General features: G+C 31.8%; 4 protein-coding genes and 1 long non-coding RNA gene across 6 annotated transcripts in view; 2 read left to right on the plus strand and 3 right to left on the minus strand.

The window, feature by feature from the left end:
• Positions 1-329, minus strand: part of LOC140887566 (MLO-like protein 3) — a 5,472-nt gene extending 5,143 nt beyond the window's left edge. The window contains exon 1 of the mRNA XM_073294889.1: positions 14-329. Coding sequence (XP_073150990.1) covers positions 14-148 — 135 coding nt within the window. The 5' untranslated portion in view covers positions 149-329. The remainder of the gene's footprint in view (positions 1-13) is intronic.
• Positions 330-5,183: 4,854 nt separating this feature from the next.
• Positions 5,184-5,895, minus strand: LOC140886317 (uncharacterized). The gene is made up of 4 exons (XR_012151517.1): positions 5,791-5,895; positions 5,604-5,687; positions 5,427-5,528; positions 5,184-5,337 (listed from the first exon to the last, which is right to left on the minus strand). It is a non-coding gene; the product is annotated as an uncharacterized lncRNA (long non-coding RNA).
• Positions 5,896-6,107: 212 nt separating this feature from the next.
• LOC140888908 (protein FAR1-RELATED SEQUENCE 5-like) lies at positions 6,108-9,060 on the minus strand. The gene is made up of 3 exons (XM_073296610.1): positions 8,996-9,060; positions 8,377-8,451; positions 6,108-8,302 (listed from the first exon to the last, which is right to left on the minus strand). The coding sequence occupies exons 2-3, from the start codon at positions 8,432-8,434 to the stop codon at positions 6,108-6,110; spliced, it is 2,253 nt and encodes a 750-aa protein (XP_073152711.1). The 5' UTR covers positions 8,435-8,451; positions 8,996-9,060.
• A 16,968-nt stretch (positions 9,061-26,028) lies between these two features.
• Positions 26,029-32,606, plus strand: LOC140893467 (MLO-like protein 6). Its single transcript, XM_073302535.1, has 15 exons — positions 26,029-26,337; positions 26,413-26,470; positions 26,582-26,832; positions 27,124-27,240; positions 27,335-27,395; positions 27,643-27,731; positions 29,225-29,299; positions 29,394-29,488; positions 30,113-30,162; positions 30,677-30,717; positions 30,822-30,995; positions 31,460-31,495; positions 31,623-31,690; positions 31,804-31,864; positions 31,982-32,606. Exons 1-15 carry the CDS (start codon positions 26,215-26,217, stop codon positions 32,450-32,452), a joined length of 1,770 nt encoding a protein of 589 aa, XP_073158636.1. The 5' UTR covers positions 26,029-26,214; the 3' UTR covers positions 32,453-32,606.
• A 36,343-nt stretch (positions 32,607-68,949) lies between these two features.
• Positions 68,950-70,863, plus strand: LOC140892174 (syntaxin-71-like). Of its 2 annotated transcripts, XM_073300942.1 has the most exons (9): positions 68,950-69,146; positions 69,225-69,350; positions 69,566-69,725; positions 69,826-69,911; positions 69,996-70,064; positions 70,168-70,212; positions 70,316-70,378; positions 70,475-70,551; positions 70,632-70,765. In XM_073300942.1, the coding sequence occupies exons 1-9, from the start codon at positions 68,991-68,993 to the stop codon at positions 70,642-70,644; spliced, it is 795 nt and encodes a 264-aa protein (XP_073157043.1). In that variant the 5' UTR covers positions 68,950-68,990; the 3' UTR covers positions 70,645-70,765. The 2 variants fall into 2 exon arrangements, with proteins under 2 accessions (XP_073157043.1, XP_073157042.1); XM_073300941.1 differs by lacking the exon at positions 70,475-70,551 and having other exon boundaries at positions 70,632-70,863.
• The last annotated feature ends 1,226 nt before the right edge of the window (positions 70,864-72,089 follow it).

The following is a 72,089-nucleotide window of genomic DNA, read 5'->3' on the forward strand; positions in this document are numbered from 1 at the left end:
TGAGCTAGCTTACATGGCTGGCGAGATGGATCAAGTATTCGATGCATAATCCGAGGAAGATGAACACAAAGCAGACAGTGGCCAGAGCCCAGCTTGGGGTTTCTTCCAGAGAGCGGTTGATGCCGCCTCCGCCTTCTCCCGCCGCCATGCTCGAGTACGGAAACTAATTGGTTTTTCCGGTGGGGGAGAGCTAGTTAAAGAAATTACATGGAGCTAGGGAATTAAAAGATCAATGGTATTTAGGAAAGCTGTGAAGAAAAGGAAAAGGAAGAGATATTCAACTAATTAATGTCTTGTTTCCACATAGCTAGATTGGAGAAAAATGCAATTCTAACAAGTCTCACATATGTCTCTACCTCTAGTGAAGGTCATATCCACACTTTGACTGGGTTTTATTTTTCTTTTTAATATAACAATTATATATATATATATATATATATATATATATAGCTTCTTTGTATTATTATAGAAATCTATTCAATTTGGCACATAAATGTTTATGAAAAGGTATCACACATCAATTTTATAAGATGAGTTTTGTATTCAATCTGATATATAAATTTAAAAATAGGAAATTTGTATAAAATTTATTTTCTCAATAATTTTTTTTAATCTATGAAAAAAAAAAGTAGAACTATGTATTTGAAACGGAGGGAATATTTCACTATAAATATTAGTCGAGTCGACCCATATTACAGATATAGACCGTGAGACCTTTTCAAGCCCACGGGAGGCCTACTCTAGAAGGTAAGACAAATGCTTTGGCTAAGACATAAGGACTTACAATTTCTTTATATGAAAAATGCCTAAATCTTAAAAACATATTTAAAAAACGAGGCAAAAATTGTATATTCTACCTAGTGTGTTAAAAAAAAAAAAGACACGTGTTTTTTGTTTATATATTCAATTACAAATTAAAACAAAAAAAGTTGGGGGTGCATTTGTATATTAAATAGATTTCAATTAAAGTGAAGTATCATTAAATTTTTTTCAGCTTAGAGAACATTTATTGTCATAACAATAACGATATATAACAATAATTGGAGTGTTTATAGATTTGTATTGAAAAATAAGTTGACGATCTAAAATTAAAATAAAACATAATATTTTTTATGAGTCGTATTAGATTAAAAATCTGTGTCGCAAAATTATTTCATGAAATGATCTTAAAGTTTTGTGAAATAATTATTAATCATAAAGATATGATGTGTTTAAGGTTGAAACAAGTAAATAAATAAATATATATATTTAATTACCGACTGCCAAAAATATCTCTATATAGAATTATATTAATAAAATTAAGCTTCTAGATTGTAAATATTTGTAGATTCAATATCATATTTTATCAACAGTAGCGGATCATAGCACACAAAATATATGTATTTATAAAAAAATGAATTAATTTTAAAATAATTTTAAAATAAAAATTATTAATTTTTAAAATTGAAATGACCAGAGAGAAAAATAAAATAGAAATAAAAATGTTATCTTAATATAAAGAATGTAGTAAAACCATTAGTTAACTTGATAAAATTGAAAGGTGTTTTAAACAAAACCAGAATTACATAATGACTCCCACATGTAGATTTTTTTTTAATGGAATGTGATACCCGTGAAATTATTCTAACCTGAATCTGTTCATTATGGGTTTATGAAGGTTGACCCAATTATGAGATTGTTATTATTATACAAGGTCCAACCTAGCTTTTTACCTGTTAGGTCTTTTCAGGACCTGGGCTGCTGTTAATGGGCCGACCTGAGCTGGGGCCCAATGGGCTGGGCATACATTTCTAGTTCAAATAGGACTTGGATGTCTTGAAGATAAGCTTGATCATTCTACATATATTCATGAGATATGGATAAACTCAAGGACAATCTAATAAATGAAAAGTCCTACTATAGGACGTGTTATAATTCTTACTCTATTTTCCCTTATAAATACAGGTACTGTTATGGTTGTGTTCATTCATTACTCACTATTCATTATTCATCAACACTCACTCTCACTTTTACATTCACGCACTTATATTCTCTTGTTTTTGCATTCATTATACTCTCTGTCTTCAAAAAACTGACTTAGGCATCGGAGAGGTCACACCGAAAACACCTTCAGAATCGGCGCCCCCTGACCTAACTGTTGGTTGTGCAGAGTTCATTAGTACCCGACCCGACCTGCTTTATAAATGAGTTGGAGGATCCATTCTACCAGACCGAACCCGAGGTAAAATTCCGACATCATCAGAATGCATATAGTATTAATGTATTACTGAAGAGTATATGCCGCCGCTGAAGCAGCTATTGGACAATGGACCCGCAAATGTAGGCAAAGAATTCAAAATTCTCTTGGTTGAAATTTTTGTATTTCATACGGTAAAAGATTATGTATGATTATTGATTCTAGTGATTGACACGTGCTTTTTTTTTCTTTTACTAGTAAAATTTACATGCGATGGACGTGAAAACATTTTTTTTATTATCGATAAACGTTGTTAAATAAGTTAATTAAGATGAGAAGATATTAACACGCAATTAATAAATAATTTTCATGATAATAATATATACTTATTGAAAAAAAAACCTATTACATGTCTTAGTGATGTAATCAATATAATCTTCGACATTGCAACTAATAAAAATATTTGCAACATTTTCAAACAATGTAACACTTACAGTTTTAATGTTTGTATTATTTACGGCCATGATTATTTTACATCCACATTAACTGTTTAGAATAAGACATTATCAATAATTCATGTAAGCTTATAAATATAAGTGTTACGTTTATTGTAGTTTTATATTAACAAAATATTGATATTGAAACTTATGTAATTATTGCAACTCGACAGTTTTCTATTTTTTTTTATTAATCTTGAAAAATTATGACATGTTTCGTACCATGAATTCGTCTTATTTTCTATCTCATGTATGTATGGTTTATTTTTATTTTTTAATAAGTGAAATATGTTAATCAAATTATATTAAAATGATTTTAAAATTTTCTATGTTATATGTTGATCACTATTGATTTATGAAAAAAAAAATTGGTATAGATAATGCATTCTAAACCTTAATTTAAATTATTGCATCAAATATTTTTTTTATTTTATATTTGAGATTTTTCTCTCTTTAAAGATTTTTCATATCATGTGTTTTTTATTTTTCATGAAAGAATCATTATTATCATCATCTTTAATAACAATTCTTGTGATACTATTTTCATCAATCATTTGCATTTTTCAATCGTTATTATTTAATTAGACGGTCTTTTTTTATGCTAAAAATATTTACTTGCAAAGAATAACAATAATTTCATCATTCTCGTCTGCATTCTGGTATGTTATCGTTTTTTATTACTTGTATGTCAGTATCGTTAAAAATATTTAACTTTTATATTTATATCCTTATATGTATTTATTTTTACATAAATCTGTGTAGAGTAAAATGACAAAGTTGTAGATTCACAATTGTAAAACTTTACCCTTTTATTCATACTTTTAGATAGGTAATAAAATATAATATAATATTTATATCCTTATATGTATTTATTTTAACATAAATTTGTGTAGATTAAAAGGGCAAAGTTGTAGATTCACAATTGTAAAACTTTATTATTTTATTCACACTTTTAGATAGGTAATACATATAATATAATATAATATAATATAATACAATATAGATTATTTTTCGATTACTAAATTTCAAATAGTGGCGTAGAATAGAAGAGTAATCCTATGTATTTAATGGTTCCTTCGACCCTAGCCCACGGGTAATGCCCTAAACCATTAAAATTGTGACACGTGTTTAATAGTTCCCCTTGTATTGTTTTAATTATTTTTTTTAACCAGTCATCATTTCAACCATGGTTAAGGTAGGAAATGGTAAATAGTCAAACCCACGTCTTATTTTTCACTTTTCATTGTTCATCCCCGTCTTCACCTCTCCCTTCCCATTTCCATTTTCACCACTCCATTCAATAATTGCTCCTGCTTGCTCTTGCTCTTGCTCTCGCCACCGCCTTTCTGCTTCATTCCCTGAAGCAGCCCCTGTGGATGTCCTTCACCGACCACTAATTTACCATCTATGGTTAGTTAAACTTTAGATTTGAAAGACTTTATATAGATTTCAGATCTAAAACCTTTAACTCCATTTTTTCTTTACAAAAGACAACCCTTGACTTCATTTCACCATTTATTTTTTCTACTTCATTTTTAATAATCTTTTTGGACGACTGTTGCAGGCGTCGCCATTGTTGCCGGTACCAGTCGCTCTCGCCTCACCTGTCACCGCCACTGCAGATTATGCCCATATTAAATTAAATTTGTCATTCAATATTGTCTTTTATTTCATATATTATTTTGTTAGGTGATATTTATATGCTCATTATAATTAACTAAGGTGTTTATTTCTTAATTAATAATTTCAAGCTTAATCGATACTTTAAAAACAAACACTAATGATAATTTTTTTGGTGAAAAAAGATAATTAATTAATCTCACTTCTTTTTTTTTTCCCAACCACTCATGCAGAAACGGCGACGATGAAAATGTTGATAATGCAAATCCAAAAAAAATAGGTCAAATTTTTTGTTCCTAAAATTAGGATAAGGATCAAGACAAAATATTTAACGATAAATAATAAATATTTTCGTTATTTATGGGTATAACAAGTTAAATAAATAATAAATAATTTTGTTATTTATTGGATAACAATATATTATCATTGTTTTCAATTAATATTAATTGCAATATAACACTTCATTTAAATTGAATTGAACCAGATGTATGGTATGTAAAAAAAACAAAATGTCTAAAAGCAATGAAATTATGAAATTTGACTTTGAACCAATTATCTATGAATTACTGGTTAATCAATTATACAAATAAAATAATCTTAATTGTTTCACTTATTGTTTTGTATTTCATATTATCTTCTAGTTTTTTTTTTGTTGTTTTTTTTTAAGAAACTAGTTCATATTTTGGGAACTATATTAATTGGTTTCATAAAGGAAAAACAACATTATTTCCAAGACACAGAAATCCAAATATTTTAAACCATTGTTTTAAGTTTTACCACTACAATCGTAAATACAAATTCGAAATAATGTAATAATCCCAAAAAAATATTACGATGTATCAACATTTGAAGAAAACAACTAAGAAGAGTAACTCTTAAGTGCAATAAGTTTATTTCAAGTCGTGCTTTTGATGTTCCACTACTAGTATCGACCTTGTTATCAATGACTTCTTAAACTTTGAATTGATGTGGTGTGAGCAAGTGACCCAATGTGGTGTATTCAACCAAAAGCTCCACACCAAATTCAAAATTGGATGTCAGTACCTAATCATCCACACCGACGAATAAATTAGTAAAATATCCAATTAAAGTGGTCAAGTGAAATAATTTGTTCAATAAAGAACCATTTCAACCTGATGATGCAACACGTGCATGCCACCAACAAATTGCTTTGAGATATCATGAACCAAAAATACATTGAAGAATCTGGCTCTTTAATTTTTATCAAAATTCCCCTGACAAAACGTACAAAAAATAATTAGAAAATCACTTATAAATAATTATAATTCATACGATAAAATATTTTATACCTGTGATGAACGAGGATCCTCAAATGGATGCGAGAATAAATTCATTTGACCACCCAAATAGAAGTTTGGGTTACTTCCTTGTGTCTAAAATACAAAATAGAACTTATGATATCAAAAAATATATATAATATATTATATAATAACACTTCAATTTTTTATACTAAAACATGAATCAAATTGCATTCACCAATTGATATGGCATTTGCCACTGTGGTTGATTCACGTGAAATTGAGATGCAATTGACGGAAGTTGAGAAGGATAATTAGCGGTAAATTGCGGAGATGGAACGACAAGACATTGCAATGGTTGGTCGTTGTTTGCCTTTTGGGAATTCATGTCCTGAGCCGTATGTGATTTTTTTCCTCTTTTTTGGAACCTTTGGTAGCTACATTTTATCAAGTAACAAAAAAAAATGCATTATTTACTAAACAAATTAACAAAGCTATAATGAATTACAATAAAAATTATGCATTCTACTTAAGTGAAACAACTTACTTGATTTTTCACATTTTCCCTTTCTTTTCTTTTTTTGCTCTTGTCATCCCAATGACGTACAATGTGAGCATTCGTAATTCCTCTGGACTTGATAAGAGTAGGATCACGTATGAGCATTTTATCCAACTGATCATTCTCTCATGAAGTACATTGTTGCATACATTTGGATCAGCCAACCGTAAATCCTCAAACAAACCATCTATTTCTTTCTTTGCAGTATCAATAATTTCAATCAACTTATTTCTTGTATCTGCATGAGCTTTACATCGCATGCTAAGAACATGAGTTGACCTCATTATTTGGTTGACAAACACTATCTCAGATTCATGGCCACTTTCACTTTCACTATATATAACCTCATCAAAAATTCTATTTCTTGAATTTTTCATCCACCGCTTCTTCAAATATGATTCGGGAATAACATTCACATTCATAAAGTCAAATACTTTCAAAGCATGCTTGCATAATATGCCCATTGACTCAAATTTGTGACAACTACATCGTAGTTCATGAGTTTCCTTATTGAACACCACAGTTCTAACCCTTGTATTTTCACCATGAGATTTTACTTCAAACTCAAGGAAATAACTGCTAAGATCCGAAGGAAATTTAATCAATGTTGTATTCAGAGAATTGATGAGTTCCATTTCAAATAACTTGAATATGGTTAGAGTATAAACATTAGCAGCACAATTCAATAATGGATGATTTTTCAACATCGTTGCAGCTTTCCCATGAAGACAACGAGTATCTTCAACCTTTTCATTTTCACGCCATTTCTTTTGGATTTTTTCATAATTAAGCACAAATTCATACAATGAAATGGCACTGTTACCTAATTTCTTCAAGATTGCATTTGTGACCTCACTTCTTGAAGTTGCCAAAAGACCCGCACTAAACTTGTGATTACTAAATGCAGTGGCCCATTTGTATCTCAAAGTGTACATTTTATTCAACCATTTGTGATCACTGAGATTATATTCATCAATCATAATTCTCCATTTAGCTTCGAAATCTTCTTCAGATTCACAATGGCTCATGCAATTATGCCACATTCGTTTAAAATTTGAATCGCCGTTCAAACTTCCTAAGTGAGAAGGAGCATTCTGGTTTATGTGCCATTGACATAACCGATGGTGCGCACTTGAAAATACCTTTTCTATCGCATTCATCATTGCTTGACACTGATCTGTAAAAATTGTTTGAGGTTGTTTCTCATTCATAGAATCAAGAAATGTCTTAAACAACCATTCAAATGAGCTCTCAGTTTCATCCGACATGAATGCTAACCCAAACATCACATTTTGCTTGTGATGATTTATTCCAACAAAAGGAGCACATATCAAATTATACCTGTTGGTTCGATAAGTTGTGTCCACTGAAAGAACATCACCAAAATACTCATAATCAACCTGACATCTATAGTCTCTGAAGAAAAAATTCATGATCCTATCATCATCATCCAATTGAACATTCCAATAAAAATGAGACTCCGAGTTCGACTTATCTATAAAATAACGAAGCAATGCAGAAGCATCCCTGTTCTCAACTTTTGTATGCTTTCTGATACGAACAATGTGATCATATGCATCTTTTCGAATGAATCTTAAATTTTGTGGTCCATGTGCTTCATTTTCCATATAAGAGACTGCATTAGCAACAGATATCCCCGCATTTACCATTGCTTCTAAAGTAGATTTTTGAGCATATGAAATACTACGCGATGATCTCAACAAATGTCTTTGATCAGCAGCAACCATTTCATGGTTATGTTCCATCACAAAATTACCAACCTTCCATTCTCCCCCATGTTGTCGCGTGATTCTAAGTTTTGCTTTACACTTAGTCCTGGTAATCGGCTTTAGGTAGACAGGTATTCTTTCACTGGAACATTTTTCATCTTTACCACCCTCACAAGAACATTCAAAGTCTTTAGCTTGGAGTTCACTTGTTCCAGGAAAATAACGTTGATCCCCCTTTTTAACACTAAAACCTTTAGCATGCGCATAATTACAATATAATAAATACGCATCTTCAACACTCCTGACAACTTGGCCAATAACTAATCTGCTCTCCAATTGCTCTATGATAGAGTTTGCAGATGGTACCTGAATATGTTCGGTAATCAAAAATCCAGAAACTCCATTTTGATCTTCATGCATATTCGCAACATCAACTTCTTCAGTGATGCCTCCCACCAAATCTACAAATACAAAAAGAATTTCACATTAAAATAATAATTTTAATCGTAAAAATAAAAATAAGAAAATTACAAACCTGGTGGAGTATCACTTATATTGTTGATTGCTGAGAAGATATGATCACAATGTTCCATTTGTGAATAATAATAACCTACATAATAAAAAAATACTCAATAAGGACGGTAACTAAATTTTTGACATTATATTATATAATTATTTTTTTTTAAAAAAAAAGCGCAACAAATCAATCAATGCATAAACATGGGCACATACAGTGAAGAATTTGAAATTCTAAAAAACATTATTCATTTCTAAATTCGAAACCTCTTTTCATTCCAACAAAAAGTGAAGAATAAAAAATAAATATAAATAATTAACAATGAAAACGAAAATTGAATTTCAATTTCAATTCAATCATAATTTTATTTCAAACTATATGCATCCTATAGATACCAGTGGGATGATAAATTAATTTTTTCTAAATAACATTCTTCTCAAATTGATGATGCTGAAATCAAACAAATATTAGTCTTTCTGGATTATTTTAGAGGGAAGACTGGGAATACCCAATTCCTTTCATAACTCAAATTTTGAATAACAAAATGCTTCGATTACCTTTTCTTTATTTGTTTGTATATATTCTAATTAAATCGCTAAATAAATAATTAAATACTCTTTTTGGGACGGAACCTCACCGGAATTGGTCAACGGAGAGGCGGCGCAAGCGACAGAGGCGGCAGTGTTGGAGGCGATTACTTTAATTGCGATGGGGAAAACTGTGCTATAATAAAGCGGTAAAAGTAAAAATAGATTGATAAAATTCTAAAAACTTAACTAGGGTAGATGACTGGTTAAAAAAATAATTAAAACAATTATACAAACCACTAAACACGTGTCACAATTTTAATGGTTTAGGGCATTACCCCTGGGCTAGGTTCGAAGGAACCGTATTTAATGGATAGAAAATTATAAAATAACCATCAATATTTTTTTGTAGCTTAAGTAACATTCCTTATCATAATAATGACAATAAATATCATTCATTAATTATAATCGATTTAGATTTGAAAATTGGTATTTAAGGCCTTAAAAGTCGCTTAAATTGTCAATTTATTATTGTGGAAGAAAATGATTGATTAGCATTTACGGGGTGAGTTAACGTGTGGTTCACAATAATGAATATTTTTGCTAAACCGAAGTATGAGTTCTTTAATCTATATATAACAAATCGTACATAGAATTGTATATATTTTTAAGTTGTTTACTTGAAAGTTCAATAAAATTGAATTTACCACCAATTTAATTTGATTGAATTTTATTGTATGATTCAATTTATTTGAGTCGTCACTTATTAAAAGGAAACATTTATCTACTATTTTCCCCCTATAATTCTAGTATATTGTTTTGCAATTCCAATCAATTTTTTCATAAGAATGTCACCACTGAAAGATTAAAAAAAAACTGAAATTACGAGAATAAAACCAGTTTGACAATATAGATTATCAAAATAAGATATAATTACAAATAAAAATTGTTGTAATTTTCCGTTATTAAAGTCAATGTGAATGTTTTATGTTTGTATTGTAATTTGTATCCACGTGGGTGAATACACGCATGAGTTTAAAAAAACATAGGATATTTTGACAAAAGTAACTAAAATACTAAATAAAATTCAGTAACGTACGTGATGATGATAAAAGGTAAGGATTTAATTTTTATTTATCTAGATTTTCTTAAATATTTGCAAGAAAAATTTGACTAGAACTCTACAATTACTAGTAATCGTGCGCGTAAATTGTACCATTATTTGTAGAGGTATCAAAACTCAACTCAACCCGCCCACCAGACACGAGTTAATTCGAAAAATATCAGGTTAGAGTTGGGGGTTTTTGGGTTTTGGTCGAATCGGGTTGACCCAAAAGCTAACCCGAAAAAAATTAATCGGGTTGGGTTCGGGTCAAAATGATCCGAAACTTTTAATTATTATTATTATTTTATATAAAATTAAGATAGAATTACTACATTTTTATATGATGTATGTTTGAAAAAAAATATTATAAATTGATATAATAGATTTTCGTCATTTAATGTTTATTTTGTATAATTTTTATTTTTTGTAATAAATATAATTTAAATTTTTTACAAATAAAAGTTCAAATTTAAATTATATATAAGCTTAGATTTTATATTATGCAGTGTTCTAAATGGCGGTCGAGGCGGCTGCCTAGGCACTCGACCGCCACGCCTTGGCATGAGACGGCCTTTTCAAGCGGCCCAAGCTGTCCGGCGGTGGCGGGCGCTCGGGTGGGTGAGGCGGCCAAGGCGGTCAACACATTTTTAAATTCAATCAAAGGTCAAAAGTCAATTAATTTTAAAATTCTAGTCTAAAGTCAATAAATTTTAAAAATATAGTCAAAGTCTACCCATTTTAAAACCCTAGTGATTGACTTATTTCAAAAACACTAGCCTCTTTCTTTTTGTTTTTCATTTTTGCACCTTTTATAGATGATATTATATTTATGAAGCTTTTTTATGCATAAAGATTATTTAATTACACATATTACATAAAAAAATATGACTATTTTTTATTACAGTGCATGACTACATATGATTACCAATAAAAAATGCTTTAAAAAATTCAACCGCCTAGGGCCATTTACAACACTGTTATTATGTAATTAAATTAAATACTATTATTATTATTGTGTGTTTTGAATTTTTATTTAATTATTTTGTTAAAAAATAAAAAAATAAAAAATAAAATCGGGTTGATTCGGGTTAGTCGGGTTAGCCGGGTTCGGGTCGGGTTTGGGTTGAGGAATTTTTTAGAATTATCTTCGCCAACCCGACCCACCCGAATTGGCACCCCTAATTATTTTTTTAAGTCGAATAATTTTTTTTATGAAAAATTTCACAAAGTTTATTAAATTTAGAAACTTTATACACAATTTTTAATTAAAATATTTTATGCGATTAATTAGAATAAGTATTTCGATAAGATAAATTTCTTTTACTATATTTACAATCTATGCTAATTTTATAACTTTTTAAAAACAATTTTTTCGACTATGGATTGTATGATCATGAGTCCTAATACTCATGAATAATAATATTCTCGGTAGAAACGTGTACTTACCACTTTAACAAAATTTATAGTTGGTGGTAATTGTGTAACTCCAATATTTTAAATCGCACAACAGCTCAAACGTCATGGTTCGATCGAACTATAATTGCATTAGTCCTGCAATCAATGAGAGAGTGTCATGCCCCGAAATTGGGCCTACTCGACATCGACGTTATTTAAAGTTTTCACACTAAATAACAAGATTCAGAGTACAGAATTTTGAAATAACAGTCTTTTCATTCATAAACTGAAATATATCTACTTTTACAATGCTTTATCAAATAACATAATTCTAAACTGATAACAAAATAACGCAGCGGACATAATATACTAAATCTAAATTCTAGAAGTCAGTCATCGTCTTCACCTGCCCCAAAACTGGTTCTGCTCATCATCCTCGAGTTTTTTTCGGTTTTATCTGAGATGGTTTTGGGTGAGTGAGTGATATGGGTGTCACTCAGTAAATTGGAAAATATCCCAACTTTTAAATCGTTTTCAGAAAACCTACATACACATACAAAAACTGAACTGAATCGAACTGAAATGAACTGAAGTTTATATATTCATCATAAACAAAGATTCGATTTATGCATCAATTACCTTATGAATGTCGTGACTAACTGATATCAATCCCTTATATGTTTATCCTCTAAAGAATGAGGAAATTAGAAGATAACAGAAACATAGCAGAGTGTGCAGAATATATATTCCTACCACTAGTTCACAAGCATCAGTGCATCAAATAACAGAATTTGGAAAATGAATTTAAAACACAATATTAGCTTTAAAACCGAAAGCCCACTTACAGTAGATTGCTAACAGAAATTTCGTTCGTTCTTGAGTTTCTGCTCTTGCTCAACTGAAGCTCGACTGGACGCTCAGCTGGTCGCTCAACTGAATTTTATCACTCGAATTTGTGTGTATTTACTCAGAATCTTGTATAACCCTTCATAAAAAATCTGAGGGCTATTTATAGGCAAAATTAGGGGTGGAAAAAAATACTGAATTTTCGGTATACCGAAGTTATCGTACTGAAAAAATATCGAATTTACCGAATTTTTTCGGTATGCCGAAGATTTCGGTACGATACGGTAACGATACTGAATTTTTCGGTACGGTAATGGTATGAAATTTTAAAATTTTGGTATACCGGTATACCGATATACCGAAATATTATATAAAATTTTAAAATATATATTATTTTTAAAAAATAAATTTTAAAATTTTAAAAAATATAAGTTTTTTTTTTCGGTATAAGAAGGTATTTACCGATACCGTACCGAAATTTTGGTATACCGTAAAATTTCGGTATAATCGGTATACTAGTTATAGATACCAAAATTTTCGGTATGTCGAAAATGGTATATCAAAATTTTCGGTACGATATCGGTATAAAATTTTCTTATACCGTAATTTTTGGTACGGTATACGGTGTGCTTTTTTCGGTACGTTATAGTACGGTATCCACCCTTAGGAACAATCCTGACTGTTAAGCTGCCTATTTAATGCCATTGAATTGCCTTGATTTTGAGTTAATTCATCAGTTACAAAATCCCAGACTAGCTATTGTCTGTTACGGACTGGCAACTGGACTCCCCAACTAACTGGATTGGCTAGCTGAACTGGTCCAGTTTCCTCAACTGATTAACATGATCAGTTTTCTTTCAGTTCAGTTCAGTGTCTTATCTTTTCAGTTCGATCAACTTCAGTTTCATTCCAATTCAGTTTTGTGTTTCTTGAGCTTGGTTCGGTCAACTTTAGTTCAATTTAGTCAGTCAGTCAGTTCAGTTTTTTCCCTCTCCAGGAATCGAACTTGTACCACGAGGCTTACGTACAAATTCTTCTGATTCCTACCAGGAATCAGAATAATTTGCACTTAAGCCTGGTGGTACAAGTTCGATTCTTGGGAAGGGCAAAAACTCTCCTTTCCAGGTGAAGAAAAGACCATGAGTTGACCCACCCAGAGCTGAGCCTAGATGATGGCAGATGCAGAGGGTGTGATCATTACATAAAAGGACGTAGCTCAAGTGGTACCAGGAATAAGAATAACTTGTACTTAAGCCTAGTGGTACAAGTTCGATTCCTGGGGAGGGCAAAAACTCTCTTTTCCAGGTGGAGAGAAGACCATGAGTTGACCCACTCAGAGCTGAGCCTAGATGATGGCAGATGCAGAGGGTGTGGTCATTACAACTGCTTAACTCAGTCAATTGCTCCACTGATTTCTCAGGTCTTCACAGAGGGACCAATGACGACATTGGTTCTTATACCAATTGTAGGACCGAGTTAACACTTGTTGCTTTACCAAAATCTATAGCTGATGGTAATGATGCAACTCAAATATATTTAACAGCACTACAGTCCAAACGACCTGGTTCGATCGCTCTTCCAACATGGACAATTATTGTACCTCAACATTCTCCCTTCATCCACTATATTTTAATAATACATAATATAATACGCAGATTATATCGAACTTATGCATAACATCGATCCTAACTTAAAAAACCTAATTGGTAAAATTTACATACATAATTGAAAACAAATCATATATAAAATCCTCAATACTAAAAATATCAAGTCCCGTAATTATTATCTTATTTTAGTATAATGGAGGTGAGATAATTTCTTATGTAATCTAACTACTATCTATACAAGTGAAATTTGAACACAAGCCTATATATAGGAAAAATTGCAAATTTGGTTATGTATGTTTGTCACTTTGCGATTTTGGTCCTCTATGTTTTTATATTTTAGTTTTAGTCCTGCATGTTCCGATTTTTGGCAATTTCGGTCTTTTTTATTCGAAAATGCTTACGTGACACTGTACACGTTAGCTCCACATCAGCACTGAATTGGTGCCACGTCAGCGTCACGTCAAAAAAAGGACTAAAATTTCCAAAGAAATAAAGATAGCGGACTAAAACTGAAATCTGAAAATATAAAGGACTGAAATCGCAACGTGACAAACATACAGGACCAAAAAAGCAATTTTCCCCATATATATAAGTCCCACTTTAATTGGGGTTTCACCCTTGTCATTAGATTAAGATATCATTGTCACGCCCTGTAATTATTATTACAAATTAAAAATGTCATTTATATATATATATATATATATATATATATATATATATATAACACAAAAATTTACTAAGTTATTGTCATTTTTACTTACTACTCTCAACGTTGCATGATATTTCAGTGCTAAATGAAACATACAAACGGTCCACCTTTTTAAAAATATACCTATGTTTTTTTATTACATGATAGTTCAAAGTCAAATGTCTCATACGGTGGCGGATTTAATGTAGGGCGAAAGGGGGCCACGGCCTCCACGAAATTTTTTGAAAATTTTATTAATATATAGTTGTTGAAAATATATTATATTGTATTAGAATTGTTGAAAATTGAGTTGTATTATTTTAAAAATTAGTGTGTGATGATGTAGATGATGATGATTTAATTTTTGGACTAATCTCCCATTGAGATCTATAAATAGGTCTCTCCATTTGTGTAAAAAAACATAATTTGAGAGAATAAATTTAAAGTGTGGAGTTTGAGAATATTTTAAGTTTTTGAGTTTTATAAATTTTACTTTTCACAACACGTTATCAGCACGATCGCTCGAAAGTTCTCTATAATTTCCGATGCTCCAAAATACAAGAAGAAGTCAAAAATATTCAACAAGTAAGAATTTTTATTTTACTGTTTATATATTTTTATTGTGTATATATTAATATATAATATCATGTTATGAATTTTTTTAAAAAACTTGTTATAAATCCTGGGAGGATATTAAGACGACATCCCACACTCCCGGTAAGGGATACGACAAGTATAAAAGCCTCTAAGGTTTTTAAACATTATAATCATATTTGTATAATGTCATGTTATTATATAAAAGGTTGTCTATGACACCGATCTTATAATAATGTGATATGATATACTATACCTGACTTTATACTAACTATATTGGTATAATTTCACAATATTATATAAAAAGCTGTCTACGACACCGATCTTATAATAATGTGATATGATATACATAATTATTTAATTATGATTATCATTATATGCATTGTATCATTATCACAAATTTTTATTCAACACATACTCGATTTTTCTTTACCCCCAACGGTCACAAACGGCTAGTTTTTGGCCTATAAATATTTTCACTCAAACTCATTTTCAATCACACCAAAATTCATTCTTCATCTCAAAACATTTTCTCCTCGGTTTTTTTCGAAAAAGAAGAAGATGGAGTTTTTGGTTTTTCTAAGGATATTTTTCATAACGATTATGATCATCATGCTCACGAGTTTTGTACTCACCAGCGATTTTCCACCACATGCTTTTTCTCTATTTGTACACTTTCTTGTACTCATCGTTTATCCATTATTTTGTATTGTCATATTAATGGAAATTAACTAATAAAATGCATTGTTATTTTTCTAGTACCACCATGTCAAACTTGACAAAGCTTGAATTCGTTGCACTCGATATCACTGAAAAAAATTATATGCCATGGACTCTTGATGTTGAGATGCATCTTGAGTCATTGGGTCTAAGTGAAAGCATTAAAGAAAATAATATATCAACCTCATAAGATAAAGAAAAAACTATGATTTTCTTGCGCCGACATCTTGATGAATGGTTGAAATATGAGTATCTCATAGAAAAAGACCCAATGACTTTATGGAAAGGGCTGAAAGAAAGATTTGAGCATATAAGGGAAGTGATACTCCCGACCGCCCGTGATGAATGGAATACGTTGAGATTCCAAGACATTAAAAAAGTCAGTGATTATAATTCTGCGATGTATCGAATAGTCTCGCAATTAAAATTCTGTGGACTTGAAGTCACAGAGATGGAAATTCTTGAGAAAACATTTTCCACTTTTCACGCATTGAATATAACTCTACAACAACAGTATAGAGTGCGTGGATTTTCGAGATATTCCGAACTAATCGCATGTCTTCTTGTGGCGGAAAAGAACAACGAATTGTTAGTAAGAAATCATCAATCCCGACCCACTGGATCAACGGCATTTCCTAAAGCAAATGTCGTAATGAAAAATGAAAATCAAAATCAAAGGAATAGACCAGATTTTGGTCGTGGACGAGGTCGAGGACGTGGGCGTGGACGTGGACGTAGAAATGACCATGGTCGTGGACGCGGTCGTGGATATGAAAATAATCGAGATAGTTATTTCAGTAACTCATCTCAAAAGAGCGTCACACACCACCCACTAAAAAGGCAGCATGAAAACATGAGTGAAAATGAAAATCACTCAAAAAAACCCGAGAGTGTTTGTTATAGATGTGGCACTCCGGGACATTGGTCACGAACTTGTCGAGCCCCCGAGCACCTTTGTAAGCTCTATAAAGAATCGATAAAGGGAAAAGGAAAAGAGACCAATTTTGTTGAAAATAGTGACCATTTAATTGGTTCAACTAGTTTCAGTGCTGCAGATTTTTTGAATGATTTCGAAGACATTGATTAAAAGATTGGTGGGACTAGATTGTAACAAATTTGTATTTTTCATGCATTTTTGTATTATAAAGCATGTTATATTTTACATTTGTATTGTACTTAATTTTTCTTTATTACATTTTTATGAAGTTTGATATGGAAAATGCTATGAGCAAACATGGAAATAATATCATGGAAATTTGCATACCGGATAGTGGTACAACGCACACTATTCTGCGAGATGAAAGATATTTCTTGGAACTAAAACCAACAAAAACAATGGTCAATACAATATCAGGTCCTGTAGACTTGATTGAAGGTTTTGGTAAAGCGAAATTTTTGTTACCTAATGGTACAAAATTTTTGATAAATGATGCTTTATATTCACCACGATCGAAAAGAAATTTGTTGAGTTTTAATGACATATATTCTCATGGGTATGATACTGAGACAATGACTGATGAAAATCAGAAATATATGTGTCTTACCACATATAAGTCAGGAAAAAAATTTGTAGTTGAGAAACTACCAATGCTCCCTACTGGATTGCATTATACACATATAAGTCCAATTGAATCAAATATGGTGATGGATAATTCATCAATATTAACAAATTGGCATGATCGATTGGGACATCCTGGTTCAACAATGATGCGAAGAATTATTGAAAATACACATGGTCATCCATTGAAAGACCAGAAGATCTTTCAGAATAATAAGTTTCAATATAAAGCATGTTCACTTGAAAAACTTATTATAAGACCATCACCAGCTAAAATCCAAACTGAATCACCCATATTTCTTGAACGTATTCAGGGTGATATTTGTGGGCCAATTCATCCACCATGTGGACCATTTTGATACTTTATGGTATTGATCGATGCCTCTAGCAGATGGTCACATGTATGCTTATTGTCAACTCGGAATGTGGCATTTGCAAGATTGATGGCTCAAATAATAAAATTGCGAAATCAATTTCCCGATTATACAATCAAGAAAATAAGACTTGATAATGCTGGAGAATTTACATCCCAGACTTTCAATGATTATTGTATGTCAATGGGAATCACTGTTGAACATCCTGTAGCTCATGTTCATATGCAAAATGGATTAGCTGAATCATTGATTAAACGTCTACAACTGATTGCTAGACCAATGATTATGAAAACAAAACTCCCTATTTCTATATGGGGACATGCAATTTTACATGCTGCGGCATTAATTCGCATTAGACCAAGTGCATATCATAAATTCTCCCCATTGCAACTTGCATTTGGTAAAAAACCAAATATCTCTCATCTAAGAATTTTTGGATGTATGGTGTATGTGCCTATTGCACCACCTCAACGATCAAAAATGGGTCCTCAAAGAAAAATCGGTATTTATATCGGTTATGATAGTCCATCAATCATTCGATATCTTGAGCCTCAGACAGGCGATGTGTTTACAGCACGCTTTGCTGATTGTCATTTTAATGAAGAAATATTCCCAGTGTTAGGGGGAGAAAAGAAACACATCGAAAAAGAAATCACATGGTATGTACCATCATTGTTACATTTGGATCCAAGGACCAAACAATGTGAAAAAGATGTACAACAAATTGTACATTTGCAAAGAATAGCAAATCAAATGCCAGATGCATTTGCAGACACAAAAGGGGTGACAAAATCATATATACATGCTGTAAATGCCCCAGCTCGAATTGAAATTCCAAAGAAACAGATTGAAGACACTCATGATGTCATTAAACGCCTGAAGCGTGGAAGGCCAGTCGGTTCCAAGGATAAAAATCCTCGGAAAAGAAAAGGCATAGAGAAGCACGATGATCATAAAATAGAAAATGGTGTTCCAGAAGAAACACCTGATGATGAAAATGTTCTGTCAGAACCACAAACTGACGAGAATCGTGAAATCTCTATCAATTATATTAATACTGGAAAAATATGGAACCGAAAAGACATAGAATATATTGATGAGATATTTTCTTATAATGTGGCTTGTGACATCATAAATGAAAATGAGGATCATGAACCAAAATCTTTTGGTGAATGTAAAACTCGTCATGATTGGGCCAAATGGAAAGATGCCATCCAGGTTGAATTGGATTCCCTGAATAAACGTAATGTTTTTGGACCTATAGTCCTCACACCTGAAGGTGTAAAACCTGTTGGATACAAATGGGTTTTTATTCGAAAGCGAAATGAGAAAAATGAAATAGTCAGATATAAAGCTAGATTTGTTGCACAAGGTTTTTCTCAAAGGCCTGGAATTGATTATGAAGAAACGCATTCTCCTGTTATGGATGCAATTACGTTTCGATATTTGATTAGTTTGGCAGTGTCTGAAAATTTGGAAATGTGTCTTATGGATGTTGTTACAGCTTACTTATACGGATCACTTGATAGTGATATATACATGAAAATTCCTGAAGGATTTAAGATGCCTGAAGCACAAAGTTCAAAACCCAGAGAATTTTATTCTGTAAAATTGCAAAAATCATTATATGGGTTGAAGCAATCAGGCCGAATGTGGTATAATCGGCTAAGTGATCACTTGATGAAAAAGGGATATGTAAATGATCCAATATGCCCTTGTGTTTTTATCAAGAAAACAACATCCGGATGTGTAATTATTGCTGTATATGTTGATGATTTAAACATCATTGGAACGAATAAAGAAATTCAAGAAGTTATGATGTACTTGAAAGAAGAATTTGAAATGAAGGATCTTGGAAAAACCAAGTACTGTCTGGGTTTGCAAATCGAACAAAAAGAATGTGGAATTTTTGTCCACCAGACAAATTATACAGAAAAGATCCTTAAACGTTTTAATATGGATAAATCAAATCCATTAAGTACTCCAATGGTTGTAAGATCATTAAACATAGAAAAGGATCCATTCCATCCATGTGAGGATGATGAAGTTATTCTTGGTCTAGAAGTACCATATCTAAGTGCCATTGGTGCCCTTATATATCTTGCAAATTGCACTAGACCTGATATATCTTTTGCTGTAAATTTATTGGCAAGATTCAGTTCATATCCAACAAAGAGGCACTGGAACGGAATTAAACATATATTTCGTTATCTACGAGGAACGACAGATTTGGGACTTTTGTACTCAAAAGATACCAATCAAAGTATCATTGGTTATGCTGATGCTGGATATTTATCTGATCCACATAAGACACGTTCCCAAACCGGATATGTATTTACTCATGGAGGCACCGCAATTTCTTGGCGTTCACAGAAACAAACACTCGTAACAACTTCATCAAATCACGCCGAGATTATTGCATTACATGAAGCAAGTCGTGAATGTGTGTGGTTAAAATTAATGACACAACATATCCAAACTTCTTGTGGATTATCAGTAGACAAGAAGCCTGTGACGTTGTATGAAGACAATGCTGCATGTATTTCTCAAATAAAAGAAGGATACATCAAAAGTGACAGAACCAAACATACCCCCCCAAAGTTCTTTGCCTACACTCAAGAGCTTGAGAAGAATAAAGATATTGATATCTGTTACATTCAATCAAGTGAGAACTCATCAGATCTCTTCACAAAGGCACTTCCCACGACGATATTCAGAAAGCATATATACAACATTGGGATGCGCAATCTACGGAATATGTGAAGAATCACTCATATTAACATGAGGGGGAGTTTACGTGGCTGCACTCTTTTTTTCTTGCTATGGTTTTTATCCCACTGGGTTTTTCCTAGCAAGGTTTTTAACGAGGCAGCATAAAACACGTAATAAAGACAATCATCATATGACGATCATCATCACAAGGGGGAGTGTTGAAAATATATTATATTATATTAGAATTATTGAAAATTGAGTTGTATTATTTTGAAAATTAGTGTGTGATGATGTAGATGATGATGATTTAATTTTTGGACTAATCTCCCATTGAGATCTATAAATAGGTCTCTCTATTTGTGTAGAAAAACACAATTTGAGAGAATAAATTTAAAGTGTGGAGTTTGAGAATATTTTAAATTTTTGAGTTTTATAAATTTTACTTTTCACAACAATAGTATGTATTTTTTAGGTTTTTGTATATATATTATTTGGCCCCATATTGTATCAGCATTTGGTCTAGTGGTTGGCCTTGAACAAAAACCAACGTCGTGTCCATTTGTGCAGTTGTGCTTGCAAAATTAAAAAAAATTCAATAAAAGCTTAATTCATTGAACGGAAGATTACATATATATTACTTTTTTATTGTTAATATTTTGATAATTTATATAATTAAACATATCTGTAAATTGAGACTGTGACTCTCGCTTAGCATGTTTATTTTGTTATAAACTTATAGATGAAAATAACAATTATAAAATATAAAAAGATAACAAACTCTGATAAATTTTGATATATAATCAAAAATATCTTTTACGAAATATTTGGCTTTCCTCTTGTGGGAAAAAAATAATATTAACTTTTGATATTATATATATTTATTTTTAAAAAAAATGTATTTATGTTATTGAAAATTATAGAAACATATAATAATTATTTTCGTCATTTCATATGCGAACTCGGCCCCTCCGAACATGGAGTCCTGGATCCGCCCATTGTCTCATATTTTCTTGAAAGTCAAATCTAGCATAGTAGTTATATCAGCTGGTTCTACATCAAAGATTGCTTGAAATCATGTTACTGATGCTCGACGCCATGTAAATAATATGATGAAAAAGGAAAAAAAGAAAAACCTAATGAATTAAGAACAAATTTTGACAACTTACAGGATCATAGACAAAAAATATAAGTCATTTTATGGTACGAATTTTGTAATTTTTTCTATATTAAAATGTAAGTTTTAATGTATAAAATTTTAACGTCTCATTATATTTTATATAGTTTTGTCCGAGGAGATAGTTGTATCTATAAAATGTTTTATTTTGTAATAATTTTTTTTAAAAAAATATTATATTCTTCATTTCTTCTAACTAGCTAGAAAAATATTATCTAAATTCTGCACACTGAATCAGAACTCCGGGTTATGCCACATGGTTGTTTAATAAAATGAAATCTTCTGGTATCTTTGAAATATTAAAATTAACGTTTGAATTCTTCCCAATCCTGGAGGACGACTAATAAACTATAAATTGGACCATTTTCTCATTTGGGTTTGAAGTGGTAACAAGTTGCAGATTTATACATTGATCAGGTCATAAATTCATCTCCATTAATATATATATAGACTTGTACAAAGAGATGTCCCATTAATTTGGGCATTGAATTATATATATGCTGTATAAAAATCTTTATATATATATATATAACATGCATGATTTAGCTACGAAATAATCGTTCCAAATCCGTCTAAGATAACAGTTTGCACTAAATTAATCATCGGATCAAATTTTAGCTTGTCGGAATACAGATACTATATATAATATCATTTTCTAGCTACGGTCTGAATCCTAATTACGAGCGATACGACCAAGTATTTAGGAAGAGATGCTATCTGGGGACGAATTATTTAGTAACCGAGTAAATTAATTTAGAACAAACACTTTTCTTCTTAAAATTTCATGACTTTGAAACTGCATGTTTAATTAGAACCAAGAATCAGTCAAAGAAAAATAAATATTCTTTTTTTGAGAGCATATCTGTATATTTCAGCAAATATATACTCTGACATTCTCGATTCTTGGTTAAGGCCCAAGGGATATAATATTCTTAATAAAACCAAGAAAAGAGGACAAATGTCTTAATTATTTTCCAAGTTTTATTTAGATATAAAGGCATTCATATAAATACAAAGTGGAACATTTCAAAGGAATATCAGTCAGCATTATTTGTCCCAAGATATGCACTGTCTTATATAAATAGTACTAAGGAAAGGCACTTTAATTTTAAAGATATTATTATAGAATACATATATATATTTATTTATTTATTGAGAAGGCAAATTTGTAGAATTCTAATCCAAATAAAATATTCATACCGTTTGGTAGTCTATATTATTAATTTATGTATATAATTTATCTTATTTAATATCACGTTCTTCTCGTCATATTATTTATCCATATATTAATTATTTATTTTACATCAATCAAATCATTAATTATTTATCTTACAATATCAATCAAATCATTGAATTTAAATTACTATATTACCCCTTATAAATAATATTATTCATATTTTATTTATTGTTAAAAAAGGCAAAATGATAATTTATCATGTTTATATAAAATTTAATCAATCAAATCAAATAAACTATAATCTATCAATCAAATCAAATACTATATTAAATATCATTTCTTATTTATTTTTTTATTACATTATATTACTTATTTATATATTATTTATCTTATCATATCTACCAAAAGATACTTATACTATAGTACTAATGTGCGTCATCTTTCTATATATATGACTGACATATGATTTTTTTTATTTGGCTGTGATTTTCATGATGATATCTTATTCTCAAGTAATCTCTTTCGATAGGTCAAAACTCAAAAGTGTCCCTAAAATAAGATTATTTCTTATGGTTAAGACTGATCAAGTACTTAAGTTTGATTTGGCTGGTGTGGTAAAGAATATTGGGGCTACAACCACCACGCTTAATAATTAATTAAACAAATACATTATCGAAAGTTTTTTTTTAGAAATAGTTACACGGACACAGAGTTGTCAAAATGGAACAGCGCATACCAACCTCCTGCATGTAGGCCTCCACAACCCATCATCATAACCCGGTTTAGTAATAAATTAGTGGTAGTATTTAACCGTGTCACGTTTGCATTAATTTCAGTCGATAAAATTAATTAAAATATAATAGCGTGACAAGAGTTATTTCCACGAAGAGGAATGATTTTTTGAGCTAAAATTTTAAAACTTCAATTAAAATAAATGATGGGGTTTTCTCAAGATAAAATCCTGACAAAAAAATAATATTAAATCCCATCAAAACTATTAATTATCATGCAAAATAAAAATTCAAATTAAAATTAATGAATGAAAACTTATCCTTTTTTCGGTCGACTCCACAATGAAATTTATTGACTCAATCAATGATGCAATAATATCAATTTGTATTCAAGTATTTAAGAAATTCAAGTCCTACCTTGCCTTATGATTAGTTAAAATTGTTAAATAGTAAACAAACGACTTAATTAGTTCAACTCTTATATTAACTAAACAATCTCATGCACGCGATAAAAGATTTCATTTAATGATAGCATTAAAAACTAGCAAGAGAGATATATGAAGCTAAACAACAGTACAACACAAACACAAAAAGTTGCATTTAACCTAGTACTCAATTGCTTTCCCCAAGAATTGATAAATTCAAAAGTAGAAAACCATTAAAATCTTATGTTTGGCAAATGAGCTAGAGAAATCAAAATAATTATCGATTTGATATCTAATTTAATTTAGGAGTGTATTATACATAGCAATCAAATGAATAATCAATAATAATGAAAAATAGAAAAAATAATTGACATTCAAATATAAATTAATCAAGATAATGCAAACCTTAAAAGTTAAATCTCACTAGTCAATAAAATTCCAAGCCTCAATAAAAAATTAAAGTTTAACCACAAAAATAAAAAATAAAAAAACCATAAAATCTAGCAAGAAAATTAAAGTGAGAAAGTAAAACAGAAAGTAAACAAACTGACAAATGTAGGCGCCAATTAGTGAAATACGTGCAAAAGTCTTGCAAAGCAAAGTAATTAAAAGTCACCTCCCAAGAAATATTTTCCGTTTCTTTGGTATTTTCTTCTCCCCGGCCCGAGGCTTACGAAAATCCCGTATATTCCAGCCTTGGTTTTTTATTTCAAATTCTAGTCTTTTATATTTTCTTCTCCAAATTATTTCCATGTCTTTTTATATTTTCTTCCTTGAATTCGAAAATCCTCAAACTCACTTGAGAAATAAGACAAATAATTTTTCTTTTCTCGTAATTCTTATTTTTCGAGAATTTTATGTAGGTATCTTGTGAAATAAATGATCTTACGAATATTTACTCGTGAGACGCGTCGACCCGATTCATATATAGAGGAAAAAATTATATTTTTGGCATAAAATTAAATTTACATTTTTTATGGAAAGAATTGAATAGAAGACCAATGTCACAAAATTAATTCATGAAACACTCTCACCAGAATTTCTGTGGAAATTTATAGGCATATTGAATAAGGCTAGCTAGCTAGCTCTTTGATTTATTTCTTGATTTATTTTCCTTAAAATATATATGATAGAATTACTTGAATACTTCAAATTTCAGGAATCACACAACGGTGCATGCTTTACATAGAGTCATATACTCGTGTTTTTTTTTTCCCGATCAATTTAAACGTGTTATAAAATCAATTTGAACCATTAAAATTCATCGCATCAAAATAAATTAGCTAAAATAAAAATATACATAAAAAATATATACACAACAATAAACAGAGACAAATAATTATAATAATCCTCCAGAGGAAAATCACACGTCCAAAAGACATATAAGGGCCGGGCCAATAAAGATATTAATTTCTAGATTTGATCATTCAGTACAACTAGAACTACCCTGTGGGTGGCGTGACGGATTTTGATTGATTGATATTAGTGGATCCCACATGAGACTCACTGATTTTAACCAATTATGGGTTTACACGCCGCCCACAGGGCGACATGAACAAAACCTTGATTGAGCTTGAGTTGTTCAGCCTAGTGAACTAATATTTCGGGCGAGTTTAATTGATTTCCTCTTGCGCTAGCTCGTGTACCTACAGACGCGGAAAACATATATGATTAAAGGAACAAAATTGGAAATTAAATTTGTCTGCAAGCTCAATTGGATAATTCACTTTACATTGAATTTAATATAATATAATATATCATATAAAAATTATTAGTATATATGAATCCAATTTATATATAGTGAGAGTCATATAGAGCTTGACCTCAAACTTCATTTTCCGAGCAATTCACACTTGAAATTTCATGTGTATATTTTTGAATAGTGTGGGAAAAAGTCCAAGAGAATTCCCCACTTGTTTTCACGCGTCTACGAAGTCAAACTTCTTTTTCGATATCCCCACTTTACCCTTATCCTTTACCTTCTTTCCCAAACTTTTCTTTTATATATACACGATCCTGTGTAGGCATTTTATAATAATATTAGTATATATACATCCATTTCGTTCATTCACTCACTTAAAAGAGACTTTTATCCGTCCTTTAAATTTGATCATTTTTTTGTTCTAGCACGAGAGGATACGAATATACATATTAATTTGTATTTTTTCATAGGCGTCGAATTCTTTTGAGTTACTTAATTTGTGGCGGAGGATCACACCGAAAATGGCAGGCGGCGGCGGAGGAAGGACGCTGGAGGAAACGCCGACGTGGGCTGTGGCGGTTGTGTGTTTTGTTCTAGTCACGGTCTCTATTGTCATAGAGCATATTATCCACTTAATAGGAAAGGTGAGAATTCTTGATTTTTATTTTTATTTTTTTCCCCCCCCATAATTTATGTTTATACATATTCGATATTTGCAGTGGTTGAATTCGAAAAACAAGAAGGCTCTGTATGAATCCCTCGAAAAAATCAAATCAGGTATATTATAATTAATCTCAAATTCTTTCGTTTAATTTATTATTATAACTTTGTAATAAGTGACAAATTTATTATTGAATATCATTTTTTGGTGTTATGATCATATTGCAGAGTTGATGCTGCTGGGATTTATATCCCTTCTTTTGACGGCAGGACAAAGTTTAATTTCTGGTATATGTATTTCCAAAGAAGCGGGAGCCACGTGGCACCCATGCAACAAAAAGCAAGAGACAGCCAAGTACCCGTCCTACGTCGTCGGAGATGAAGATCGACGCCGGAAGCTTCTCATGACCCACGGCGGAGGCGGTGACGGCTTGCGACGGATCTTGGCCGCCGGCGCGACTGATAAATGCGCAGCCAAGGCATGTCTATCATCTGTTTCTTTTGTAGAATTATATGTTATCATAAGTTATAAAATGATCATGATTTTGTGTATTTTTCAAATTTTGCTAATTTTTTTTGACTTCACTACTAATTATCGATCATATATGCATTTGTTTTTCTATGTTTTTGGTTAAAATGTCATATCCCAAGTCACAACACAATTAATGAGGAGATAACAGCTATACTGTTATTAATTGTTTTAACAAAATATATATGCGCTGAGTATTATTTAAATAGTAGCTTAACTTGTAATTACTAAATTTTTGCAGGGGAAAGTCCCATTTGTGTCCTCGGACGGCATTCATCAACTGCATATTTTCATATTTGTGTTGGCCTTATTTCATGTGCTTTATTGTATTCTCACATTGGCTTTGGGAAGAGCTAAGGTAACGTAGTACTTTATTTATTTATATATATATGCGTACGCGCGCGTTCCTTGTAATTCATCTTACAAGATGAAATTTTTTTTTGTTGTTTTAGATGAGGAGTTGGAAAGCATGGGAAAAAGAATCAAGAACGGCAGAGTATCAATTTTCACACGGTAAGGAGATTAAATCTTTAAAGATGTGTAAATTTTTATGGAAATTAGATTTCAAATTCATCATTATTATGTATCCCTTCATTTTAGCTTATCTATAAATCAATATGATTGGTTAATTTCATATATTATCGAATAGGGAAACATTTGAAATTCATTTTTCCAATGCTTTATCAGATCCAAATTATAACTCAATCGAAGGCCGACCTTATTTAATTTTGCTATTTTCATCTCATGGCATGCATGGCAGATCCCGAAAGATTTAGGTTTGCAAGAGAAACATCGTTCGGGAGGAGGCATTTGAACTTTTGGAGCAAAACTCCATTCCTACTTTGGATTGTAAGTAATTTTTAACTCCAAAATAATTTCGGTCTACCTAAGCTTCCATTTTTTTTTATTTTCTATAATTTTTGGTTAGAACATGAATAAATAAGAAGTAGCTAGCTAGTGTGACAATCTTTTGTCAATTTATATACAAAAGAAATATAAGATTGCATAATATATAATTAATTTACATCAAGAACAACACATATCATGATTCATGTGTGCGTCTTATCATGTACGTATAATTTACCATTTTCTAGTCGTGATTTTGATCACGTCAAGTACGTTGGCAGATCAAATTTGCAACGGTACGTATATGCCGCGACTTTTTTAGGGTCATCAAATTTGAATTCAAGTTTGGAAAAAAAACATTGGAGAAATCATGCACACACATATTCTTGATATATAGAAAATGATACAAGGTGAATATATAAGTCATTCCTGCCAAGAACAAATTACACTAGTCGGGTCGGGTCATGAGATAGATTCAACGATTTTTTTAACAAGTAGGAGATCAAAGAGATCAAGCTCTATTGATCTCAAATCGAGTTGGCTCGATCCAAGAAAATATGAGTGTGTGTAGATTCAACTTATAACCATATTAAGAGATTGTTTGCAATCTCTAAAAATAAATGATTATGAATTTTTTTTTCACAAATTTGTTAAAAAAAAATTTATAATTATTTATTTTTAGAGCTTGTAAACACTCTCTAAAAGTGAAAGCTACTTTCCGCAGCTATTTTGGACCTCCATGCATGATTAATTGTATATTCCTAATCGTGATTTTAATTTACAATAAATGTCTAAAACGTGAATTATCTTTTTATTTGATATATATGTGCGCGCGCATTGTGAGCACATTTATGTTGAGTTATATACGAGACCAAATTATTACATTACATTTGTTAAATTAAAAATGACTTATAAAGTCTGCGAAAAAAGGTGGGGAGAAAATCGAAGAGAAGTTGAAGTTATTATATGTTCAGGAAATTTGAGAAAAATTGGGTGTGATATCTTAATTATAATATATATTATAAAATAAAATCTTGTGTTACGTGAGACTAGCTATAATTGTTTGTTGGCGTATATTTGTAGAACTATATGAGTCAACAATTAGATAAATATTCATTGAATTGTGTATTAATTAATAGGTTCAAAATAATATAAAATAATATAAAAAAGAATGATGATGATGAAAGGGGAAATAAATTATAAGGCAGCGGTCATCTTATGGCCCTATATTCATTAATTATTAAGACAATTATAACGTGAATTCTTGTGAGGCGATGCTCGACACCCATGTCCCTCTCACATTATTATGAATTTTTAATTTTCAATTTGACTTTTTCTCATGTTAGTTATTTTTTGTTTGCAAATGCTAAGATACGTCTCTATATACGGAGGTCTAATTTTTTTTTCTTTTTTATTTTGAAAAAAAAATTAATAATAATAAAAAAATGTTTGGTATTTTATTTTATTTGTTTTAATCTATATATTTGGTTACGCAGGTTTGCTTCTTTAGGCAATTTGTAAGATCTGTTCCAAAGGTTGATTATCTGACTCTAAGGCATGGATTTATCATGGTAAAACTATTGAGTAGAATTTATCTATTTATTTACTCGCTATTTTCAAAAAAATTCTCATTATTTTTTGTTTGTTAATTATATTTTGTTTCAGGCACATCTTGCTCCACAAAGCCACAACAACTTTAATTTCCAGAAATATATTAACAGATCACTCGAAGAAGACTTCAAAGTGGTGGTTGGAATAAGGTTAGTACATTATATATTGTATAAAGTTTAAGTAATGACATATCTTTATTGTTTTTCAAAAAGGATCAGTACTATAGTCTATAGTTATTAAAAAAGCAAATTATACATACATCTTGACTCGACCCGTGGTGGACCTAGACTTCTTGCTAGGTCCATGTCGAGCTAGCTAGGCTCTGCACTTTGACCTGGCATGTGCCAAACGTAAGGCGCGGGTTGTCGAGTCAGTGCATGCCTAGTGAGACATGGTCTTCGCGCTAGAGACATGTCGAGTCGCGGCTCTAGCTAGAACGAGTCATGCATGCTCGTTGAATATAAAGGCCATTGTTATTAATTCGTGCCCGGTCAAGTTGCGTTTTATACGCTGCATTACAAGTTCGATAATATATAGTCATGATCAATAGCTTGTAAACTTTGTATCGATATAATTTTATTTTATTCATATAGATATGAACATTATCATATTACATTATTAGAATTATATATTATAGTACTCTGACATATCATTTCATTTCATCTATGCTAAAAAATTTTAAATATAGAAATAACATAAATTATGGTCGTCTTATAAATTATAAATCTAATTATTGGCAACTGATGTTAGGCTTGATTTGATTATTATTTCAGCCCACCAATCTGGGGCTTCGCTGTGCTGTTCCTTCTCTTCAATACTCATGGTGAGTACCAGATTACAATTTACACCAATGTAAATACTTATAATTTAAAATTATCCATCAATTTTCCCAAATAGAAATTCCGGATTTTTTCACCTCTAAACTTAAAAACATCGCAATTTTGGTCGTCGTTTTTTTTTCCCCTAAATTATTTGAAGTGTCGATATGATACTGAGAATTAATATGTATCATGTCATGATATTTGATATTGTTTGAGATTAATTACAATATCAATATTTGACGACTTACAAGCATATCACAAGAAACCAAAGCGGGTTATAATTTACATGGTATTTTTACAATTATTTTATTCTTTTTTAACGTAATATTATATTATATTAAAAAGGGTAGATTTTATACATGACTCACCCTCATAAATATTAAATATTTATGCTAGAGGAGAGGGGATTCAAAGTCAAATAAATTGGAAATTCCGTAGAGACATAATCTTGGACTTCTTGCCCATGTAATTTCATACGTATTTTATTTAATTTATTTTAATTTAATTTGTGGACAGGCTGGTATTCCTATTTTTGGCTACCATTCATCCCATTGATTGTAAGTAGTCGATTGTCCACGTACGCTTAAATTAAACTTGACTTTTTCCATAATTAGTTTTCAATGAAACATTAAATTTTATTTGACATACTCTTTTCTAACAGATAATATTGCTTGTCGGGACCAAATTGCAAGTGATAATTACAAAAATGGGTCTGAGGATCCAAGAAAGAGGGGAGGTGGTGAAGGGTGTGCCAGTGGTACAACCGGGAGACCACCTTTTTTGGTTCAATCGTCCACGCCTCATTCTCTACCTCATTAATTTTGTGCTTTTCCAGGTAATTAATTCTTCAAATTTCTATACCAAAATTTATAATAATCTTAGGGAGTGTTTGCAATCACTAAAAAAAAGTGATTGTTAGCTTTTGGCTTAAAAAAATCATTTTTGTATGTTTCTTAAACCTAGATTATGTGTTAGCTTATGCTTAACTTAATTAAAATCCAAAAGCTAGTCATGTGGTGATTATGATTTTCCAAAAGTGATTCTAATAAGAAGGTCATTGTTAAAATCACTCTAATCACTTATTTATCAAACACTACCAAACTTTGATTTTTAGATTTTCACATTTGTTTCCAAACACTACCAACTTTTGATTTTTCTTAACTTTTTTATAATCTATAAATTAATCAATTCTACAAAAGCACAATCTATTGCAAACACTCCCTTAAACAAAATAGAGATTAATTAAATAAATTAATTTTTTTTATGTTTAATAATGAATATTTTGCTTCGGCCTTGCAGAATGCATTTCAACTGGCCTTCTTTGTCTGGAGTTGGGTAAGTTGCTTAATATTCAAGTTTTTAAAAATTAAGGCGTTTTTTCTAAGTGTCGAACTCAAGATCTCGTCCTTAGTATCCGATGATTTAGGGTTGTTTATAATATATTTTGTAATTTTCTTGACAGTATGAATTCGGGATAAGATCCTGTTTCCATGAACATGTGGAGGATATAGTGATCAGGGTATCAATGGGGTGAGTGTTATTTAAAACTAAATTTATATATTTATTATTTATCTTTGACTTGAATTAATTATTATTTTAAAATATTAACAATGTAAATTAACCATGATTAATTGATAAAACAGGGTTCTCATACAGATCTTATGCAGCTATGTCACTCTGCCACTGTATGCTCTTGTGACTCAGGTATCTAAATATGTTTATTTTGTGAAGTATTCCTCAATTATTTTGAAATAAATATAGAAATAATCTGTACATGAATATCTTCACATAATCCACATAATACTTTATTGACTTGAACAGATGGGATCGACCATGAAACCAACGATATTCAACGAACGAGTGGCCACAGCCCTAAAAAATTGGCATCACACGGCCAAGAAGCACATCAAAGAAAGCAAGCACCCGACACCGTCGTCGAGCCGACCCTCGACACCGTCGCACGGCATGTCACCCATGCATTTACTGCGACATTATCAGAGCGAGATGGAAAACAGTCCCCGGATATCTCCAAGAAAGTCCATCTACAATGTGGAGCATTGGGACATTGATCAGGGATCGCATTCGCCGTCGACGAGCGCCCACGGACGCGATGGATCAGCGTCTAGCACTCTTCATCACCACAACATCGAGATGGGCCACGTGGATCATGACGTGGAACACGGCCAACGCGACGCGAGCTCGTCGCAAGTCGTGCCTCTACCAAGAGAACAACATGAGATCAATGTTAGAGGGCCTAGGGACTTCTCATTTGATAAGAGAGGTGGCGTGTAGATGCTACGTTGAGGCAGAGGAGTGAGGTGAATATGTAATTTGTTTATGTATAGGGGTGTCTCATTTGCAATTTCATTCACAGGGGATGAAATTTGTATGGTGCAGATTGGAAATGAAGTGCTGCTATACGTACATTAGGAAAATGAAATATATCTTGATTAATTTGTTTTTGTAATATGGAATAAATATATTATAATCATTCATAAAATTTTATAGTTATAGATGGTTTCTTTTGGTTTATTTTGGCAAAGAAGTGGATTAAGGTTTTTGTGGTTGTTCAAGATTTTCATCGGTATATATACATTAATTTGAACTTGATTTCTGCAGAAAATTCCTCGGCTTCCTCTATGCTAGAGACCAAATTAGCATAGTTATCTCTAGAGTTGTCTGAAAATCAATTACAAGTAAACAACAAAGAAGAAACCTTTGCACAAAGTTTGCCTCGAACGCGGGTTACTTGTTTAGCATGATTTGCAGAAAGATTTACACAGTATATAACGAAAAATAACGACCACGCTAAAAACAACACGAGAGAAATCTAAAACATGCAATTGCAACCATTAAAATTAAAAGTTAATTGTGATAATAAAATCGAAGAAAAACATAAGAAACGTGCAAATGAGGGAAAAAAATATTCATAACTAGTGAAATATTAATGCAGTAGTAAAACAAAAGAATCGCACACATTAATATTCGGTACTAGCTAGCTAGGGAAACTTTATTCCTCATTAATGGTATCGATCGATCGACCACTTAATGACTCTGTATGGGTTGGCAGCGGCACCTGCCGAGTGCCGATGGGAGAGCAATGTAAGTCTCCGTGGCGGCGCTTGTCTGGTCCGCGGCGGCCGTGGGCGGAAACATCTTGACGGGCCACCACGGGGACGGTGGCGCCATCGTAGTAGTAGTGCTTCGCTAACACAAGTGATGCCAGAACCACGCATAAACAGAACACTGCGTAACACTGTCTGCTGAACTTCCCCAACACCCCTCCGAGGTTTCCCGTCTCCATTAATTATATTATATATATAACTAGCTCCGATTATTATTACACGTGAATAAAAGAATCAAGAGACAAGATATATGCTTGAAAAAATAAACAAAGAATCGAGAATGTGGTAATAAATAGAGATTATAACTAAATTTAATTACATTCGGGAATGTGGAAACAATATAATGGGCAGCAAAGGACAGGAGAATTGGGCGGCGGCATGCATCAAAATTAGAATTTCTGGGCACCTTACGTGGTTGAGGTTCCCGAGGTTTGTCTCTTCAGTGGATTTTGTTGGGGGGTGGGGGGAGAGGGGAAATAATTTATTTTTTCATTTTAATTCGTAATTTTTTTGGGCCACGGTCCACGGAGCAGTTTTATTTAATCGAAGGCCCGTGTTGTCTTTTTCCAAACAGCGATGTTGGAAAAATGAATCCATATTTCAAAATTAAAGGATATTGGTTGAGAGCATCATTAACCTTGAGGTGAAAAAACACATTGAGCTTTAAATTCTACTATTAGCCACACTCCAATAGCACTCTCCGTCCGTTAAACCTCTATTTGAAGATCACGGTTCATTTAGAAATTTACATAGAACATGACATTAATTACAAAAATATCATCTTCCAAAACTGTTAAAAAAAAATTTCTTTTTGTAATTTTTTTAATTCTGATTCATTTTGTTTTTCTACATTTTTGTAATTATTTTCTGTGTTCCAATATTTATTTTAATTTATTTATAATTTATTTGAAGTGTTTTATTTTATTCATTAATTAATTGTAATATTAACATTCAAAAAAACATCAAATGAAAATAATGAAAAAGGTCATGATAAAGAAAAACAGAACGCAATTTAGTACAAACATCTATATCTATATATCTTACTATTTAATAAAGAAAGACTACACGCGTGGTTCATAGTAACTACATTTGGTATTTTAATTTGAAGATCCTAAAATACCTCTAATTATACTAATTAAAATAAAAAAAACAATACAAGAAAGATAAGAAAATAATATTTTATTCACATTATCCCACTTTATCAACTCTTATTTTCTAAACCTCGCTATCAAGTTCATCTCTAGCTATTATTGTAAATACATAAAACATTTCATGTCCTTTTTATATTTTTTTCACTCAAATTTTTCCTTTCAATTATTGTATATTATTTAGTTTTCACGCACAACGTGTGTGTTTTTTTTTAGTATATATAAAAAGATAATAGTCTTTCAAAAAATTAACTAACAACTTTTTCGCCTAAAAATCAATATTAAAAATGAAAAGATAATTAATGATAGAAATAATAAATTATTATAAAGAATATTAATTATTGACAACTATTTAACACATATTCCAAAACAAAATGAATGGATGTCTTCTTGGATTTTGCATAGATGTGCAAACTATTTATTTTTAATAAATAATAATAATAATAATAGAGTTTAAATAATATATAATTAAATTTCATAATTTAATATAAGTTAAATAATTCAAGGATTTTTGTGCTAAAAAATATGAAAAAAATAACAAGTTTTCTAAAACTCACAATTTTTTAAAAATGAATTATCGAAATATATATTTATATATGTCACATTAAATATTTAAAAATAAACAACAAATAAATGCATGATTAAGTGTTAATCTAAATCGATTTTTTTTCAAGTAAAATGTGAATCAATTCCTTGAAAATATAATTTCATACTAAGTGTTTATATTTATTATAACATATCATTTATTTTGATCATCATTTTGAATTTTATTTTAAATAAATATTTGTTTTGTAAAATTTTGATAATAAAATAATATGTGATTTTTAAATTAATTTTTAATTTATTTTTATTAGTAACTAATCTACTCAGTCAAAATATATATATATATATATATATATATATATTATTTTATAGAATGCAAGTAACTAATCTACTATGAATATTCAAAAATAAAATGTTAAAAGAAATCTGAAAAAAAAACATATTTTCTCAATTTTTTTTTAATTCAATATGTTGTGGTGATTTTCGCTACATTAAATATTTGTATAAGGATATTAATATTATTATTTTGTATTTTAAATCAAACCTTTGTACAAATATTTACTATACAAACATATTATTAATTGATGACAGAGCTAATTTTATCGTGTGGGATTTATTTTGAAAAATTCAATGTTTTGTCTTGTTCACGGGTATCTAAATTTACGAATCACAAGGGTCGTCTAAACATGTTGACTTTTTGAAGAATTTTAAAATTTTGATATAGTATAACAAATAGAAAAAATTCAACCAAAAATGTTGTATTAAGAAGTTTTTTTATATAATTTCTAAATCATTAATTTTTTGTTTTCTAAATATATGGTTTAAACTAATTTAGGTTGAATTTTTATTGAGTCATTTGGAATCTATGGATTATTATTTTCATTAACTTCTATAATGAAAACTCAAATAAATCTTCTACTTATTCACTCTATTCATTTCAAATGATTCTAACATTTTATGGATTTGAAAGTCATTGTGATTAGTTCAAACATAGTGTAAATAAATATGAAGATTTATTAATTTTTTTAAAAATGTTATTTAAACAATGAAGATATATTTAAATTCATGGATTTCAAATCCTTTCATATTCAAATTCTACGTTAATTTAGTTTTATTTCAATTATTTATTCAAAAGTTCATACTTACTAATTTTTAATTCTAATTATATATAAATAAACTCCCGATGCACGGGGTGCAATACTAATTTTATTCAAAACACAATTTATTACAAATATTTATTGTCGACTTAATTAATTTGGAAAACATGCGATATTTTTTTTGTAGCGACCCATATCGGATCCGTTACCTAATCAGAGATAAGAGCATAATTAAGCATGCACTAAATAAAATCGCTGCGGAAGACTTAAATACAAGAAGACCGGCAGAATACAACCGGCTAAACAAACTCGATTATACAACCCAATCGAATTATTTAAAATAAACCTACAACTAATCTTGTTGTCTTCAAGGGCTACTGACCTCTCCAAGCTCCTGATGCTCAATCCCGCACCTAAACCTGCCCCGTCGAATGGAGTATCCAGATACACAGAAAAGACTGGATGTGAGCGCTAAGCTCAATACGAAAAAACGGATAAACATACAAGCATGATGCATGCAAATGACAGGGTATCCATATCTGGGATAACTGTATACAAACTACTAAGACTGGCGCATGGAGTACGAGCTAGTCACATCGGGGTAGCTAACCACTGTGTGCGACCACTCACTCTCGAATCTCGGACGCGGACCACGGAGTCCTCTAGGTATCAGTACCTAAGGGTACTCGATATCAAACGTTCAAACAAGGCTGAGTAACCCTAACTGGCTCATCTCAAAATATGTACAGACGTACAGGCACAAGATGATATGTATATTCCATATATCAATAACAATAACATGCAAACACATAAATTCAACATAAAACATGCATATTCGTTGGCAATATCAGTCAGTACTTACGTACCTTTCTACAGGCAGTCCTAGCAGTCCAACTCTAGGTTCCAAGCCTATCATCAACTCTACAATGCAAATACCCATGCATCATTCATTAAGCTCTAAAAGCCTTAACTAAGTTATTGCATACTCCTAAATAATTTAAGGAGACTATAGCTATACCTGCGTCCGTTGTCAGCCCACTGATGACGACTATCCCGCAACTAGGGGCACACCCCTGCTGCAGCTCCACAGCCTCGAGCACTGCTCCGCTACTATGTCAGACACTGTCTGACTATACTATAATATTTTTTCCTACTCCAACTCTAAATAAGAGTACCCAAAGCCCTAAAATAGAGCCACGTGGGCGAAGGAGAGGAACTCGGAATTCGCACCAAATGAGGAGCTCAGACCTCATATTTATAGAGCACGTTCGGATCGTTCGATCCTAACTTTGGATCGTCCGAACTGCTTCAGGCTGTCCGATCGCCTCATCGGATCGTCCGATCTCCGCCACGAGTCCAACCAATCGCATGCAACCATACACCTGTCCAATACACTGTTCGGATCGTCCGAACTGGCTCTTTGGATTGTCCGAACATCTTCCCGATGACGTCACCAATGACTTATTATTTTGGGACAGCTGACCGCATGAGTTCGGATCGTCCGAACCCACTTCGGACAGTCCGAAGTCTTCAGAGCCTCCGTAGTATGGCTCCGTCCATGTTCGGATCCTCCGAACTCAAGTTTGGAGCGCCCGAACTTGCTGAACCATACCCACCATTTTTGAGTGTCCTGGATCCATTTCTGAACTCCGTTAATCCATTTGAAATTTCCTTAATCATGTTTTACTTAATCCGAACATGATCCTACAATTAATTATTCATTAATTGTTAGTTTTGGATACGGGCTACTACATTCTCCCCCCCTTGAAAGATTTTGTCCTCGAAATCTTGGGTAAACCCCGAGAACGTAACATAGACCACTTGCCCAATCCTCCAATAGTTCCAGTTCGAAACATCTAGTCGAATAACCTTGACAACCCCAAACCTCGCTAACCTACAGGGTCTGTTCAATCACATCAGAACATATACTCGGTTTAGAATCCGCACTGATTCCAAATCTTAGCGATGACACTCCTGCTAAAATCGTAACTAGTTCTCAGCTATCTCTAGACACGCACGAATTCCATCGCTGCCCAACAAGAAAAACAAGATACAACACATTGTATCTCCCTGATCTAACGATATCATCGCATCCCTCAATGTTATCGCAAATCGCTCAACAATAGATCTAGATCCTGCTCTAACCATCTGAAATCCTCAGACTGATTGTGATCGATCTTGATCCGAATCTCGCCATCGTAGATAGTATCTATTCGATCGCATTAGTCATCCTGCCATGGATAACAACCAAATCTTGACAATTCCTGGCATCATAACACGAATCTTCAGTACTTACTCTGCCTGATGCTGACGGATGTTCCCAAGAATACCAACTAAGTAAACAGATGACAAAATCTCTGTCCACTAACCCCAATTGCGACAAAATCATTGTACACAATTTCTTGTCTTAATGCACTCTTCAAGGTCATCACCTCGGAATATACTACCATCCTGCTGAAACTCTCGGATGGACTAACACCGTCCTCAACATTAGTAGTCTATATCGAATGCTTACCTCTATCTCGTCACTAGAGATAGTATCGACGAAAACAATTTCAGTTATCTTGTCCTAGATAACGAAAAACTCTTGACTCGCTAACTGAAATAACCAAACTGGTTCACCTTGATCCCACACAGAATCTATCAATACTAGCGGCAATCCCGCTATCTCAACCTCTCAACGACACAGCATAACAGAACGGACTGGGATATCAGCGACAATACTCATGTCAGACTTATAAACACAAGTCTCAGTTGTTGTCTCATCCCATGAAGAAACTAATGCTAACCTGCAATTGCTCGTTGAAGTCCATAAGCACTTGTCGAATCGTCCCTCAAGAATAACTCTTGAGAACTATGCTGGAAGCATCCAAGCAAAACACTTCGACTAACAGTCCCCAAAACTTTGTCTGTTGACAACCCTGGGACAATCACTAAATCATATTTCCGCAAACTGGATCAATCGTTGCTAACACCAAGCTATGCTCAGATAAAAATCCGTCCATGGTAATCTCAGCAACGATATCAACAAACTATGATCACACGAGTCAACCTAAGACCACTTTCGTGATCTGCAGAATCCAAAAGTCCCGATTCCCGCATTCCTGGGGATTCCTAATGACTGAAGAATTCCCTAAATGCACTTGAATCGCTGAATCTAAGCATACCATATTTCTAGTACTATCCTAAGTACTTCCTGATTCACTATATCTCAATCTGCACCAATTGGAATAATCTGATTGATTCCAGTCGATCTATTGTAGTTCTCATTCCGCCTGACGATATCAATTAAAATCAAACAATTACTTATCAATGACGAACTCTCAGGTCTCGATCAGTATCGATGATCTCACTGCCACACGTCCGCAAATCCTAAATACTTGAAATCAAAAGAATCACACTTGATTCAATCCTCTATCTTTGACAGAGTCAACCAACAGCTGCATGTAGTCACTAGTGCCAAGCCTGCACCCGTCTAGACATACTATCCACTGTCTATATTCATTCAAAATGACTATTAGGACTTGCTAAACTCAGGATGCAATACAAGTCCGAAAGATTCCAACTATCGTTGAACATGCTCCTAATAGTTATATCCCTCGCTAATACCGAAACAAATCAAGACTGAGGTAACCTACGACGATGTCCCACCTGGAATCACCACCAAGTGTACACTATCACAAGTCACGCTTCCCTCACGTCTCAATAGTCATGTACAATCCTTAGCATCAGATATAGCTCATTACTGAAGGAAACTATCATTGCTAGAAGATACTTCCCCCGGGTCAATGTTTCAGACAATTTTACAAAACCATCTCCTGGATAACTCCTACCACAAGAGAACCCAATCATCGACTAGATCCACTAGTCTCGCAGTATCCCATTGACTAAAACTATCTGCTCAGAATACATGCTCGTCAAGGAAATCCCTCCAGGACTAATCCTTACGGCAGAAATCCAAACAAATATCTCTGACGATAGTCAGAAAATATCTGAACCACTGGTACCTAACCAGGCACCTAATCCAAGGTCATATCCCGTCGTGACTGTTACCAAGACTCTATACTGAGAAGCCTTCCCACCGCCGATCCTGAAGCACAAAGGCTTCCAGACAACCTCCGAAGTACGAAGACTTCCAGAGTAACACCGGCATAGGGTCGCGCCCCATCATGTCTAGTCATGATCATAGTCCACAACTCGATATATACTCGACCTGGTTCCTGATGAAATCCCATCATCGCAATTCTCATCCTAACGAAGGTCAAACAGATTACCGTTCTAAGGAAACAACCTAGAACAAAGCCCAAAGTTCCTATCCGAACAATATTTACGTACCTCCAGATGAATCACCTCATCACTAGCATTAGCCCAGTCAAACGACTAATTAGTTCAATCCTAGGAAACACCTAGAATAACCCCATGTCAATCAGTTACAGCTGGCTTACTCAAAACCCATGAGCTAGCATAGTCGATCATTAATAAACTATGACCAAGCCAAACTTAGAAAATCATCGCAGTCATTCACAAATTCCTGGATAATTAATACATATAAATTACTTCAAGTTATGTAAAACTTCTTTATTACAATCCCATGTAATACATACAATATTCAAAATACAACGAAATGTACAACCAATAACTTGAAATGATACAACCGGATTCTGATGATTCATTACACTTGAAATACTGTTTACAACTACAACAATACAGTATTTATAATCATCGTACTAGTCTTTGTTTCTTGAGCATGAAGCCTCTAATCGACACACGCATCGATACAAGCATACTCCCGTCCAAGTCTCTCTAAATGTCCTCCTACGAAGAACTCCGGAGAAATGGCACGTGATAGCTAACCAGCTATGCTCTGCGTCAGTGCACGTCAGTCGACCACCTCTGCTCACGATCTACCATCAGCGTTCTTCTTGTATCCATATCATGCCTTTGAACATGAAGTTTCCCATTTGCCTACCGAAAGCATCGATACAAGCATACCGGAAAAACCATGTTCCGCATGAGTTTAATGACCTTACACTCAAAACCCGTCATGCCTTAAGCACTCGAGGCATTTCCTGGAGAAGGTCTATATGACAGTCTCTCCAACTATGAGTGGAGAATCTCTTCGGACTGAAACCAGATGGGTTATTACACACCATTCGTTCCAAAAAGCCCTCAAAGGTATCTGACATGATATACTCGTTTTTCTCTTCCAGTCTTTCCCCGCTGGAATCCATATGTTCTTCGATCAGCATCCCAATGCATCGAATGATGATCCGTACATAGCAGTCAATCTATCTATCGATATGCTACTACTAGTGTTCTCATCACTGTTGCATTCCTTATAGTAAAGAATTCTGCCGCAAACCTCGGCAATGAAGAACCAAATCTTCTTTCGCTATGCTTCATCAATCCTACAAGGATAATCAAAAGTCTTATTATCCATTTCTAAGTCCCTTGCATGCAGCTCTGATAACATAAATGTAGTGACCCATACCGGATCAGCTACCTAATCAGAGATAAGAGCATAATTAAGCATGCACTAAATAAAATCGCTGTGGAAGACTTAAATACAAGAAGACCGGCAGAATACAACCGGGTAAACAAACTCGATTATATAACCCAATCGAATTACTTAAAATAAACCTACAGCTAATCTTGCTGTTTTCAAGGGCTACTGACCTCTCCAAGCTCCTGGTGCTCAATCCCGCACCTAAACCTGCCCCGTCGAATGGAGTGTCCAGATACACAAAAAAGACTGGACGTGAGTGCTAAGCTCAATACGAAAGCACGGATAAACATTCAAACATGATGCATGCAAATGACAGGGTATCCATATCTGGGATAACTGTATACAAACTGCTCAGACTGGCGCCTGGAGTACGAGCTCGTCACATTGGGGTAGCTAACCACTGTGTGCGACCACTCACTCCCGAATCTCGTACGCGGACCACGGAGTCCTCTAGGTATCAGTACCTAATGGTACTCGATATCAAACGTCCAAATAAGGCTGAGTAACCCTAACTGGCTCATCTCAAAAGATGTACAGACGTACAGGCACAAGATGATATGTATATGCCATATATCAATAACAATAACATGCAAACACATAAATGCAACATATAAGCATGCATATCCGCTGGCAATCTCAGTCAGTACTTATGTACCTTTATACAGGCAGTCCTAGCAGTCCAACTCTAGGTTTCAAGCCTATCATCAACTCTACAATGCAAATACTCATGCATCATTCATTAAGCTCTAAAAGCCTTAACTAAGCTATTGCATACTCCTAAATAATTTAAGGAGACTATAGCTATACCTGCGTCCGTCGTCAGCACACTGATGGCATCTATCCCGCGACTAGGGGCATACCCCTGCTGCAGCTCCACAGCCTCGAGCACTGCTCCGCTACACGAGCACTGCTCCGCTACACGAGCACTGCTCCGCTACTATGTCAGACACTGTCTGACTATACTATAATATTTTCCCTACTTCAACTCTAAAATAAGAGTACCCAAAGCCCTAAAATAGAGCCACGTGGGCGAAGGAGAGGAACTCGGAATTCGCACCAAATGAGGAGCTCGGACCTCATATTTATAGAGCACGTTCGGATCGTCCGATCCTGACTTCGGATCGTCCGAACTGCTTCAGGCCGTCCGATCGCCTCATCGGATCGTCCGATCTCCGCCACGAGTCCAACCAATCGCATGCAACCATACACTTGTCCAATACACTGTTCGGATCGTCCGAACATCTTCCCGATGACGTCACCAATGACGTATTATTTTGGGATAGCTGGCCGCATGAGTTCGGATCGTCCGAACCCACTTCGGACCGTCCGAAGTCTTCAGAGCCTCCGAAGTATGGCTCCGTCCATGTTCGGAGCGCCCGAACTTGCCGAACCATACCCACCATTTTTGAGTGTCCTGGATCCATTTTTGGACTTCGTTAATCCATTTGCAATTTCCTTAATCATGTTTTACTTAATCCGAACATGATCCTACAATTAATTACTCATTAATTATTAGTTTTGGATACAGACTACTACATTTTTTCACACAAAAATAGGCAATACTAAAAACACAAACGACAATAAACAAAAAATGATATATGATTAATTAAAATATATAAATGAAAATTATTAGTATAACCATTTATTTATTTATATAATTATTGCTATAAAGAATTGAATTTGATTTTTAATAAAATTGTTGAATTTTTAAATATAACATAATACTTTATATCAAATTTAAATTAATTAATATAAATATTATTTTTATTAACATGTGCATGCTAAGCATGTTTTGTTTTAATTTGTTTTTTAATATGTGTGTTTTGTTATATATGCATGCTACTACACTTTTAAAATATTTTAATTAGAATAAATATTATTTTTTATTATAAAAATGCTATTTTTAAACTTGTAGTTTGAAGTTTGTAATGTGCTTTATTATATGTGCATGTTACTACATTTAGTAGCATATCCTTCTCATTTATGTAGTGTTTTTAACAAAATTTTTAAATTTTTACAATATAACATAACTCTCCATATCAAATATAAAATACTTTCCTCTCAAAAAAATATAAAATACTTTAATTAATATTTAGTTAAAAGAATATTTTTTATTGTAAAAATTACGATTTGTTTTTTAAAATTAAAATTTTTAATTGAAGCTTATCGAATTAATTTAGTTGAAAGATATATTATATAATTATTAAATTATATATGTGTGTGTGTTGTAAAAGAAAAAAAAACATAGAAAATGAAGTTTTTGGTAATATTTAGAGGATGTGATTTGGAGAAGTATTTTGAAAATAGAGATCATAAATCCCTATTTCGGAAGATTAGATGACGAAAAATGGAGGATATGAGTTGGAGATAATTTTATTAGTTTTTTTTCCTAATGACGCTAATGATGAGTTTGTGTAGGTAACAGTGGTATTTATGTGGGAAAATGGTTTAAAATACCCCAAAAAATTACTAAAATTATTAAAAATTGAAAAGATAGACGATTAAGACCAAAATTTTATAATATTGGAGTTAAATTACAATTTTGAGACAACCACATAAGACTAAAGTTTCAATTTCCGACATATTTAACGAGGAAATATATATCTGCCATACCACGTACCATATACTAGTAGGGAGTATCATTGTGCACTTGTTACACGCCTGTAAAATTCATGTACTTGCATCGTTATTATCGTTATAATTTATAATAATCATTTGAATTTTAGAAAGTGAATGAGATATCGTAACAATGAATAAACGATAGAGACCATAGAGATAGAGATTTTATTGGTAATAACGAATCAATTCATCGTCATTAAAAACATGAATTAAATGAAGGATGTAATGATTTTTCGTAATCTAACTTTCCCGCCTCAATCTCTCCATACGTTACACAACCGCCATTAACGTGATGGTCGCCGCTTACTTGTATAATAAGAAAAAGTCCATCAAGAGATATCAACTTATTCTAACACATAGGCTGACCACTGTAAGATTAGACATAGGCTGACCACTGTAAGACATCGACTAAAGTTTGATATATCAGCTGATCTAAGCATGTCAACCGAAATTGAAGATATCAACTGCTTACCGTCATTAAGATGTCAACCGATCTCCGCATATCATCTAACTCATGTACGACTCATCTCGACAATCAGAATAAAGGTCAACTAAAGTTCACAAGTTTCAAGGACGTCTACCGACTCTATAAAGTCACAGATTCCTAGTAACGGATCTTTGACAAGACAACTTAATGCAAAAAGGACGAAGCATTTAAGGAGCCGTCTGACAAAGTGTGAAAAGCCATTAATATATAGCATTTATTGTGAAGACACATTGAATAGACAATTAAAGAGCTTCGAGTACAGATATTTTGGAAGTAAACATATTTAACTTCACAAAACAAGAAAAATGTTAGGAATTCAAGATCTAAGTTTCGGTGTTTGAAAAATTACCTAAGTCATCAATTGAAAAAGCAGATCAATCAATTGAAGAAGCATAAGCAGAAGAAACAAGGAGCAGATCAATTGAAGATTAGCTCAACAACCAAGGAGCTTTTTGTGCTAAAAGACAAAAGACATTAAATGAAGATTTGAACGTTGCCAACAAAGAACCAGAAAGTCAAGATCTGAGAGCAATTTAAGGATACTTGTTGGACACCTTAACGGATACTTTCTGGAGGCTATAAATACAAGATACACGCAAGAAAAGAAAAAACAGAGCTACAGAAAGAGAAGAGAATACACGATCAGAAATATCGAGTTGTAAGATTATATCAGATCAGTTGAGTGTTCTGTAAAACACTACCTTTGTAACAAGAAACAGACAAGGGCTGTGTTCTTGAGTGTCTAGGAGTTCTGAGATTAGGCAGCAGTGTAAGTCCAATCTTGGATTGGATCTGTGCAAATTGCTTGTATAAGATCAAAGTCTTCTAGAAGAGAGTGAATCCTTCCGAGGTGGAAGAAGGGGTGACGTAAGAGATTGAGCTCCGAACATACAGAAACAAGTCTTTGTGTTATTTCTTATATGTCAAAAACATTCACTCACCTCACGAATTCAACCAAGCCATTTGATCTGTGTTCGATCTGTTAGTCAATCTCTTCCGCACTGATTGATTAACATAGACACACGAGAAAGACAAGAGTTCATTTACTAACCCATCTGAAATCCATATAACTGAGAAAGACATTTTTCGATCCTAACAAGTGGTATCAGAGAGAGGTTCTTTCTCGTCTCTGAACATATTCAAATGACCGCAATCAGTGATATTGCTAAAAGTTTCTGGTACACCACTGTGGACAACTGCACTGCCAAAACTATTGAGACATGCTCCACTGCTAAGGATCTTTGGTAGCAGTTGATCAAGCTTGGAGTAGATGAGGAGACTGAGCAGATCAGGAGTCCACTGAATGAAGATCTTAAAGAACTCTGCTTCTCAGACAGTTCCAGATCAAATGATGAAGAGAGCACAAGTCAACCAATTCATCCATCTGACTTACTCGAACGTTGCTCAACTGAACCAATCGCTTTTATTGAGGAATCTTGCCATTTAGTTAGCTCATCAAGCTCTGATGAATATGAAGATAGCTGCCTCATGGCCAAAAGTGACCAACCATCTATCAGCAATCAATCATCAGATCAACTCTTCTTCAGTGAACAGGTATTTGATTTCAACTCAGATGAATTTACATGAGAAGATTTAACAAATGCATTACATGAAATGAGTAATGAGTATCAACGACTGTGCTTAGCATTTGAGGAAGTTAAGGCCAAGAAAAATGATCTGTCGGACTGCTCAACTGAACCCAATTGGGAAATATCAGTTGAGAAAATTAGTCTAGAAGCAGAGATTGCCAAGCTTAAGACTGAAAATGATAAGCTACAAGTTGAAAGTCGGTGGTTAAGATCAGAAAATTTAAGACTGACTGAGCTGACCACCACCTGGAATAAGTCATCTGTTTTGTTGACTGAGATGCAAGAGTCACAAAAGTCTTTTGGAGACAAGACAGGTCTCGGCTTTGATGACAAGGACTGCAGATCAATTGAGAAAAGTACTCAATCCTGTCTGGACAAGAACACTTCAAATTATGTGAAATTTGTCAAGTCCAGCACGATATATAAAAATATAGAACCTGATAATCATGTCAGTTCACCTATATCTCAACCAAAAACTCTTTACAATCGAGGATTGGGATATGTGAAACCAGAGAGTTCTAACTCAAGCTGGATCAAGAAAAGACTAGTTCGGTCTGGATATGGTCAAACAAGACAAGACTCTACGAAGGTACAACATAGACCACCTTATTTCAAAAATAGATCCGTTCAAAAGAGATATTGGAGGCCTAACTTGTACAATCAATCTAGACATACATATCCAATGCACAAACGACACAATGCATATCATATTTATCATTCACATACACATCACCTGCACACACGGCACAATATACAAACTTTATGGGACACTTTCAATGATCGACCTGTTAGATTAATCAAAGTTTGGGTTCCTAAAGGACTAATCCATCGAGGACCCACATAAGATATGGGTACCATAGCATATTTTTATTTGTATTTGCAGGTGACAAGTACTGAGAAGAATTGAGAAAGGAATTACAGTACAGCAAGCTTCAGAAAATTACAGAGGATGTTAGAGAAAACTATATCCAATCTCCACTGTTCATAATGAATTTAAGATGTTTTTAAGCTGCTGTCCAAATTTCCGCTTGATCCGACGGCTAGATTGTGAGATATGATTTTTTGAAAATTTTCGCTCAGCAGAACAAGAAAGTAGCGCCCCTGGTAGAGCGATAGTGCCCCTCAATAGCGCGATAGCGCTCATAACACTCCTTGGAAGTGCGATAGCACTTCAGTAGCGCTCCTACAAAGTGCGATAGCGCTGTTGCTATGAAAAGCATGCGAACCCGCACCAATCTTGGAGATTAGATGAAGAACTGTGAAAAATAAAAGCTCGATGGGATTTCATATAAAAGAGATTTTGAAGATCACAAGAACACATCACACAACACAAAATCTGGAGAGAAACGCAACAGATTAAGGGGGAATGAAGATTCTCTCTGGCATCTTAATTAAAGAAGAAAGCAGATCAGTCGAGAAGAAGAAGGAAGAACAGAAGAACTGAGCAAAGCAGATCAATAGACGCAAAAGGAGCCAGATCAACTTGGCGGTAACATATCAACTCGAAGATACAGAGCAAGAGATAAGAATCCAGATAAGTTGGAGCAGATCAGATCAGACGAAACATACCAAACCAGATCAAAGATCAACAAGACCAGATCAAAGATCATACCAGATCAGATTAAATTTGGACCAGATCAACGTCAGATCAAATCATATTGGACCAGACCAGACAAATCAAACCATACCAGATCAAAGTTCAATCAGATCAGACAATATCAATCGAACCAGAAAATATCAGATCGAATCATATACGAGCCAGATCAATTGGAATTATGAAGATCAACTAAGATACTAGATCAATTGAACCAGATCATATCAGTTAAAGCTCAGACGTGACCAGATCAGTCAACCAGATCAGACAAGCTAGCAATTTGAACAATTAATTTGAAATCACCTTTTAAGGGGGAACAAATTCAAAGAAAGTAAAAGCAGATCAAAAGAACGACTAAAAAGGGAAAGATCATCAGTTGATGCGATTGTCAAAAAGAGGAAAAATGACAGATAAAATGCTTAGTTTTATCAAACACCAAAAAGAGGGAAATTGTTAGGAATTCAAGATCTAAGTTTCGGTGTTTGAAAAATTACCCAAGTCATCAATTGAAAAAGCAGATCAATCAATTGAAGAAGCATAAGCAGAAGAAACAAGGAGCAGATCAATTGAAGATTAGCTCAACAACCAAGGAGCTTTTTGTGCTAAAAGACAAAATACATTAAATGAAGATTTGAACGTTGCCAACAAAGAACCAGAAAGTCAAGATCTGAGAACAATTTAAGGATACTTGTTGGACACCTTAACGGATACTTTCTGGAGGCTATAAATACAAGAGACACACAAGAAAAGAAAAAACAGAGCTACAAAAAGAGAAGAGAATACACGATCAGAAATATCGAGTTGTAAGATTATATCAGATCAGTTGAGTGTTCTGTAAAACACTATCTTTGTAACAAGAAACAGACAAGGGCTGTGTTCTTGAGTGTCTAGGAGTTCTGAGATTAGGCAGTAGTGTAAGTCCAATCTTGGATCGGATCTGTGCAAATTGCTTGTATAAGATCAAAGTCTTCTAGAAAAGAGTGAATCCTTCCGAGGTGGAAGAAAGGGTGACGTAGGAGATTGAGCTTCGAACATCCAGAAACAAGTCTTTGTGTTATTTCTTATCTGTCAAACACATTCACTCACCTCACGAATTCAACCAAGCCATTTGATCTGTGTTCGATCTGTTAGTCAATCTCTTCCGCACTGATTGATTAACATAGACACACGAGAAAGACAAGAGTTCATTTACTAACCCATCTGAACTCCATATAACTAAGAAAGACATTTTTGATCCTAACAAAAAAGCTAGCTGATCTACAGGACGTTTCCTACCGTTGACAGAAAGAAAAAGACGTTGAGATCCTTGATATAAATATCAGAGCATATCAAGAAGAATGCAAGAGACTGCCATCACAACGATACGAGTATTCGAGAACTTGAAACCGTTCTGAATAATCCATTGCTCATCCAACCCTTCACTTCAAAGCATATCTGATCTACGAAGAGATCTATTCAAAGGTCACTCAAATCCAAGCTATTTTTTGAAGAACATCGACCGAAGTCGATGATTTGAGATTCTAAGCTTTCAATAGCTTAGACATTCGTCATTAGATGTGTCAAAATGGGCTAGACCCCGTTGGGTTGACCCGCCCGCAATACAAAATTGGTGGGTTAGGTTGGAAATTTCCCAATCCGCCTAAAAGTTGGGCCGGCCCGCCCCGCTTAATGGTGGGTTGTGATGGATTGCAGGTTGGTCCGCAAAAATCCGTCAATTTATACGTGAGCCCGTCGAGTTGGCCTGCCTCGCCACCTAAAATAGGTAGGTTGGGTTATCGTTTTCCCAACCCGCCTAAAAGGTGGGCTGGCCTACCTTGGCCCGCCTAATTGTGGGTAATGATGGGTTGTGGGCTGACGCGCTCCGTTGGTCCATTTTGACCACTCTATTCATCATCACCAACTGAATAAGGTTGATAAGAACTTAGAATCTTATCATTGTAAAACAAGGAGTTCCATTTTATGCATTGGTAAGTCCTAACTTGGATCGGGTGTATTATAAGACGCTGTAATAGCCAAAGTCTTTTAGTGTATCCTTCTCATGAGGAAGAAGGGGTGGCGTAGGAGATTGATTTCCAAACATCCATAAACATATATGTGTTTATTTATGTTATTGCATCATATCACTCTTTCGTTATTATCACCTAGTTTAGTGAGAGTCGTTTCCGCACTACTCTAGTAGCTCTTAATCACTAGGAAACTAGAAAAAAAAATCGATTAAGTGAACTAATATTTGCTTAATCACATTGAATTAAAACATAAAATTTCTAAGTATGTATTCACCCACCTCTACACACATCTTCGATCCCCAACAAAGTACTAGTTGTATATTATTGAGTATTACATATTATGATATATATAATTGGATGTTCTAAATTCACAATAAGACAGTTTTTTTAGTCATACTATTTCACAATAATTGGACATTGTCCATTATTTCAAACAAATATTTTATGCTTGTAATACTCAAAATTAAACAATTATGAGTGTGAAATTGAATTTAATTTAGAGTTTATTCACTTATAATTGAGTACTGTTTATCTATAATTGGATATGATATTTGATTTTGATATTCAAAATTTTAATTTAGAGATTATTCATTTATAATTGAGTACTGTTTATCTATAACTGGATATGATATTTGATTTTGATATTCAAAATTCGCAGTAGGATATAATGAAATATTGTTTACTCATAATTATTTTAACAAAATAATCAACAAATCACACAATAATTACACACTCTTTATATTGCTTCAAACAAACAATAATTATTTTTTCAATATTTGTCTTTCAGACAAATGTCTCTTCCTATGAGGTTTATCTAAAGATTTATGAATTTTCTTTTTGGGTATATCAATCCCAAATTGATCACAGAAATGACCAAGCTGTTTTCTTTCAAAAATATTTTGTCTTTTTAACTGATTATTTAATTTTAAATCATTACATAAAGATAAACCTTCCTGAATACAAGTACTTATTAAGTTACCGTAAGTATAATTATCATACTGAATAGAAATATTATCTTTACGAAGAATTTTTCTAACTCTTTCAGCAAAGAGACGAGGAAGACCATCAATAAATTTGGCTTTCCATTGATTGTTATTACAATCCGGTAATTCATAAATTCTAGAAAGAAAAGTATCTTTATACCATCTGAAATCAGTAAGAGTCTTACATTTCATATTACTCAAAAGAGTTCTAATATTTTCACTATTATCAGTAAAACGACCAGTAAAATGTTCAATAATAGTCATAATAAGACTATAAACAACATTTTCAGTCTGATTATTATTCTCTATTTTAATAGAATCATAAATATCATTTTTCTGTTGAGATAAATAATTATCCCACCAACCTTTAAGTTGGCCTGTAAAACCAGAAATAAGCATTTTTGCTATATTCTTATCAGTATTACCAGCACTTTTACAAACAGTACTATACATAAGCATTCTATGAGCAAGATTATAAATCTGCTTATCTGTTAAACCATCAGCATTCCATTCATAAATGCTTTTTCCATTATAACTATTTGTTATAATGTACTCTTGTTCTTCATTAAGAACATCCAAAGGAGTAGGACGAGAATAGTAATAACGATTTTGAGTTGGCCTATCAGCCCATTTCATTTTTTGAATTTTATCTGTATCATCATCATCAGTATTATTATTACTAAATGATTCATTATTATTAATAACAGAAATATTCATATTTTTAAATTTTTCTGATAAAATTTTTTCAAATTCAGAAACAGAAGATTTAAATTTAAAATCTTGTATTTCTGGAGGAGATTGAATAGAAGAAGAAGCTATGGAAACTATATTTCTATCTTTCTTTTCTTCAATGTGAACATTAGGCTTGATCTGTTGTATGGCCAATAAAATATTATCGATATTCTTTTTTAAAGAAGTCAACTCTTCTCCTAAAAGAATAAGATATAAATTAGTATAATTTTGCTTTTCAAAAAGTTGATTAATATGATTAATAGTAACAGACAACATATCATCCTCAAATATTTTTGAAAACGCATTAAAATTTAAAACTTTTTCATTCTTTTCTATTTGAAAAGAATTCTGTGGAGGATACACAGATTTCTGAATATTTCCAGAAGAAAGTTTATAATTTCTTTCTATAACAGAAATATAATCAACAAGAAAGATTTTTATGAACCAGGGAACAAAATAAATCATTTTATTTTTTTCTGCACAATCTTTATAAAAAGTATTAATTATATATTCAAATTCTTTTTTGGAAAAACTCTTAAAATACCATTTTCTAAAAGATTTCCATTTATGATCACAGAATTCTTTATTAATCTGAGCTCTTGCTCTAGATCCTTTACTGAAATCTATTTTGATTGTACTATCCATTTAAACAAAATTCATTTCTGAGATAGTATCTGATTCTGTAATGTTCTGGACATTTCCATGAACAATATTATTTCTGTTTATAATAACCTCTTCAATATTTTTATTTTTAGAGAAATCAGATCTAACTTCTTCTCGAATTTGAGAAGTAGAAGCTCTAGAAGATTGAGGAATATCAATTATATAATCTAGAGGAGAAATATAAGATCTAACAGATTGAGATCTAGTAATAGGCAAATAATTTTTATTTTGAAATTGTATGTTAACAGATCCTTCATTAGTCTGTATTACTTGTTGTAAATCCATATTCAAAATAGGATTTCTAGGAATAGAATTTTCAAAAGTCCACTTTGATGGAAAGTCTATTTCTTCCCATTTAATAGATCTACGTGTAGTTATTTTAGATTTATTGAAATTAGTCTCAATAAGAACAGTTTCATTTTTCTTTTTGTCAATTCTTTTACACATTGAATTTAAAGTATAAAGAGGTTTATAATAAATACGATAACAAATACATATGACTTCTGTTCTAACAGAATAATTATAACCATGAGTCTTAACATTTAATGTTAAAGAATCTAAAATATTTATATCAGTTAATGATAGAGAAAGATTTGGATACACATCAAAATAAACTGGACCATGAGCCAGACTGGATTCAATTATTCCGATTAAAGATTGTTTCCAATTTAAATTTCTACCATCTCTTAAAGCTGCAATAAAGCTTTCAGGTAAACCTTCCAAAGTAAGAGGTCTAAAGGCAATTTGTACTAGACCTATATGAAGAAATTTATAATCTTTAGAAAATGTTAATATATCTTTTTCATTTAATAAATGAATAACCATCTCTTCATTATTAAGAGGAATTGAAGACTCAGTAGTCTTAACAATTTGTTTAAGACCAATTTTTTCAAAGGTTCCTAATTGATAGACCATTTTAGGTTCTATTTTAGGAATAGTCCATTTATTTAATAAATCAAGATTATGAGAAATATCATATTCTTGAGTAATACTGTTTTGAACAGTATTCTTCAAACGAAAAATATTCATTTGAATAAAATATGCTAAATCATAAATATCACTACTCCATGGCGAAGAAGATGCGAAGAAGAGACAATTTTGGAAAAAAGATAAGGATAAAAAGCCTTTAATTACTTGTCATAAATGTGGTAGACCTGGTCATTATGCTAATCAATGTTGGGCTAAGGAGAAAATTAAATCTCTTGATATCTGTGATGATATTAAAAATACTTTATATGAAATTGTCATGAAAAATTATTCTGAAGATTCTCATACTTCTGATTCTAGTCCAGATACTGATGATATTATTAATCTTGATAATGATTCTTTAAATTCTTCAGAAGATTGTGATAATTGCATCCAAGGTCAGTCTTCTAATTGTTGCAATTATATTAGTAACAATGATGATGATAATGATGAATTTTATAAGTTAAAATCTCAATTTGAAGATTTAAGTATTAATGTTTTATCTGATGATAAAATTATTGAATTTTTAAAATTAATTAAAGATCCTAATCTTCGTACTTCTATAATTGATCATATTGATAAAAAAAACTTCTACTAGTTATACTGATCTTTTGAAAAATGATCAGACTTATTCTTTAAAAGAAATAAGAAAACATTTAAAAAAAAACACAGTGTTAATACTCCTGTAACTTTAGATAATTTAAAAATTGAAATTGATCAACTTAAACAGCAATTTGTTATTTTACAACATGAGAATATTCGTTTTAATAGAAGGATTTCTGATTTAGAAATGCCTGAGTTAGAAAATAGTTCTAATAATGTTTCAGACCAAGAACAACATTTATCTGTTCTTAGTAAAATAAAATCTCAAAAGTGGTATACTAAGATAACTTTGTTAATTGATAATAATTATAAAAAAGACTTTATTGCCTTAATTGATAGTGGAGCAGATTTAAATGTTATTCAAGAAGGAATAATACCTTCAAAATATTTTCATAAAACTTCACACTCTCTTTCTCATGCAGGAGGTGAAAAATTACAGGTTAATTATAAATTATCAAAAGCTTATATTTGTAAAAATAAGACTTGTATTCAAACAAGTTTCTTCTTAATAAAAAACCTTTCTACCCAAATCATTCTTGGTTTACCTTTTCTTTATAAAATCTATCCTATTATTTCTATAAATCCTACAGGTATAATTGGTACTTATGAAGGTAAGAATATTCACTTTCAGTTTATTACTAAACCTTATCTAAAAATTTTAAATTCTATCCAAGATCATATTGACAGAAAAATCTTTCATATTAATTCTTTAAAAGAAGAAATAAATTCTTTAACTATTGATGATACTTTGAAAAATCATAAACTAAAAGATAAAATTAAATTGCTTCATAACCAATTCTCTTTAGAAATTTGTAATGATTTTCCCAATGCTTTTTGGAATCGTAAGAAACATATAGTTTCTCTTCCTTATGAAGAAAGTTTTGATGAAAAGAATATTCCTACCAAGGCAAGACCTTGTCAGATGAATTTTGAATATTTAGAATTATGTAAGAAAGAAATTCAATCTCTTTTAGATAAAAAGTTAATAACTCCTTCTCAATCTCCTTGGTCTTGTACTGCTTTTTATGTCAATAAACATTCTGAGATTGAAAGAGGTGTTTCTCGTCTAGTAATAAATTATAAACCTTTAAATAAAGTTTTAAAATGGATTAGGCATCCTATTCCTAATAAAAAAGATCTTCTTGATAGACTTTTACATGCCTTAATATTTTCTAAATTTGATTTAAAGTCAGGATTTTGGCAGATCCAAATTAATAAGGATGATAGATATAAAACTGCTTTTAATGTTCCGATAGGACATTATGAATGGAATGTTATGCCTTTTGGTCTGAAGAATGCTCCTTCAGAATTTCAGCAGATTATGAATGATATCTTTACCCCTTATAGTGACTTTATTATTGTTTACATAGATGATATTCTTATATTCTCAAAAAATATTGAGACTCATTTTAAACATTTAAACATATTTAAAACTCTTATTATTCAAAATGGATTAGTTATTTCTAAACCCAAAATGATTTTATTTCAAACCAATATTAAATTTTTAGGTCATAATATTGATAAAGGTAATATTATTCCTATTCAAAGAAGTATAGAATTTGGTAATAAATTTTCAGATATTATTACTGATAAGACTCAATTACAAAAATTTTTAGGTAGTTTAAATTATATATCTGCCTATATTAAGAATTTAGCCAATGATACTGCTATCTTATATGATAGACTTAAGAAAAATCCTTCCCCTTGGACTGATCAGCATACCAATTCTGTCAAGAAAATTAAAGAAAAAATTAAACATATTCCTTGCTTAATGATTTCTAATCCTAGTTGGGAGAAAATTGTTGAAACAGATGCTTCTGATATAGGCTTTGGAGGTATTTTAAAACAATTAAAACCCCAAAGTAAAGAAGAATATCTTGTTAGATTTCATTCAGGAAAATGGAATTCTGCTCAGAAAAATTACTCTACAGTTGCAAAAGAAATTCTTTCTATTGTTAAATGTATTCTGAAATTTCAGGATGATCTTTACAATCAAAAATTCATTATTAAAACAGATTGCAAGTCTGCAAAATATATGTTTAATAAAGATTTTAAACATGATGTTTCTAAACAAATGTTTGCTAGATGGCAAGCTAATTTAGCTCCTTTTGATTTTGAAATTATTTATAAAAAAAGAGAAGAAAATTATCTTCCTGATTTCTTAATCCGTGAATATTTATCTAATGATGGCAGGAATGAATAGGGTCGTGGTGAATTTTCCTCTTATAGAGGAAGAGGAGGAAGAGGAAAACCCCCAAATTATATTGGCAATGCTCCAAGGCTGATAGCTCAATTTGGAAATCAACGCCTCATAGGCCAACAGATTTCTAGTTCTTCTGATAGTAATACTATCCAAAAAAATGATCCTTTATATGATGAGTTTCAAGAATTTTTAAAACAAAAAGGTAAGAATAAGGTAATTCCTGATTCTGAAGAATCTTATGCAAATATTGCAAAAGAAAATGAAAATGATTCAGTATTATATACTGAGAATAAAAATAGAGAAATCATTCTTCTTGTAGAAGAAAAAGATGAGCAATGGAAAAATACTCCTTGGATTATCATGGAGATATCTATCACATACATCATATGTTCATGGTGCTTATAAGCCAAGAGGATATTATGAAACCCTCTTAATTTCTACAAAAACGGTGGAAATTACCCATTTTCAGAGTAATACTCAGCAAACGGAAAGTTATAACTTTTCCAAATTTATTATTAAGAAAATTATTTCTATTGAAGAATGGGGAATTTCTCCACTAGCAGAAAAAGAATTCTATTCTACTCAAAAACAAATTACTTTTAAATATAACTACTGGGATTATATACAGAGTTTTTATACAACTCTATTCTATGAAAATTCAAAAAGAAAACATTCTTGGTTCTTGAAAATATGTGAAAATAATTCACATGATAATATTCCCAACTGGTTCATACACTGGTGGAAATTCTTTGGGCCTTCATCAAAAATTTTACCTGAAGAATTCAAAAATTATTTTGAAGATTGGATCAGATTCTCTCCAAGAGTTATACAGAACATGACTACAAATTGGGTCAACAATAATTTATCCTGCAATTTTTTTATTGAATTCGGTATCCCATGGATCTGGAAATGGCAACCAGAATTTGGTTATAATGATCATGGAATTCCTTGCTTATGGAGGAAGAGTTTATCAAAGTTTTGGGAAAAATTGCTTAGAAATGATCCTGAAACTGGAAAACCACATGGCATAGAGATATTACAAAAAATGGAAGAAAATATCTCTCAATACAAGAATGATTTTGCACAACAGGAGAAGGGAAAACAATCTGATGTGATAAGTCCCTTCAAAATTATCACCCAGAAATATCAAGAAATCTACTCAAAAGAACAAATGATCGACTTATATGTTGAAGAAATGAAAAAATATTTGTTTAAAAATATTGGTAATACTGATACAAAATCTGATCAGTCCATGACTTCAACTGACAGCCACAATCAGTTTATCAAATTAATGCATATGCAAGATGGACAGGATCCCGAAGATGATGATCTTGAAGAAAATCAAATTGATGAAACTTTTGAAAAATTAAAAGCATCGCTAAAGTCCAAGATTGGATGAAAAAGGAATCCTTTTAGATAATATATCACTTTCAACTTTTATAAAGTTTGGCAGAAGTTATTCTACTTTTTCAAGATGTAATAATGCATCTTTTTATTATTTTAATAAAAGTAGTTTTATAAGTTTAGCTTGGAATCCGGGGTTGATGTCCGGCTCTTCCTATTTATAGGTGTATTTTGTAAGTTTGGGGGCACGCTTGAGTTTGCTCGCCTCTCTTTCTTCTCCCTTTCTCTCTCTTTCTCTCTTGTAATAAAAGCCTTTCAGAAAATAAAAGTTTGAAGTTTCTGTTTACAAATCTTTGTAAGTATTTCTCTTTTTATTTTGTCTATTTCTATTTTCTTATTTAATTTAGCCTAATGACAGGCTAAATTCTCTTTGCTAGATCATAATTATCCTACGAAATGACCATGGTATTGTAATGGTTTAAGATATAATGGGAATTTAAAGGGAGGTTAAAATTTTTTTATAAGGTTCGAGGTTAATATTAAGTAGATCAGATTCATGTACTACCCTTCAGCTCGTGTTTGCCTTGAAATGGCTTTTAGAGCATTGTGGGTATTTGTTTTGAATCTTGATCTACTTAATTAGTCTCGGTAAACTCCTTATATATATTTTTTGTAAAAAAGATTAAAATAATAATTTTCCTAATTTGATCGAACCTTCCCATGATTCTCATGTTTCAAGATCCAGAATGGTATATATATATATATATTGTATTATTATACTGTAATTTGATACACAATTCACAATATATATTTTTTTTTTACTTAATTCAAAATATTAACAAACAAATAACTTATTCTCACAATCACCCCAACTAAACAATTATGGATATGAAATCACATTAAAAATAATTTGGATTCTATTCAATTATAATTGAGTTCCATTTTTTTTTATATAATTGGATAATCTGAATTCAAGACTATATACTTAGTTACTCTTAATCAAAAAATTTAATCAGTAATATTATACCATGATTAATGGGGCATTTTTTCATTACTTCATGAAAATACTATGTTGATAATTATCCCCCACTGCAAAATCAAATTAATATGAATCATAAAAATTACTGTGATAAAAATTTAAAGATAAATTATAATCGAGTTGCAGGAGTGTGATTTTCAATAGAAATTTAGGGCAAATGCCGAGGATTTATAATATTATTTTTTTAGGGGGGGGGGTGGAAATCAAGAAAAAACAAGGTGCAATTTCAGGTTTTTGATTTAGAAGAAAAAAATAAAAATTCAAAGAGTTTGAAAAAAGGATAAGAGCAGGATTAGTCGGCCATTTCAGGAGAGAGAGAAATTGAGATGAACAAATATAGAAGATGGATCGAATGTGATTTCCTTATGCAATTTGGGGTATTTGGGACTTTTAAGGTGGTTGGGACTGACAACTAAACTAAAGTCAAATTAGGGAGCCCTTGCTTAAAAACTTTTACATAGGTACTGATGCACAATTGAAAGTAAGAATTAGGGATTTATTTCAAATTTCCTTTTTTTTTTAAAAAAAAATAATCAAAAGTGACTCTGATCATATTCATAGGCTGTAGATGTCATAATCTTGTAACAAAAGAACAAACAATGTATTGTAACCTTCTTCAGTTATAACAATCAAAATCAACTAAGTCCAAGCTTTGAGATAGTGCAGATCCACTTTCAAAATATCCAGTCACTTGCCCTCGAGGTCCAAATCATGTCCCTGAAAATTATATAAACAACAAAAAAAAGTCAAGTATCTACGTATGGACTCGGGGACAAAATTAAAGCCATGAAAAACACCTCTCAATGGATGACCAAAAATACAATCACTGCTCATGTTCAAAATTTGTCATACATAGTTTTCCAAAATGTTCTTGGAAATGCAATATCTCAAAAACAAGTTGGGAACTCCAAAGCACAGGCTTCCAGACACTATATATTATAATTACTAAAAAGATAAATGATCAATTAATTTCTCAAATATTCAATTATTATGTCACTTATAAAGATGTCTGATATTACCTCAACGAAACCAAGAAAACCAACCTCCGATGTTCCTTTTCTGTTCGTCAGTTTCTCTCTCCTGAAAGAAACATGGTTAAATTAAATGAAAAGCTTTGTTGAAAAACATAATTTTACTTTCATGGCAGCCAGGGTAGTCGCCATTGAATCCAGGGATGCTGTGTACTTTTCGAGGGCTTCGGTGTTCTTACAGAGGTCTCATGACTCTCATCAGTCTTACCACCCTTCAGCGATTCAACTGAAGCAGCGGTCTCATGACTCTCATCAGTCTTACTACCCTTCAGCGATTCAATGACAGTGAAAATACCTTGACTAATACATCCACTTACAACCCCAATTACTATTGAGCTCACTTTTTCTCGGTTCGGCTTCATGTCATCCCATTTGACGCGATGCTTCACAGTATTCCAAACACTTTTGATTGGCGTCTAAAACAAAAAAAAAAACATCGATGGATTTCATAACAAAGATAGATATTGCAGTGAGAATTGACATAATCTGAATCAAAACATGAAATAAAATCTTCTAACTCGCTAGCTAACCAAGAAATCAAGAAATGCCACTATTTTAATAATCCCAATTTTATCACGACACAAACACATTAAAACCGTAACAACATAAAAGAAATAAAAAATACAAAACCAATCGATTTCCGCTATCTACTCACAGTAGAGATTAACAGCTCGATTTCTCAAGATTTCGGTCGATTTTCTGATACGCTCTAATGGTTTGTGAATTGTGTTATGAGAAGATTAGGGCTATGGCAGGGGTGGAGGGAAATCAAGAGAGATTTGAGATTTATATATGTAATTAAGATATACTTATATATATATATACTATATATATATATATATTTATATATTAATATATATATATATATTTATATATTAATATATATATATAATATATATATATATATATATATATATATATATATATATAATATAATATATATATATATATATATATTTTATTAATCAAGCAATTTTTTCAAATTGTTTCCTCCCTTGTGCTCTAAGGATTTTGGCCACCCTAATCAATAGGATTTGAGTCGTCACTCCTTGTTCGTTCAATCTCAACGCAAATTTTTTATTTTCTTTCTAGTGGGAGTTAGAAGAAGAATAGGAAAACTAGTCGTGAACTTGATTCTGAAGTTGAAGAAAGAAGATATTTACTAAAGGTATAATTTCGTAAACTCCATATGAATGTATATTAAACCATACGAGTGCCCAAGTAATTTTGAATGTCAAAATTAAAAATTTAAAACTTTTCCTGCATCTTGAGGATGAGAAAAACGGTACTCCAAAGGGTGTATTCATTTTAGACTTTTAATGACTTTTAACGACTTTTCTAAAGCTATGGACTTTTGTAGAGTTCATGAACTTTTAATGACTTTTATAGATTCTTTTTGACATATTTCAAGATTTTTGTAGACTTTTGTAAACTTTTTTTTCATAGAATCTTCTTGAATTTTTATGTCTAACGTTTTTCATATAAAATTTTATTGTAAAATTTTAAGTTTATATATTATTTTTATTAATTTTAAAAAACAATTAATAAACCACTATATATTTCTCTAAATTTTGTAGTTCTTCTGATTGTCTTCTTCCATTTATTCATTTGTGTAATGTGTATTGATATTTGAAATTTAAATGAACTTTCTGAAATAAGAAAAAAATATTAAATAAAAAAATCTCTTTGAATTCATGAAATAAAAATCACATGCATAATCAAAATAAAATTTGTTCAATAAACAATCCAAAATTATATAAATAAGTCAAAATCTAAAAATTATCTAGTAGTTGAATAACTAAAAAACAATCCAAAAAAATATGAGAAAAAATTCGAACACGGTAGTGTTTATTATTAACTTATGTCCCTTCCCCCAAAAGCACTCGATCATTTCAATTTGTAATTTATCCACTCCGATCGTTCTTCAGTTGTCATTTTCAAGAAAGACATCTTCTTTGCTCTCATGTTGTTAAACAAGTCAAACACTATGAACCGAGTGCGATTATCCAAATTTGGGACTTCTTTAATCGCATCCCAACAATTATCATCTACAACACCAATCGAGTCAATCTTAGAAGCAGCCTTCTCAAGGTTGCAAGAGAGCTTCTGCATAAGATCAAGATCAATATTCTTTTATGTTTTTTTTATTTTAATTCAAAATCAGTCCTATCTCGTTTTTTGCTATCCGGAGGAACCTTTGAGCTCATTGGTTGAGAAGACAATGGATCAAAAAAATGTAGGCTGATATGTAGACTTGAAATAATTGGACATTGTCCATTATTTCAAACAAATATTTTATGCTCGTAATACTCAAAATTAAACAATTATGAGTGTGAAATTAAATTTAATTTAGAGATTATTCACTTATAATTGAGTACTATTTATCTATAATTGGATATGATATTTGAATTTGATATTCAAAATTCGCAGTAAGATATAATTAAATATTGTTTACTCATAATTATTTTAACAAAATAATCAAAAAATCACACAATAATTATACACTCTTTATATTGCTTCAAACAAAAAATTTATACTCATAAAAATTCTAAGTATGAAATTAAATTTAAAAATTAACTGATATACTATTCAATTATAATGAAGTACTATATATATATATATATATATATATATATATTGTATTATTATACAATAATTTGATACACAATTCACGATATAGTTTATTTATTTACTTAATTCAAAATATTAACAAACAAATAACTTATTCTCACAATCACCCCAACTAAACAATTATGGATATGAAATCACATTTAAAATAATATGGATTCTATTCAATTATAATTGAGTTCCCTTTTTTTTTATATAATTGGATAATCTGAATTCGAGACTATTTACTTAGTTACTCTTAATTAAAAAAATTTAATCATTAATATGATCCATGATTAATGGGGCATTTTTTCATTATTTCAAGAAAATACTATGTTGATAATTATCCCCCAATACAAAATCAATTTAAGATGAATCATAAAAAATTACTGTGATAAAAATTTAAAGATAAATTATAATCGAGTTGCAGGAGTGTGATTTTAAATAGAAATTTAGGGCAAATCCCGAGGATTTATAATATGATTTTTTTTTTTGGGGGGAGGGGGGGGGGTTGGAAATCAAGAAAAAACAAGGTGCAATTTCAGGTTTTTGATTTAGAAGAAAAAAAAATAAAAATTCAAAGAGCTTGAAAAAAGGATAAGATCAGGATTAGTCGGCCATTTCAGGAGAGAGAGAAATTAAGATGAACAAATATAAAATATGGATCGAATGTGATTTCCTTATGCAATTTGGGATATTTGGGAATTTTAAGATGTTTGGGGACTGACAACTAAACTAAAGTCAAATTAAGGAGCCCTTGCTTAAAAACTTTTACATAGGTACTGATGCACAATTAAAAGTAAAAATTAGGGATTTATTCCAAATCATGTCCCTGAAAATTATATAAACAACAAAAAAAGGTCAATTATCTACTTATGGACTCGGGGACAAAATTAAAACCATGTAAAACACCTTTCAATGGAAGACCAAAAATACAATCACTGCTCATGTTCAAAATTTGTCATACATAGTTTTCCAAAATGTTCTTTGAAAAGCAATATCTCAAAAACAAGTTGGGAACTCCAAAGCACAAGCTTCAAGACACTATATATTATAATTACTAAAAATATAAATGATCAATTAATTGCTCAAATATTCAATTATTATGTCACTTATAAAGATGTCTGATATTACCTCAACGAAACCAAGAAAACCAACCTCCGATGTTCCTTTTCTGTTCGTCAGTTTCTCTCGCCTGAAAGAAACATGGTTAAATTAAATGAAAATCTTAGTTGAAAACTTAATTTTACTTACTTTCATGGCAGCCAGGGTAGTCGCCATTGAATCCAGGGACGTTGTGTACTTTTCGAGGGCTTCGGTGTTCTTACAGTGGTCTCATGACTCTCATCAGTCTTACTACCCTTCAGCGATTCAACTGAAGCAGCGGTCTCATAACTCTCATCAGTCTTACTACCCATCAACGATTCAATGACAGTGAAAATACCTTGACTAATACATCCATTTACAACCCCAATTACTATCAAGCTCACTTTTTCTCGGTTCGGCTTCATGTTATCCATTTGACGCTATGCTTCACAGTATTCCAAACACTTTTGATTGGCGCCTAAAACAAAAAAAAAATCGATGGATTTCATAACAAAGATAAATATTTTAGTGAGAATTGACATAATCTGAATCAAAACATGTAATAAAATCTTCTAACTAGCTGCTAGCTAACCAAGAAATCAAGAAATGCCACCATTTTAAAAATCCCAATTTTATCACGACACAAACACATTAAAACCGTAACAACATAAAATAAATAAAAAATACAAAACCCATTGATTTCCGCTATCTACTCACATTAGAGATTAACAGCCCGATCTCTCAAGATTCCGATCGATTTTCTGATACGCTCTGATGGTTTGTGAATTGTGTTATGAGAAGATTAGGGCTAGGGCGGGGCGGAGCGAAAAAATCAATAGAGATTTGAGATTTTAATTATACTTATATATATATATATATATATATATATATATATTATAGATTTTTGAAACTAAGATTTTATTAAGCAAGCAATTTTTTCAAATTGTTTCCTCCCTTGTGCTCTAATGATTTCGGTCACCCTAATCAATAGGGATTTGAGTTGTCACTCCTTTTTCGTTCAATCTCAACGCAAATTTTTTTTTTCTTTCTAGTGGGAGTTAGAAGAAGAATAGGGAAACTAGTCGTGGACTTGATTCTGAAGTTGAAGAAAGAAGATATTTACTAAAGGTATAATTTCGTAAACACCATATGAATGTATATTAAACCATACGAGTGCCCAAGTAATTTTGAATATCAAAATTAAAATTTTAAAACTTTTGCTGCGTATTGAGAATGAGAAAAACGGTACTCCAAAGGGTGTATTCATTCCAGACTTTTAATGACTTTTAACGACTTTTCTAAAGCCGTGGACTTTTGTAGAGTTCATGAACTTTTAATGACTTTTATAGAATCTTCTTGAATTTTTTCATAGAATCTACTTGAAGTTTTATGTCTAACATTTTTCATATAAAATTTTATTGTAAATTTTTAAGTTTACTGTTTATATATTATTTTTATTAATTTTAAAAAAACAATTAATAAACCACTATATATTTCTCTAAATTTTTTAGTTCTTCTTGTTGTCTTCTTCCATTTCTTCATTTGTGTGATGTGTATTGATATTTGACATTTAAATGAACTTCCTGACATAAGAAAAAATTATTAAATAAAAAAAGCTCTTTGAATTCATGGAATAAAAATCACATGCATAATCAAAATAAAATTTGTTCAATAAACAATCCAAAATTATATAAATAAATCAAAATCTAAAAATTATCTAGTAGTTGAATAACTAAAAAACATTCCAAAAGAAAATATGAGAAAAATTCGAACATGGTGGTGTTTATTATTAACTTATGTTTCTTCCCCCAAAAGCACTCGATCATTCCAATTTATAATTTATCAACTCCGATCGTTCTTCAATTGTCATTTTCAAGAAAGTCATCTTCTTTGCTCTGTTGTTAAACAAGTCAGTACTATGAACCGAATGCGATTATCCAAATTTGGGACTTCTTTAATCGCATCCCAACAATTATCATCTACAACACCAATTGATTCATTCTTAGAAGCAACCTTCTCAAGGTTTCAAGAGAGCTTCTGCATAAGATTAGGATCAATATTCTTTGATGTTTTTTATTTTAATTCAAAATCAGTCCTATCTCGTCTTTTGCTTGCCGGAGAAATCTTTGAGCGCATTGGTTGAGAAGGCAATGGTGAAGTAATGTCATCAAGAAAATGTAGGCTGATATGAAGATATTGTCCATCGTTCTGGATGAATGCACCATTATCGCTATCAAACTTGAGATCATCTAATAAACTAGTGCCCCTGGGTTGTTATGTCTCAGATGTTCTCGCATCAGTATCATCTCCTACTGCACTTGTGAAGTTTCCAACATCAATTCCATTTCCAACTTCAATTTTCAAATCTTCATAATCCTCAAAAATATTGAACCGATAATTCTTATGTGTAGGATGAAACTGGAGAAAAACAAAAGGTAACAAGTGTTAAAAAGTACTAGTTCTAATTATAGTAACAAATGCACACTTATTATTTTAACTAGAGTATGAGATAATTATTTTAAGTACTAGTTCTAATATAGTAACAAATGCACACTTATTATTTTAACTAGAAAGACCCTCACCTTAAAATAATTATCTCATACTTCATCATTAGGCGTGAATTTTTTGTCACAGAATCTCATCCAAATTCAGAATTGTGACGTGTAAGCTTAGAATAATTACTTTATCATTGCTTGAACCACTTCAAATGACTTTGATACTGTGCGAAATTTTTTTCACACCCTATTTTTGCCTTATGAGCAAGAGATATATGTTTTTCACTGTTCTTTTGATCAACATCTCATTCTTATCACGCCACCCTTGCATGGGTGGCATCAACCATGAGTTAAAGCAATTCATTGCTCTTTTCAATTGTCCACAAATTATATTTTCTATATGAATCTCCCATTTTTTACGATAGAAAAAATTTCGATCTAAAATCATTAAAACTATATATATATATATAGACGTAGCCTCAAACAGTCAACACTTTTTAATAATTACTTCTTAAACTCATACTGTACCTATAATGTGACTATAAAATATACAACATACTTTTTTTATTTGAGAAAGAAATGAACATGATACTTATTTCCACATACCAACTTTATTTTTTTAAAAAAAAATAATAAAGAATGAATCACGGTTTAAAAAATAATAATAAATGAATCACGGCTCTTTAATTGCAACTCACATAGCCACTGTATTCAAAATTTTTCAAAAAATTTGCACCAGTATACGTTGCACTTACATGAATATTTTTTTTTAAAAAAATACTTTTAAAAGTATATATTTCAAACACCAAAACCCTACACATCCATATATATGGCCGGCCACCAACACATACTTATACATAAACGTGCATAAAAAAAAATCAAATCTTATTGGTTCTAAAAAAACAATAGCAAAACCATAACCATGTAGCAACAATAACAATAGATCAGTAGAAGATTTCAAAATGAAAACACACCACTTTCATCCAAAAAATTCAATCCGTATTTGCATCATGCTAACATATGTACTCAAAATCAAAACCCTGAATATTTTTATTTGTAAAGAAAATGAAGAAAACGTTAAAAAAGAAGAAGAAAGAATTTTACCAGGAAGAAGACGAGAAGAGAGAAGAGAAACTCCTAGAACCCTAGATGTTTGAGGAAAAAAAAGTCTTATCAAATCTTTGGTATGATGGGAAGAAAATTATGAACTTTTTTTAATGGTACCTAATGCTTCAATATTTGTACATAATGATTTTAATAAGAATCATTAAAAATCTATGAAACTTTTCAATTCCACTCAAATTTTATAGAGTTTAAAAAAGTCAAGATTGAATACAACTTGACTTTTTAAAACTTCATGAAAATCTATTTTGAATATCACTATACTTTTATGGCGTATGCAAAAGTCTATATTGAATACCTAAATACTTTTAAAGTTCATAAAAGTTTTTAAAAGTCTATAATGAATACACCCATAATGGACGTTACACTTATTTATCATTCTAAATCTTTAATCAATATTTTTCAAGAAAATTGAAGATTATTAGATTTCATATCTTAAATCATAGATCTGGCTATATAATCAATACAAAATTATGTTATGCTACAAACATCAACATGAAACTAATTTGTGCAATTTCAAGAGCAATAACATAAACAAAAAGTTGTGTTGCTTCAAGAACATCAACACAAAATATAAATTGTGCTACTTCTGGAGTATCAATGTCTATATATGACGAATATGATATTTTCAATAATATGGTGTACGTGCTCTTCAGGAGAACAAATTAAAATATAAAGCATTCGTGCTGATACGTGTTATAAATTTAATAATCAAAGAGAGATGAGAAGAGAATAGAGAGAAAAGTGAGTTCCGAGAATGACTCGGAACTATTTCATTCATAACTGAGAACCCCTATTTATAGGGTACAAGTACAAGATACAAATATGTAGATAGATAAGATTGAGATATCTATCTTAACCAAAAATCTATCTTAATAATCATCTATATTCAAAATCTTATTATAACAAATATAATGTATTGTATATTTAATATTTTTTTAAAATTTTAAAGTACTTGGTTTATCCTTATTTCTTGTGTTGTGGATTAATTTATAAAAAAATTAGTTGTTGTAGAAATTTAGTTTAAAAAAAAATTGATGAGAAGCGAGATGATAAAATAAGTTATAAAATAAAAAAAAATGAGAGAAGTGGATAAGAGATGAAGTTGAAAAGAGAATGCAAGGGCATAAAAGGAGCAAATTGGAGAAAAATCATCATAACACCAAAAAATAATTTGTACACGCTTAATAAAATAATAAAGATAGTAAAGATAGAGAAGTATCATTGTGCACCTGTTACACGCGTCTTTATAATTATTGACATTTTTAAAATAAAAAAATTTGTGATTATTTTAATCGTTATTCATAATAATCATTTGTATAACAACGATGCAAGTACATTAGACGTTTAGGCACTGTTCTGTTCACCATATTACTAATATATGTATAACTCATTTCATCTCATCTTACGTTTTTCTCATCATATTATTTATCCATGTATTAACTATTTATTTTACATCAATCAAATCATTAATTATTTATCCCAATCAATCAAATCAATTCAAATTACTATATTACTCCTTACAAATAATATAATTTTTATTTTATTTATTATTAAAAGGACAAAAATAGTCATTTAACATTTTTATATAAAATTTAATTAATCAAATCAAATAAACCATAATCTATCACTCAAATCCAATACAATTTTAACTATCATTTCTTATTTATTTTTTATTACATTATATTATTTATCTATATATTACTTATACCATAACTTAAACCAAACGGTGCCTTAATTTACAAAAAAGAATATGTTAATATTTGAATTTTAGAAAGTGAATGAGAAATTGTAACAAAGAATAAACGATAGAGATTTTATTGGTAATAGCTAATCAATTCATGGATTATTCTATGCTACACCTGGAATACTTCTCCCTCCATAATGTGGTCAAATATCAACCATTGGATCATCAAGACATATGTCAATTTCCATAAAAATATATGAGTCTCACGTCATCTAATGATATTAAAATAGGGGGAGAAACACTCCCGGTGTAGCATAGACTAACCTCAATTCATAGTCAATTAAAAACATGAATTAAACAAAGGATGTAATGATTTTTGCGTATTCTAACTTTCCCGCTTCAACCTACGTTACATAACCGCCATTAACGGACCACCCCTAGACACAGAGAAAAATTACAGATCAAGATCAAAACAAGCTTCCTCCCACAATTTCGATTCCTTCCGAGAATTCAACCGATCCACAACAAGAGAAATCCCACCAAGAAACATCCATCATGAGTGTGATCGACATTTTGTTCAGGGTCGACTCCATCTGCAAGAAATACGACAAATATGACGTCGAGAAGATGCGATCCTCCAGTTCCTCCGTAGGCGACGCTTTCGCCCGCCTCTACGCCTCCTTCGAATCCCAGATCGAGGCCGCTCTCCATGTCTGTATAGTCTTTCATCTCCCTCTCCTGTCTTTTTTTTTTTTGGTTTTCTTGAACGAAAATATGGGATGTGTGCAGAAATCGGAGATGGCTTCGATGGAGACGAACAGAGCCGCGGTGGTGGCGAAGAATGCGGAGGTGCGGCGGTTGAAGGCTAGGCTTCTGGAGGAGGTGCCTAAATTGCAGAAACTGGCTCAGAAAAAGGTCTCTTCTTTAATCTCATTTACATGGAGTATCATGTATCATAGCCAATATATCTGATGCAGATGCTGGCCTCTTTTCATTTGGTTTCTAAAATCAGCCACCTTCAAGAATCATCCCAAATTAAGGATAAAAATGGTTTTGATAATTATATGATACAAAATGGCAATTAGCAATCCAGAGTTGCATTTACTGATCATTGTTCTCTTTTCCAACAGGTCAAAGGGTTATCTAGAGAAGAACTCGAAGCTCGTAGCGACCTTGTTCTGGCACTACCGGAGAGAATTCAAGCAATACCGGATGGATCGACGAATGCGGCTAAACAAACTGGAGGCTGGGGAGCTTCATCATCGCATAAAGTCATAAAGTTTGACTCCGGTGATCATCTTTGAAGAACGTTTTTCGTTTAATAGTAGATGCCAATATGCTGCTTTTTATGTAGCCTGCTCGCTAACTTTTATGATTATGTGTTCACTAGATGAGAACTTTGATGATGATTTCTTTCAACACAGTGAAGAAACAAGTCAATTTAGGCAAGAATATGAGATGAGGAAAATGAAGCAGGCTAGTAGCTCATAAAATTTCTTTTTCATTTTCATACATTGCATCATCCAATCTTCCCATGTAATAAATTTTCATGCAATGCAGGATCAAGGATTGGATTTCATATCAGAAGGTCTAGATACATTGAAGAATTTGGCGCTCGATATGAACGAGGTTTGTCTATGGCGCATATATTGTTAATTTGTTCCTCACTCACTCCCTGTTTATAGAAGATATTGCCTGATTTCTCTCACAGTCTTCTATTGTTTTGGTATAGGAATTGGACAGGCAGGTCCCTTTGATGGATGAAATCGACACGAAGGTATGAATGGCTCGTTTTCTTTCCGAACACCGCGGTTATTCATTTATCTATCTAGCGAAAAGCAGAGGATTTCCTTGATGAAACACTTTTTGGTTTCTTGCAGGTGGACAAGGCAACATCTGACATAAGAAACACTAATGTTAGGCTGAAGGAGACTGTTCTCAAGGTGTGATAACAATCTATTATTTTCCTTTAAAAATGAAATCTTTTATGTTATTATGACACGGAATTATAAGTCCATGTTTGAAATAAATTGACTCAGGTGAGATCCACCAAAAACTTCTGCATTGATATAATTCTTTTGTGTGTTATTCTGGGAATTGCTGCCTATCTATACAAGTGAGTAGTCCATTTTTCAAACATGTAAATGCACCAATTTCTATGTTAACCGGATCTGAATGTCACTTCACTTTATGCAGTATACTGCGTTGAATACTCGAGATGATTCGCGGGGCAACCCTCGTCGCCACAGCTTGGCTACTTACATTGGTGTCGAGTTTGTCAGGTCACATGTACCGTTCGGTGTGTCAACCTTTGATTTGTCCTAATTTAATGAACAACATATATAAAAGAAAACTTTCTTATTTGACTTCCATTATTAGATGATTGTTGTGGTTGAAAAGTGTAAATGATGATAATGTAAACGAATGCATTCATCTTCTTGTACCAATTTTTATTCCTAGTTTGTATTTCCGACTATTTTCTTTAGTGGGCGAAATTGTCGAATCGCAATAGAAATTGTATCCTCGTATTCGTACTTTGAGGTTTGCTAGAGGTTTGCAGTTGATGCTAGGAGTTCCTAATGCTTAACATATAATTAAATGGTTACATTTATAGAATGCACCCTATGTCTAAAATTTTCAAAATATCACCTGCTAATTACATTGAAACTAAAAATTCACTTCCCACAACAATTGAATTTGTGCTGTGTAAATCCGTGGAGTTATTCAATTTGCAGTAACAAAAATTTTTATGTTATAAAAATCGGTGCCTAGGATTGCCTAGGCGGCGCCTAGGTGACCCACCGCCCCGATTTTTAAAACATCAGTGGCTTCAGGCGGTATTCAAAAAATCGGATTAACAAACATTCTAGATGGTTCGATTTTTTTTTAAAAAATAAAATACAAAATTGATAAACTTTTTTTTTAAAAAAAAAAGTTTAACAAAGTTGTGCATATTTTTTTCGAAATATATCCACATAAAAAATTCATGCACATTAATAAGCATGAATGAAAAAATATTAATTAAAATATTGAATATATTTATGCATATTTTGACTAATTTTAGACTGAAATATTTATATATGTTTTCAAAAAACTGCTTAAGCGTCTAGGCGGCCAGTTAGGCATTTAGGCACTGGGCCGTGGGTAACCTTGCAAAATATAGAACTTGAATTTGACACAAATTAGTGAATTCCTAGGGTTTGGAATTCTAGTTCTATTTATTGTGATTGGTTATTTTTTTTATTTTTTATTACTAATATTATTTTTGGTGTGAAATTGGATTGGGCTCAGTGGGTCATACGATGCACACACATGTACATAGTACATAACTCCGACCCATAATATTTGGGTCGGATCTCATGATAAATTTTGTGAAACAAAGACCCACTCAGCACAATTCAAGTTCACAAAAGTCGCCTTAAAGATGAAAAGCCCAACCTTAGCTTGAGCCTCACATATTTACCCAATTCCCACTATTTCGAAAAATGGCTGTCTATTTCCAAAAAAATAAAAAAAAATACGGTTGTCAATATAGTTTTAAATTAATCACATCAACCACAAATTTTTACGAATTTTTTTTTATAGATATATATATATTTAAATCTAAAAGCATATCTTCATTAAATTTACATTATAATATAATAATAATATATA

The sequence above is a fragment of the Henckelia pumila genome, chromosome 3, assembly GCF_033568475.1.
Source record: "Henckelia pumila isolate YLH828 chromosome 3, ASM3356847v2, whole genome shotgun sequence".
Classification (NCBI taxonomy): Eukaryota; Viridiplantae; Streptophyta; class Magnoliopsida; order Lamiales; family Gesneriaceae; genus Henckelia; species Henckelia pumila.

Bases quoted from the DNA above. Each gene is read 5' to 3' on its own strand.
- LOC140888908 (XM_073296610.1), bottom strand. From the start codon at position 8,434: ATGGAACATTGTGATCATATCTTCTCAGCAATCAACAATATAAGTGAT. The intron at 8,303-8,376 runs GTTTGTAATTTT...TTGTATTTGTAG, and splicing joins TATAAGTGATACTCCACCAG to ATTTGGTGGGAGGCATCACT.
- LOC140893467 (XM_073302535.1), top strand. From the start codon at position 26,215: ATGGCAGGCGGCGGCGGAGGAAGGACGCTGGAGGAAACGCCGACGTGG. The intron at 29,489-30,112 runs GTTAGTACATTA...TTATTATTTCAG, and splicing joins AAAGTGGTGGTTGGAATAAG to CCCACCAATCTGGGGCTTCG. The intron at 31,691-31,803 runs GTGAGTGTTATT...TTGATAAAACAG, and splicing joins GTGATCAGGGTATCAATGGG to GGTTCTCATACAGATCTTAT.
- LOC140892174 (XM_073300941.1), top strand. From the start codon at position 68,991: ATGAGTGTGATCGACATTTTGTTCAGGGTCGACTCCATCTGCAAGAAA. The intron at 70,213-70,315 runs GTATGAATGGCT...GGTTTCTTGCAG, and splicing joins TGGATGAAATCGACACGAAG to GTGGACAAGGCAACATCTGA. The intron at 70,379-70,631 runs GTGTGATAACAA...CACTTTATGCAG, and splicing joins TGAAGGAGACTGTTCTCAAG to TATACTGCGTTGAATACTCG.